The 71,532-nt window shown below is 44.3% G+C and overlaps 3 protein-coding genes and 1 long non-coding RNA gene across 12 annotated transcripts in view; 2 read left to right on the top strand and 2 right to left on the bottom strand.

The window, feature by feature from the left end:
* LOC147231437 (astacin-like metalloprotease toxin 2) overlaps window positions 1–4,837 on the bottom strand; it is a 15,235-nt gene extending 10,398 nt beyond the window's left edge. The window contains exon 1 of the mRNA XM_086153010.1: window positions 4,759–4,837. Within this exon, the coding sequence (XP_086009136.1) occupies window positions 4,759–4,837 (79 nt within the window). The remainder of the gene's footprint in view (window positions 1–4,758) is intronic.
* A 10,846-nt stretch (window positions 4,838–15,683) lies between these two features.
* Window positions 15,684–31,894, top strand: scarb1 (scavenger receptor class B, member 1). Of its 7 annotated transcripts, none has more exons than XM_086152833.1 (14): window positions 15,684–15,950; window positions 18,481–18,641; window positions 19,429–19,570; window positions 21,677–21,880; window positions 21,974–22,069; window positions 22,148–22,263; window positions 22,407–22,573; window positions 24,213–24,331; window positions 26,674–26,747; window positions 26,906–26,957; window positions 27,025–27,171; window positions 29,034–29,078; window positions 29,363–29,435; window positions 31,540–31,894. In XM_086152833.1, the coding sequence occupies exons 1-14, from the start codon at window positions 15,831–15,833 to the stop codon at window positions 31,545–31,547; spliced, it is 1,524 nt and encodes a 507-aa protein (XP_086008959.1). In that variant the 5' UTR covers window positions 15,684–15,830; the 3' UTR covers window positions 31,548–31,894. The 7 variants fall into 7 exon arrangements, with proteins under 7 accessions (XP_086008959.1, XP_086008962.1, XP_086008961.1 ...); XM_086152834.1 differs by lacking the exon at window positions 15,684–15,950 and adding an exon at window positions 17,777–18,092; XM_086152836.1 differs by lacking the exon at window positions 29,034–29,078.
* A 7,414-nt stretch (window positions 31,895–39,308) lies between these two features.
* LOC147231434 (electrogenic sodium bicarbonate cotransporter 4-like) lies at window positions 39,309–68,356 on the top strand. 2 transcript variants are annotated; one of them, XM_086152827.1, is made up of 21 exons: window positions 39,309–39,440; window positions 41,726–41,790; window positions 41,906–42,133; window positions 47,115–47,244; window positions 47,375–47,535; window positions 48,608–48,763; window positions 48,925–49,032; window positions 51,779–51,834; window positions 55,737–55,894; window positions 55,970–56,057; window positions 56,344–56,498; window positions 56,580–56,705; window positions 57,586–57,760; window positions 58,177–58,310; window positions 58,388–58,568; window positions 58,901–58,991; window positions 60,736–60,794; window positions 63,144–63,335; window positions 64,220–64,333; window positions 66,621–66,782; window positions 68,174–68,356. In XM_086152827.1, the coding sequence occupies exons 2-21, from the start codon at window positions 41,727–41,729 to the stop codon at window positions 68,354–68,356; spliced, it is 2,721 nt and encodes a 906-aa protein (XP_086008953.1). In that variant the 5' UTR covers window positions 39,309–39,440; window position 41,726. The 2 variants fall into 2 exon arrangements, with proteins under 2 accessions (XP_086008953.1, XP_086008954.1); XM_086152828.1 differs by lacking the exon at window positions 48,925–49,032.
* Window positions 56,652–68,276, bottom strand: LOC147231435 (uncharacterized). Of its 2 annotated transcripts, XR_015106629.1 has the most exons (5): window positions 68,192–68,257; window positions 66,833–66,942; window positions 66,641–66,724; window positions 56,877–56,978; window positions 56,652–56,781 (listed from the first exon to the last, which is right to left on the bottom strand). It is a non-coding gene; the product is annotated as an uncharacterized LOC147231435 (long non-coding RNA). The 2 variants fall into 2 exon arrangements; XR_015106628.1 differs by having other exon boundaries at window positions 66,833–68,276.
* Window positions 68,357–71,532: the final 3,176 nt, after the last annotated feature.

The following is a 71,532-nucleotide window of genomic DNA, read 5'->3' as shown; positions in this document are numbered from 1 at the left end:
AGTGCGGCGTCTGCGGCAATCCGGACTCTGTCAGGGTGAAGACGGAGCTTCGCCCTTTGGCTCGGCTCTTAATTTACCGGTTGACCCTCACCTGTGGCCACGAGCCGTGGATAGATCGCGGATACAAGCAGAAGTTTCCACCGCGGGGTGGCCGGACTCTCCCTTAGAGAGAGGGTGAGAAGCTGGGTCATCCGGTAGGAGCTCGGAGTAGAGCATACAGAGGAGTCCACAGAGGTGGCTCGGGCTTCTGGTCAGGATGCCTCCTTGATGTATTCCGGGTATGTCCATCTGGGAGGAGACGCTGGAGAGACTACGTCTCCAGGCTGTCTCGGGAATGGATCTAGACCACGCGGTGGCGGAGAGGGGGGTCTAGACCTCGCTGCTTCGGCTGCTGCCCCCGTAACCCGACTCCGGTTAAGCAAGGGACGGCGGATGGACGCATTAACCCGGGCGGGTTCCCTTTAAGATGACGGGAGCGTGCTACGCTAACAGCTAAACCCCCACTCCTGACTCCCACAATTGCCAGACGTCTTGATGACACGTCCGCCAACATGTTCGTCAACAGATATTAGTGGACGTGCACGACTCTTGGTTGGAGATGCCAGAAGGCGCAATTTCCATGATACTTTTCATGCATGACCGCGACAAACACTGCGCTTGTTGCGTGGATTTCTTGAATTCTCGCCGGCGTATGATTCTGCATTTGGCCGGAGTGTCATTTTGTTGTATTTTTAGCCGGTGGTGTGCCGCAGGTTTTTTTTTTTTTTTATGAAACAAAATGCGCCGTTGCTCAAGAAAGGTTGCAAAAACACTTAATTTCATCTATATTTATTATCTATCAGCTGACAAAAGCCGCGTTGCTATTCACTGTGACGGCGAGTAAAAGAAAAGAACGAGTTGGGTTTCATTGTGAAGTGGAAAAAAAAAAAAATATAAAAATGGAAATTAGCAGTGTCGAAACAGAAAAACAATTGAGACGAGAACACGATGTTTTATTCCTGACGCCCCCGTGTCAAGCGCGCGTGTGTGTGTGTGTGTGTGTGTGTGTGTGTTTTTGGATTTAACAGCAATTATCAATCCCTTTGTGTTTGGGGCTGAATTCCGCTGTCCGTTATGTAACGACATGTTCCCGTCATGTATGATCCCCGACATGGAGCTCATCCAGTCTCCGACCTGCAGCTGAAATCACTTAGGGAAAAAAAAAAGACCGACTCCCCGGCCCCCGACTCTTCGTCCCCCCTCCTTTTCTACGTACGTGCCCGGCGCTTGTGTGCTGAGTCATGGGCGCTAAGCGTGGATCAAACGGCCCCCGCCGCGGTTTCTGATTTCTAGCAGGGCCACGTGTGTGTGCGAGTGGCGCTGGTCTGCAGGTTTTCATGTTCATGCGTCATGACATCGGTTGGACGGTCGCGCGACGGTTGGCTAATGAGAGAAAACACCCAATGGCAAGTCATACAAGTCAGGCAACCCTTCACCCTCAATAAAGGGGTCAATAAAGTACTATAGGGACACATGGACATTCACCCTTACATTCCCACGTCACGTAGAGACGGACAAACATTCACCCTGTCATTAAAAAAGCTTGCAAGGACAAGGTGTTCGAATCCCTTGATGGATCGATGGAGAAGTGACCTATGACTTCCTTAGCGGATCAGGCAACCAGTGAGCCAAGAAACGCCACCGGTGCACGGAAGGTAGTTCATCTGCACCGGTTGACAATTTGACTACAGTTGGTCCATGAAGGAGAGTAGCAAGGCGAGGTCGGAAGAAGGGAGAGCAAAGGAAAGGCAAGATTTGGTTGACATGCCAGAGTCCATAAAGTTTTGGCATGATGATACCGGTACTGGAGTAGTCCTCTTGGATGAGAATTTAGATGTTTTCTTTGGTGGAGTTGGATTAGGAGGGGTGGGGGGGCTTGGCGGCTCATCCTGCTGTCCTAATGCGAGCCCTAAAAATTGGCAGGAAATGTGTAATCGACCAAAACATTCATATTTAGTGAGAGAAGTGGCTGGTTCTTCTAGTCTGATGCAGAGATAGATGACTCCAACATATATCCGAAAGAAATAAGGGACAATTTAAACACCAGATACCTAGTATGACTGTAAGTAGTCGAGTACTACGCCTTACTGTGGGGGTCAGGAGAGTTCGTTGCCCGCCTACACCTGTTTCCCTCTCCTCGGTATGTTCTTGATTGGCTCCACCTGCTCCCGATTCCAGTGTCGAGGATGTACGTTCTGCGTATCCCTTAGTCAGGGTGGGTTCCGACTGTTTTTTTCTTGTTCCCCAGATGACTTGCTCCCTTGTTCTCGTGTCCTGCCGACCCAGCCGACAGGTTATTGTCCCTGGAGTTGCTTCAGAGGGAAGCCCGGGAAGCCATGATCTTCTGCAGGCCCAAATTCAAAGAGTGGCAGGATATTTCACTTCTGCTGAGTCCTACGGTGCTGCGCTAACGGCCCCGCCTCCCGGTAGATAGCCTTGGCCTCCCAAGTGAACCATATGTGGGCCAAAATTCAGAAACAAGCAGCAGATTTTGCTCACTCCTAGCCCTCCTCCGAGTCCTCAAGTGTCCTGTTGGCTGAGCTGCCCCCTGCCAACCCTTCAAGTCCATTGGCCGAGTTCTTGGAGCATCCCGGCTTCAAGCCCGAGCTGTCTCCCCGGTATTTCTGTCCCCAGGACCTCCTCCTCCCGTCCCGTGTCATCGGCGGCGGAGATGCCCGCACCTGACATTAGAAGACACTGGAGTACCATCAGCGTCCCGGTGCTTTTTGTCTGGGAGGGTACCATCATGACAGTTCATTCACCTGTACCCCATTCCAGTGCGGAGTAGATATGTTCTGTGTATCCCTTAGTCAGGGTTGGTTTGAACTGGTTGGTTGGTTCCTTGGTTCTCATGTTCTTGTCCATTGCTCTTGTCATGTCCTTTGCACTTGAGCTTCAGAGGAAAACCGAGATAGCCATGACACCCTATCCTTTCGCTGAGTCTTTCGGCGTCGTGCCGACCGGCCACCTGCCGTCAACCCTTTAATTCCATGGGTCGAGTCCCATCCAAGCCTTCAATTTCATCCTCAAAGTCGCCCCCCTCAGGACCTCCTCCTCCCACCCTGCGCCATCAACGGAGGAGATGTCTGCACCTCACATTGGAGGGGATGGGGGAGCCTCCAGTGTCCCAGTGCTGTTTGAGCAAAGGGTACCGTCATTGTCTTCACGCCTCCCCAGTTGCACTATGAGGACATGTATCCCTTGGTCAGGGTCGGTTCGAACTGGTTTGTCGGTTTTCTTGTTGTCATGCCTTGGATCTGTGGTTCTGTTTCTTGTCAGGGTCAGGGTGGTTGGTTTGGGGATTTTAGTTTCTATGTTCGGTTACTATTTTGTCTTTGCACCTTATTAAAAACCGATTAGCCGCCTCGAGTAGGATGATCGGGTTTTCATCCCCGCCGAGTCATTCAGTCAAGCCCTCGCCAAGTGTCTCGCCAACTGTCCCTGACACCCGTCCCGCGTTCAGGATGTCACCGGAAGGTCAGGATCCTATCAGTTTGATCGATGGCCTCGAGCGGTTCCTACTCTGGAGGCCGAAGGCTCACTGAGAATGAGTCAACCTCGGGGTATTTTCAAAATCCCCCCCCCGAGGCGGGGCCGGGGCCGGACAAGATGTCACAGCAGCTGCTCTGTGGATTTACAGCCAAAAATGCACACCGAGTACAACCTCTGTCTCAACTGCTGAAGTCCTGCATAAAACAGACAGGCAGGTCATCAGGTTTTCAAGTCGGTTTTCAATTCAACAGGGTTGATAATACGATATTAGATAGAATGATGATCTCACCTGAAAAGGTAAATCGCCTTCAAGATGCTGTTGTGCGCTGAAAAATCCCCTGTAGGAGCGGTATGATCCATCTCGTGGGCACAGGAAAATAACTTGTTTGCTCAAGATACCGCCCAGATAGTGGTTTGCAGAGAGCGTAGGTGAGCAAGATAACATTCCTGGACAAACAAGAAGGGACAATCTACTGGCTAACAAGGGCTAGCATCTAGGCTACTGTTCTCCTCGGGATCTTAGCTCCTTGGATCATCGTCCTTGGGGAACAAACGGAGTGAGTGCCTCCAGGTGTGTGGTGGGAACCAGGATCAGACCTCCGAGGTCAACTGGATGCTTCAGGAGAACATCTCGGGTTCTTGTATTGTCTTGTCTCCATTGACATTTCAGCTCTGGCTGGATACTAGTTAGCTCGTAATTTGGGAAATGGGGCCAAATCTGGCATTTGTGCATTATCTATACCTTTTATGCGCAGTAGCCTATCCTTGCTGTCCATCACAGGGATACATATGAGGACATACAACCATTGAGTCACTCAGTCACAGACCTTAACCGATGAATTGTACTACTATTCATTTTGGTGCTTGTAGTAACACTTAGTGACTACTTAATACTTCGAAGCTCTTTTTTTTCTGGTTAAGCATTGAGACTGAGCTAGTAACTTGCCATTACTGCTTATTGTTTGGCTCAGTGGTCAATCGGAGACCATCTCAGGTTTGGTTTTAGGAAACAATCCAGCTTTGAGCAAGGGTTGTTCTCATGCTCACTCGAAGATTTGCAAAACATCTCCGTCTCACGAGGCTTTGGGAACAGGCACCGAGGTCGCAGTCGCTTGATCATTGATCAGAACAACAACGGCCGACTCCAGAGTGCTCCGAAACTCTGCTCGTGCCCGTCCACCAATTCTTTCGATGCTTCTTCGTCAAAGCCGGGAGTCGCTACCCCACCTTGTAGTTCCGGATCGCTCTGGGTCGCCATTGTTGAGGTGAAGTCTTGCAGTGACTGTCTACGCATGTTGTTGTTCATCGCGGTACCGCTTTTTCAAATACCGTCCTGACGTGTACTACGGCGTATCTTGTGTTACTTATGGTCTGCATGCCGTCTGCATGCGGAACGGTTTCAAAATGGCTGGGAAAGTAAACGGAATGTCGACGCATCAGTCGGGGCCTCAGGCAACAGGTTAGCGCTAGGCGCTAACCGGGCCTCCCTGAGTAGCTTCGGTGGCTCTGAGTCTTGCCTGAGGACACTTCTTTGGCTTGAGACAGGAAGAAGCGGTAATCAAACGCCCACCTTCCTGATTGGAGTGCCGTCTGCTCTGCCGGCTGAGCCACAACCTTCCCCCGCCCCCCGACTTGAAATATTCGGGATTAAAATTGTTTGATTCCAGATTAGTAAAGGAACATTCTTAATGTGCGGTCGCCCCAGGGGCTCCCGGGGACAGTGGCAGCTTTATTTCGCGTCGCGGCCGGAAAGGTTGAGGCCTCCCGCGGGGCAAGGGGGGGTCAAAGGACATGAAGCGCCTCCTGTGTGAGCGTAGATACCCATCTTTAATCTGTGGACGTGGTGCATTTGCGCGATGAAGAGCCTCTCTTCTTCCTGAGCTCACACATGACCCTTCCTTACGCCTGGTGGGTTCGGGGCCGTCGTCCCAACGCAGAACCTCATCTGACTGCTGTGAAATCCTCACATCCCTGGGATCCTAAAAGCGGGACTTGTACTCCGCCGCCGCCCGCACGCAAACACTGAAAACATGAATGCACGAGTAAATAAATAAACAGGAACTCAAGAGTCAAATCTGGAAGCTTCCGTCTGCGAATCACAAGGTTCAGACGGGCAGGGGAGGGGGATTTTCTTCCCCTTGCTCGGGACGATGTTTTCGTTCTGTCCAAGCAAGAGGGGAATATTTGAGTACCGGGCCACCGCTGGTAGCGTAGTGGTCAGCAACTCCACCTTCCAGCAAGAAGGTTCCTGGTTCCTGTGCTGAGTCTCCTGTGTTCTCCAAAAACATGCTGGAGGTTCTTTGGAGACCCAGATCACCCGGATGTGGTCCCTTACCATCAGGCCCTGGATCGGTATTTGGACCCGGACTGTCGGAAACTACGTTTCGTAGTTACGTCGCCATTTGCCGTAGATCTCTTGTGAAAGTCTTGTTCCATCATTTTGACGTACGCCGTATGTGAGGTGAAAAACAATTTTCACGAGGGAACTCGTATGCAAGCAGAGCGGACGAATACATCGTGACACAGCGCTACACGATGAAGATAGCTTCGTTGACATTCACCTCTCCGACCTTACCTGCCTCTCCGTACTTTCGAGTTCCAGTAACTCCAGCACCTGCGGCAGTTTCTGTCATTTGACCACTGTGTTAGCATGTTAGCATAGATGAGCGACGTAGGTACTTATCTGCAGCACTTTATTGGATTTCGGACTCACGGCGAAAATCACGTCATGGCGTGCTGTATGAACGGAATTCTGATGTTCGTCGAGGACCTACTTTTTTTAACAGAATGGCCACTTCCACCTGCGCCTCACTCGTGAACTTGACTTTATCCAGAAAGAAAATGCCAAGGGTGCTGCTTAAAGTACAAGTTCATAGCAGCAGGTGATTCACCTGCTTGCGTAATATAAGGTGAAGCCATGCAACCCTCAAAATGACTTGCTGACATAGAGACCAGGCACCTTGCAACATCCTACCTTTGTGAGGTGGGGTTCTCTGCAGTGACCGCAACAAAAACAAGATGATGGAGTAGACTGGACTTAAGGAGCACACTTCGGACATCACCGTCACCCCAAGACGGGACCGTCTAGTCCCCGAGCTTGTTTCCCTGCGACTAGAGTCTAGTCTAGACTAGAGTCTAGACTATGAGTGCCCCTTGTGGAGTGTCCCTTGTGTCCCTTGTGGAGACTAGAGTCTAGACTAGACTAGTTGCACGGCTTGTTTCCCTGCGACAAGAGTCTAGACTCGAGTCTAGACTAGAGCTCTGGGCTCCCGCCGAATTTGTGATTTGTTAATAATTAATCCCCTTGCCCGGAATAATCTGTCTGGCAATAAAGTGGCCTCTGGCACAGAAAGGTTGGGGGCTGCTGAAGGTCAATTGGAGACCCAAAATTGCCCAGATATGTGAACGATGAGGGGGGCCGGTTGTCTCTCTCGATGTGGCCCTGCCTTGTATGTCTCTTAATGTGTACTACCGACCGGTCCGGGGTGAACCCGCCTCTCGGCCAATGACAGCTAGGATAGGCTCCAGCATCCCCGCGACCCTGAGTTCAGGATAAGCGCCAGATAATGAATGCTTCATATTTCTGAGGACACTCTGTCTGAAGGTCGAAGGTCACTGCTCCAGCAGACAGTCCTCAGTATCTGCCTCGCTTGGTTTTTTTTTGCCAATCAAAACCACACATCTTCCTTGCCATTCCTACGTGAAGGTCAAAGTCAAAATCACCAGAAGGTTCTGGACTTCAGACGCTCATACCGTGCTGTTCTTCAGTTCCATCTCCTGCTATTTATCCATGATGGGGGCAGCAGGTCCAAGGCATACCCTGTGGTTCCATCGTGTCCTGGGTCTTCCTCCTGGACCTCCTTCTGGAGGTAGGTGCCTCCAGCACACCGATGTTCAGGAGGCATCGTGACCAGATGGAGCCACCTCATCTGGTTCTTCTGGATGGAGCTCTGGGCTCTGCTGTGATCCCACCCTGGAGGACTGAAACTCATTTCGTTCGCTTGTATCTGTGATCTGGCTCTTCAGTCACTACCCACAGCTCCTGGCCAGAGGCCAGCGCGGGAACGTAGATACACCGTTAAATCGATGCAGAGTCTTCAACACTGCTGACGCCGATCCGCCTGTCAATCTCCCGCTCCATTCTGACCTCATTCATAAACAAGACTCTGAGATACTTGAACTTCTCCACAAGGGACACGGTTGAATGCCTTCTCGGGGTCTACAAAGGACATGTAGACTGCTTGGGCGAACTCCCATGCACCCACTGATGTGCTGACATGTGACGATCAGAAAGTGGACATGCGGTTTCGTGCCACTGGCCACGTCCTGCTTCCTGTATTTTTTAGCTTTCCCAACCCACGCCTTGCTCGCTTCCCCGTCAGAGGACTCGACCCGACGGCCGTTTCTGTCGAGACCCCGGAAAGTCGAAGAGGAGGCTCGACAGGCGGACTGTTCAAATCAGAGTAATCTTATTTTTAGCGGTATGCTAGCCGTGCTAGTGTAGCAACACTATCTTGTAACTCCTCCGGGATTGTCCTCGATGGTTTCGCCCCCCCCGTAAGCCACCCTGATACGTTGAGCAATGCTTTACCGGCCAGATCCTGCCATCATCTGACTCCAGTGTGACCGGATTTGCAGACGCACGATGAAAGTGCACACACATACTGAATTTGTCATCGTGGGGAAATGATTTCGTAACACTACCGGCAGGCGTTCCAGTGGCTGAGCCACCAAACGACACGTGCAGGGCCGCGGCCAGATTTAGGGGTTCTGAGGAGGGGGGCGGGAGTTGTACTTCATTTCTACATTTGTCTCTGAGTTGCTCAGCTGATCTAAGACACACGACCGTACAGTCGCGCATCATTTTGAGACGTACAATAAATCAAGTTTGGACAATAGAAGGCCTCCAGTGAGCCCCAAATATTGTTTTTGGACTGTGGGAGTCCCTGGCCGTGTGTGACATAAAGGTGTACAATGTCCAGTTCTGGGAAGTGAAAGTTTGCAGCCTCATAGACGGTGTCGTGTCATGTTTTGAAGCTTCGAAAGTGTGACATTACCATTCTGAGGGTTTCGGACAGTTAGCAACATACAAACAACAACTGAAGATGCAGAAGGGTCACTCTGTTTCAGTGCAACGGCAGGAACTTGGTGAAAGTTACAGGGCCACGTTTACCGTGGCCTGCGGCCGGGAGTTTTGGGTAGAGATCCAAAGAACCTCAGAGTAGAGCCGCTGCTCCTCCTGGCATCCAGAGGAGCCCATTGAGGTGCCGTCCGGTCGAGGTACCTCCCCGGCGAGGCCCTCCAGGCACATCCCACCTGGAAGAAGAGCACCCCGGCTAAGACCCGGGTCATGTTAGATGGGCCAGGGAAGTCTTGGTTGCTCTGCTTCGGACGCTTCCCCTGAGACCCCAACCCGTATATGCTTATTAAAATGGATAGAAGGCACGGACTGGAGTAACCGTGACGGGGAACACCGAAGAACATCTCTGTAAGTTTGCCAGGGACTTGACCGACTGCAGCGCCTCGCCAGGCATCCACCGTTGTTATTTATTTTTATGTGAATAGTTAAGCTTATTGCATCATTTCGGCTATTAGCGTGTAACTGTCTTCTGGTATTATTAGTATGAGATCATTTGTGCCGTTCCCTCCCAAGCCTCATACCCCCCTGTCTCTATCACGCTCTCGCTTTCTGTCATTACATTACATTTGGCGGACGCTTTTATCCAAAACGACTTACAAAATTCAGTCACCGAAGATCCGAAGTACCACTCAACCAAATAGCCACCTCAGAACCACAAACATGCATACATTTGTTTTTCTTTTTTTAGGGTAGCGCTTGGTGAAGAGGTACGTTTTGAGCTCACGGCGAAAGATGGGCACCGACCCCGCTGCTCTGACCTTTTTTGGGAGTTCGTTCCATCGCCGGTCGCCCGGCGTAGGGACATGTGGCTTGACCATACCCTGGAGATAAGACGGGGCCGTTCCGTTCCGTACCGCCCGGTAGGCGAGAACAAGGGACTTGAACTTGATGCGATTAGCTACCGGTAGCCGGTGAAGGGACATAAGAAGGGGAGTTGTGCTGGAGAAGTCGGGACGGTTGAACACCAGGCGGGCTGCCACTTTCTGTATCAGCTCCAGAGACCTGATGGTCACCGCTGGGGCACCGGCAAGGAGGGAGTTGCAATCGTCCAAACCAGAGATGACTAGATGAGTATCTGCGCCATACGAATCTTCCCGATGTTGTAGAGGAGGAATCTGCAGGAACGTGCGACTGCTGCCACGTTCGCTGAGAACGACGGCTGGTCGTCTAGGACCACAACCGGGTTTCTCGCTATTCTGCCCTTCTCTCTCTCTGTTCTTGCTCTTCCCTTCGCCCAGTTAAGGGAGAGGGCCGCCTCATTTTGTATCCGTCTGAGGTTTCTGCAGTCGTTTCCTTGACCCGGGGGGTTTTGCGTTTCTGTAGATCGTCTTTCTACATAGAAAATGTCACCGGACGACAACGTGTCCGGGAACAATTTGACCTGACTTGACTTGTTGGACGATCGGCAAATTTTGGACTGTAGCCCCTGGGGCGGGTGGAAAGCTTGCTCATGATATGTATGTCACTGCCTACATAACTCCATCGCTAGCTTTACCTTGCTATGGTGGTTTAGCATGACACCCGCTAGAGGGCAGTTCAGAGTTGACTTCCAATAACAAACATGGCGCCAAATATGTACATTCTAAGAAAGAGGAAGAGCAGTAGATGGCGACGCTCTGTGAGGCCATAAAGTCCGTGGTGGTATTTGGATGGAGAATTCCTGTCCCTGGTTGGATTGACGCCACTTTGTCTTCTTCTTCACCGCTCTTTTAGCCACTCGCACTTAAGCATACCGAGCATTGTCGCCCCCTGATGACTTCCGGTGTTCTGCTCCATGTGCGGCGTTTGGCTACGTGTCTGGGAGCTCCCCTAGAGCATACAAGTCTGCACCGCAGGCGAACACCTGGGACGGAAGGAAGGCTCCGCACTTCAGGTCGTCCATCTTTGCTCGTGTCTTCGGTGCATGTCGGCGTCCCTGCAGCCGCTGGTCCGAGTACCCGCTGCGCTCACTGAAATAGCTAACTGGCTAAAGCTGATGTTGAAATCCAGCATCGGAGCAGAGTCGACAGGGGAATGTGTCCAGGACATCGGACTGAGAGCCGGTCTGACATCGACCTCTGCCCATTCTGAAACGCCTTTGAACGGGAATGAGAACATCCTGATTAAGAACATGTGGCGGACGTCGGGACGCCGACATCGTCACGTGTCCGCGCGCGGTAAACAATCCGAGATGGCTTCGCTGACTCATCCTGCGGCCTTTCTCAGGACCGTCGCTAGCTGTTGTGCCACCCGCCGGGCGCTGCTTCCTCTTTTTCGATTTTAGGTTAAGGGAGGACGTGGGGTTGTTGTTGTTGTTGTTTGCACAGCTGCCTCACCAGCTTCGGACTGAACGAGTGAACGAGCTCCTGCTGAGGTCCAGTTTGTTGTCGCTTTAGACAAGTCTGAGGAGGGGTTCCCCGAAAAGGGACTTCACGTGGATGTTCTTGTAAGGCACAGCGTCGGTGCCTTTCGTCAGACAACATTAGATGACTAACAGTACGTAGTACCCCTACTTCCACCACTTTTTCTCATAGTGGTATGCCCTGCGCCTCGACACCATATCACCAAGGACCTCCAAATTGGTACCTGTTAAGAGACATGCTTACGAAGCGGAACTCAAGGCTATCAGTCACGCAAGTAGATGATGGGAATGGAGGGGCTGCGAAAGAAGTCAACATGAATGAATCAAAGGTGCGGAAGTGGAGGGAGCAAGAAGATGTACCGCGCCAGGTAAAGAAGACTAAACAGAGTTTCCACGGGAACAAAGTGAGATGAATAATGTTTTATTTTGCTTTATATACCGTATGTTTTATCATGCGTCTTGTGAACGGCAATAGACCCGACATTGATATTGCGCCTTATATTCTGGTGCTGCTTATGGTCTTCAACATACAGGATAAAGCACTGGAAGCACTTTCCACAGTCTGGAAAGGTGCAAGGGAACGTAGCATGAAACGCTTTTGCGCTGTTGGAACTCTTTGCTCGTTCAGGAGCTTGGTGGTTTCCTGGTACATCTAAACATCAGTGGAACCTAGTCACATTTTAGCTCCTACTCCAAGGCCTACTCCACGGTTCCAGAGGAACTCTTATGATATAGGTGCCTGGTGATCAACTGGCCACGGCCACTGTCAGATACTTCTTGTGGACCACGCAGCGTATCCTCCTCCTCTTCTTCTTTGGAGGTTTGTTTTTGAGTTTGGTGCTTGAGATGCATGCCACAGATGCTAGTTGTCCCTAGCATGGTCCCTTACTGCCTGTGGGGACGCAGAACTTAAAGGATCCAGGAAGTAGCCTGGACCCAAACAGGAGCTGGACACCGCATTATAATTGTATAAGAACAGTAAAGATGGGAACCTTGACGTGATAGGTGACTCGACGACCAATCGGGGTTTAGGAACACATGGCGCTTCTTCGGCGTGCGCCGTCATCTGTTAGCAAAAATGTCTGCGAGCACGATCTGCACCGTCGCCTATCGGCTAAATAGACGGTTGCAGTCACGGCGCCATTTGTGAATCTGGTAGGAACACTGTAGTCTGTGTGACTAGAAGATGTTCGTACACAGTAGTATCGTTATATTATTATTTGACCCTGTTCTACGACTTCTTGTAGTCAGTTGTTCAGTCGGGGTTCACCCTGGACCAATCACAGGGCCTCTTACAGAAACATACAACTATTGACCCTCTTATTTACATGTCCCATACAGGCATGCAACCTTTCACACATCTGGACCCCACAGGGTCTCCGGTGAACTTCCTGCATATGTTTGGACCGAGGAACCCCACGTAGACCTGTGGTGGACATGGAGGCACCACAGAGAAAGTCTCCTGTGGGACTCCGGCCAGACCTTCTCGCTGCGAGGTGGGAGCGCTCGCTATTGCGCCGCCTGAAATCGGAGCTATGTTTTGCTGAATTACAACATTTTTTCTTTGTCAACAGCGAGCCTCCTCCACGTTTTGGTCCGACCTTTTTGCTCCTCTCCCTTTTCCCCGTTGATTCGATCCCGCCGTCCAATCCAGCGGCCTCCTCGGCCAATCGGAGAGCGGCTCTCTCCCCTGCCTTGTATTATTATCAATATTCTTCAAATTAATTCCTCCATTCATTCGTCGGCGACAGCGCCGATTCCGATCCCTGCCGTGATTGGACGAGAGGCGGGTTCACCTTCTCATTCAGAGAAGCAACATAGAGACGAATCACATGTTCAGATGTGGAGATGTGAAAGCGTTCACCCTCTCATTCACGGGTCACATGGAGACACTCCACCATTCACTCCTTCACGGGGACGTTCGCTCACTCCTTCACTCATTGCAAACAGCCGTTCACAACATTCACCCTGTCACATAGACAGAAGTATTTACCCTCTCAGTCACATCTAGAAAACAAACTATTCATCCACTCATTCACATCCAGAAAATAAATTATTCATCTACCCATTGACGTCTAGATGACAAACTATTCATCCTCTCACATCTAGAAAACAAATAAACTATTCATCCTCTCATTCACATCTAGAAAACAAACTATTCATCCTTTCATTCACATCTAGAAAACAAACTATTCATCCACTCATTCACATCCAGAAAAGAAACTATTCATCCACCCATTTACGTCTAGAAGACAACTATTCATCCTCTCATTCACATCTAGAAAACAAACTATTCATCCACCCATTCACATCTAGAAAACAAACTATTCATCCACTCATTCACATCCAGAAAAGAAACTATTCATCCACCCATTTACGTCTAGAAGACAACTATTCATCCTCTCATTCACATCTAGAAAACAAACTATTCATCCACCCATTAACATCTAGAAAATATACTATTCACAGTGTCATTCACATCTAGAAAACAAACTAGTCACCCTCTCATTAATATCCAGAAAACAAATGAACTATTAATTCACTCATCAACATCTAGAAAACAAACTATTCATCCACTCATTCACATCTAGAAAACAAACAATTCAGTGTCAGTCACATCTAGAAAACAAACTATTCATCCACCCATTAACATCTAGAAAACAAACAATTCAGTGTCAGTCACATCTAGAAAACAAACTATTCACCCTCCCATTCACATCTAGTAAACAAACTATTCATCAATTCATTCACATCTAGAAACCAAACTATTCATCCTCTCATTCACATCTAGAAAACAAACTATTCACCCTGTCATTCATATCTAGAAAACAAACAAACTTTTCACCCTGTCATTCATATCTAGAAAACAAACTATTCACCCTGTCATTCATATCTAGAAAACAATCAAACTATTTGCCCTGTCATTCATATCTAGAAAACAAACAAACTATTCACCCTGTCATTCATATCTAGAAAACAAACAAACTATTCACCCTGTCATTCATATCTAGAAAACAAACTATTCACCCTGTCATTCATATCTGGAAAACAAACAAACTTTTCCCCCTTTCATTCATATCTAGAAAACAAACTATTCACCCTGTCATTCATATCTAGAAAACAAACAAACTATTCACCCTGTCATTCATATCTAGAAAACAAACAAACTTTTCACCCTGTCATTCATATCTAGAAAACAAACTATTCACCCTGTCATTCATATCTAGAAAACAATCAAACTATTTGCCCTGTCATTCATATCTAGAAAACAAACAAACTATTCACCCTGTCATTCATATCTAGAAAACAAACAAACTATTCACCCTGTCATTCATATCTAGAAAACAAACTATTCACCCTGTCATTCATATCTGGAAAACAAACAAACTTTTCCCCCTTTCATTCATATCTAGAAAACAAACTATTCACCCTGTCATTCATATCTGGAAAACAAACAAACTTTTCCCCCTGTCATTCATATCGAGAAAACAAACAAACTTTTCACCCTGTCATTCATATCTAGAAAACAAACTATTCACCCTGTCATTCATATCTAGAAAACAAACAAACTATTCACCCTGTCATTCATATCTAGAAAACAAACAAACTTTTCACCCTGTCATTCATATCTAGAAAACAAACTATTCACCCTGTCATTCATATCGAGAAAACAAACAAACTTTTCACCCTGTCATTCATATCTAGAAAACAAAAAACTTTTCACCCTGTCATTCATATCTAGAAAACAAACAAACTATTCACCCTGTCATTCATATCTAGAAAACAAACAAACTATTAATCCACTCATTCACATCTAGAAAACAAACATACATTAATCAATTCATTAATACGTAGAAAAGGAACTATTCACCCTCCCATTCATATCTAGAAAACAAACAAACTATTCACCCTGTCATTCATATCTAGAAAACAAACTATTCACCCTGTCATTCATATCTAGAAAACAAACAAACTTTTCACCCTGTCATTCATATCTAGAAAACAAACTTTTCACCCTGTCATTCATATCTAGAAAAAAACAAACTATTAATCCACTCATTCACATCTAGAAAACAAACATACATTAATCAATTCATTAATACGTAGAAAAGGAACTATTCACCCTCCCATTCATATCTAGAAAACAAACTATTCACCCTGTCATTCATATCTAGAAAACAAACTATTCACCCTGTCATTCATATCTAGAAAACAAACAAACTTTTCACCCTGTCATTCATATCTAGAAAACAAACAAACTTTTCACCCTGTCATTCACACATCACTCTCCTAGCCGTCACCTGCAGACGTCGGTTCCTAATCCCTACATGCTGATCGGGTCGCTCCTCTCACGCTCATGCCAAGGGGAGGCGTGCACGCTCCGAGGAACGAGACGTGAAGTTCGGTCCAAGCTCGTGTGTGTGTGTGTGTGTGTTTGTGTGTGTGTGTGTGTGTGTGTGGAAGGGGGGGGCTCTTAAAGCGCCTCTCCGAGGAAGCAGCAACGTCAGGATGTTCTGTTTCATTTATTCCCCTTTTGTTCTCAAGGTCTTCCATCGGACTTTTCACGCACGCTCAGGCCAGAGTCGGCGCCCCCTCCCCCCCCCCTCCCCCCGAAGGGGGCGGGGCTTGCGGACTATAAACGCCAGCGTCTGGCTGGAGCACAGCTTTTCTCCGCCGCCTCCTCCGCCACCTTCTCCCCCGGCACATGGCGGGACTCTAGAGCGACGCACCCGCGACACAAACACACCCCGAACGCCAAAACCGACATCATCTACCAGGAGGCGGCCGTCGACTCCCCCCCCCCCCCCCTCTGTTGCCATGGCGATCAACAAGTCCAAGGTGGCCCTGGGCTTCCTGGTGATGGGGACGCTCACCACCGTCTTCGGATTCATCCTGCTGTTCGTCGGGCCGGCGGTGATGAAGAGCCAAGTCAAGAAGGTGAGTCGGGCACTGGTTGAGAAAAAATACATTTAAAAAAAAAAAAAAATCTATTTTGATATTAAAATAAATAACTAAATATTCCTATTTCTATTTGACACCCTTCAAATGTGACTTATTTCTATAAAATAAACAACAAAAAAAAAATCAGAGTCTATTAAGATAATCAGATTGTTGTTTTGGTTTTTTTTTAAGAATAAATGATTCTTCTTATTTATTAAACAATTCCTATGTGACACTATTTTGAAGGGATCCAGAGATGTTATATTTATTTACATAAATATATGTCATTTTAATGCAATTTTATCAGGTATTCACATCTTGCTATGTGCATTTGCTAACTGCCACTGACAAAAAAACAATATTAAACATAAGGGAAAACCATTTTTAAGCTTTCATTTATCAAATCCGACGTTTTTCTTTTAAAATGTCTCTAAATCGTACATTTTTTTATGTATAACTGGGTCGCAGTTTCCTCAAAAGTTTAAATACAATGCGAATATTGGAGCTATTAAGTTTATTAAAGTAAAGAAAGCCGGCAGCGGATGGTCTAAAAAAGTTGGTCGCAATTCACATTTTAGAAATAAAAAGCACATTTCCGACGCAAGACATGACTTTCTACGACTTTTGTGTCTTAACTGCCTCAAAGCGCCCTGAGAGAAACATCAGGTCGCTTCGTTCTCCGACCTCAGCATCCTCCGCCTGGAGATCCACCGTTTGCAGTTTTGTTTTTTTAAATGAAAAAAAAAAAAACAAAAAACTATGAGATCCACAAACCAAACATGCAAATAATAATAAAAATTATAATAAAGAAGTGAAGAAGCCTCTTGGAAGATATTTCTTTTGTTTTTATTGAAAAGATTTCCAAGACCCACCAAGCACACATACTATGACTAATAATAATAATAATAATAATTAATAACAATAATAATAAAGTTCTTCATAACAAAATAAGCGCCTCTGAAGCCTTTCTTTAAAATATAGAGACCCACAAAGCAAACACGCAAATAAGAATAACAACAAAAACAACAACAATAATAATAATAATAATAACAATATAGATCTTCAGAACTGGAGAAGCCATTCAAAGTTGATTTTGTTTGTTTTTGTTTTTATTAAAAATATAAATATGTCAGATTTTCAAGATCCATGAAGCAAACACGCTGTTAATAATAATAATAATATTAATAATATAATGATGATAAAGTTTTTTCTGAACTGAAGACGCCTCTCAGAAGTCTTTTTTTTTAAATATATATGATTTCTAAGACCCTCGAAGCAACCATGCAAATAAAAATCACAACAACAACAATAATAATAATAATAATAATAAATAAAAGTTCTTCAGAACTGGAGAAGCCTCTCGGAGGTTTGGTTTGGTTTGTTTTTTGTTTTATTAAAAATATAAATATGTCAGATTTTCAAGATCCTTCAAGCAAACATGCTAATGATAATAATAATAATAATAATAATATAAGAATAAGGAGAACTTTATTTATCCCAAAGGGGATTCTGCCAGAGTTACAAGAAAATAACAATAATAAATAATAGTAGAAAATTGTATCAACAGTAAAATAAATAAATAAATAAATAAATAAAAAAAAGGATAATAAAGTTCTTCTGGACTGAAGAAGCCTCTCTGATGACTTTTTAAAAAATAAATATACACGATTCCCTGGACCCGCAAAGCAAATAATAATAAAACGTCTTCTAAATGAAGACAATAGACTCGTTCCTTCTCTCCCTCCCCGGCGAGGACTACATTTCCCACAATGCACCGCGCGGCAAACCCGGAAGTACCGCACATCCGGGGGACTATAAATCCCGGCGTCGACATCATTATGCAGGTCGAGCGTGGGATATCGATCCGCAGGTGTGCCGGCGCGGTGCGCTCGCAAGCTCGGAGCCGCGGCTCTGGCGAACGTTTGTAAAAATAAAACAACTTTTTGTTGTTTTTTTCGTTGATTTTTTTTTCCCTTTTTTTTGATGTATGTATCGGTTATAGTCGTTTAAAAAGGGATAATGGCCGTACGCGCGGCTAAGGTGGCCGTGGGTTTCATGGTTGCCGGCGTGATCACCTTGTCCTTCGGGACGGTGCTGCTGTTCGTGGGTCCGCTGGTTATCGACGACCAGGTCGCCAAGGTGAGTGCGTTTGCGAGTGTGCGTGACTGTGCGTGACGCCGATACCTGTCTAGATACCTAGTCGATAGCCTGCGCTCCGCACCTGTAAACAAACACAGGTAGGCAGCCGGGTATCGCGAGATTTGGGCGAAATCTCGTGTTTTCCCGTGTTCCCAAATCTCGCCAAATTGGAAATCAGAGATTGAAGGTCGAATTATTTAGAAATGTGTTTTATTATCACCCCCAAAATAGTGGATTTCAAGGATCAGGTGAGTGGCGGCTGTTTATCAGGGATGCCACAGTGGAGGGGGTTGAGATTAGATGATCTAATCTGCGTAGACTTTGTAAAATCTGGGACATGTTGTTACAAGGGCCTTCATCCGAAACCCCGGCTTCTTCTCCTCCCCAGAACACGGTGATCGACCCAAAGAACGAGGTCTCCTACACCATGTGGAAGGACGTGCCCGTGCCCTTCTACATGTCCGTCTACTTCTTCAACGTCCTCAACCCCAAGGAGATCCTCAACGGGGAGAAGCCCATGGTGGAGCAGAAGGGGCCCTACGTCTACAGGTGGGTTGCGGGTTGTCCCGTATCAGCGCCCTTTGCACCGACCCCGGGTCCGATAGCGCCGGCGTTTTGTAAGACTACATCACGTTCCTCTTCTTGCGCTGTCCTTGAGTGTACATGTCTTGCCCCCGCCCCTTTCCACAGAGGAATATTGAGCTTTCCTCTTCGCCGGGGGTTCATTTCTGCCGACCCCTGCTCTCCATCTTCCCCCTACCCGGATGAGTCCGGTATGATCGGGGCCAAGATGTAAGCTAGTGTTTTCACGCTCCCCACCCCGCCATTCCCATCTGAGGATATCCCACTGGGCAAAAAATGCCCCAGAACTCGCCTCCCGGGGTGCACAGCTCCTTTGTTATGTAACTGTTCTATGCATCCTAATATAAGGCATGTGTCTGACCTACTTTACACCCCCTTTTCTTCCCTCCCTGTCTCGCCACTCGGGCTCGGAGGGCAGGCGTTATTACCACGTTATTCAAAAATGATCTGCTTTATGTGTCCAAGTAAATGGGTATTTCTTTGTAAACCCGGAGTGGAGTTTACATAAGGGAGCCGGTGTGTTGACAAACACTAGTTCAACATTAACCAGCTGCTTGTTAGCCGGTTGTAAAATTGTCGTGACGGTGTTATAACACTAATCAGCCTCATCAGTGGCGATAGGGCAGGGATGGGCCTTTAACCCCTACGTGTCCTTGACTTAACCCACTGTTTCTCAATTTTCTCAAATTGTGCACAACATTGGACGGCGCGTTTTGGCTAAAAAAAAAAAATAGATGCGGCCTCTCACACACAGGAAGCGTATCCAGAAGGACAACATCACCTTCCACGACAACGCCACCGTGTCGTACCGCGAGTACCGCCGCTACTACTTCGAGCCGGAAATGTCGTCCGGGAACGAGTCGGACGTGGTGACCATCCCCAACATGCTGGTTCTGGTAAGGAGGAGGAAGGGATGGAGTCTCGTCACGCAGATAATTATTGGGTGTGAATGTGATAACAGTAAAAATACGACGTTAGGTTTGCTTGTCAGTGATTTGAGGTCGTGTGGCGCCGCGGGCCGGTGACATCCCCGCCGAGCTATTGACCTATCAAGTTTTATCGCCGTCGTCAATAAACCTCGGATCGTAAATGTTGGACGTTCCGGCCCCAATACAGCAGGCGGAATGAGAAACAATTAATGTAATGATTGTGACATTCAGTTTCGGAGGAAGAAAGTCGAGTGTTAAAGTGGGAGTTCAAGTTTTAAAGTCACTCACTGAGGCTGAAAAGTCCCTCGCAGAGGCTACCAAGTCACTCGCCAGGGCTTAAAAGTCAATCATTGAGGCTACCGAGTCTCTGGCTGAGGCTACCGAGCTCTGTTGAGGCTATGATGTCACTTGCTGAGGCTACAGAGTCATTTGTTGGGGCTAAAAAGTCACTCGCTGATTATGCCAAGTGACTTGCTGATGTTACCACGTAGCCTCGCTTAGGCTACCAAGTCACTTGCCTGGGCTTAAAAGTCAATCATTGAGGCTACCGAGTCTCTTGTTGAGGCAACCGAGCTCTGTTGAGGCTAAAAAGTCACTTACTAAGGCTAAAGTCATTTGCTAGGCTAAAAAGTCACTTGCTGATAATATCAAGTAACTCCCTTAGGCTACTCAGTCTCTCACTGAGGCTACTGAGCTCTGCTGAGGCTAAAAAGTCTCTTGCTAAGGCTACCAAGTCACTCGCCTGGGCTTAAAAGTCAATCATTTAGGCCACCGAGTCTCTCGCTGAGGCTACTGAGCTCTGCTAAGGCTACCAAGTCACTCGCCTGGGCTTAAAAGTCAATCATTTAGGCTACCGAGTCTCTCCCTGAGGCTACGGAGTTCTGCTGATGCTGAAAAGTCTCTCGCTGAGGCCATCAAGTCACTTGCCTGTGGTTAAAAGTCAATCATTGAGGCTACCGAGTCTCTCGCTGAGGCTATTGAGCTCTGCTGAGGCTAAAATGTCACTTTCTGAGGCTAAAGTCACTTCCTGGCGCTAAAAAGTCACTTGCTGAAAACACCAAGTAACTTGCTGAGGCTACTCAGTCTGTCACTGAGGCTACAAAGCTCTTCTGAGGCTAAATAGTCACCCGCTGAGGCTACCAAGTTCCTCGCCTGGGCTAAAAAGTCAATCATTGAGGCTACCAAGTCTCTCGCTGAGGCTACCGAGTAGTTATTGGTTTGGTAACTCACTGATAATACAACGTGATTTGCTGATGTTACCAAGTAGCTTCGCAACGGCTACTGAGTCACTCACTGAGGCTACCAAGTCACTCGCCAGGGCTTAAAAGTCAATCATTGAGGCTACCAAGTCTCTGGCTGAGGCTACCAAGCTCTGTTGAGGCTAAAATGTCACTTGCTGAGGCTACAGAGTTATTTGTTGAGGCTAAAAAGTCACTCGCTGATTATGCCAAGTGACTTGCTGATGTTACCGAGTAGCCTTGCAAAGGCTACTGAGTTACTGGATGGGGCTAAAAATTTGCTTACTGAGGCTGTGGAATTACTCACTGAGGCTGCCAAGTGACTCGCAAAGGCAAAAAAAGCTAAGGCTAAAATGTTGCGTATAGAGGTGGAAATCCGAGCTCCAAGTGGAGGAGTAATTTGTACTCTTAGTGTGAAGGTGGACCGGAGTTTAAAGAGAAAGTCCAGCGCCACGTTGACCTATCAAGTTTCATCAGTGTCGTCAATAAACCACGGATCGTAAACATGAATGAGACCCGATCAATATATCAGTTATATCACAGCGAACACAGTTATGTCACAGCGTGGGAAGTCGAGCGCTAGTGTAGAAAGATTAGCTTCAAGGTGGACCGGCATGCGTTGAGCTGAAAAGTTCGATGCTAAGGTAGCACGTCCAGTTAAGTTGAGGGAGTTAGCTTAGTGTCAAGGTCGGATGTTGTCCCTCGATGCAGAACGTCGCCTTAGATGCTAAGGCACAACTTGGCGCCTTAAGTTGGGTATGTCTTGCTTTAAGGTGGAATGTCGAGTGTTAAGTGTCGAAATAAGAAGTGGCGTCTCTTTGCCGTGGCTCGGCAGGGCGCCGCGGTGATGATGGAATCGCTGCCGTTCCCCGTGCGCATGATGATCAGCGCCACCTTCAAGACCTTCAAGGAGGGTCCCTTCCTTACCAAGACGGTGGGCGAGCTGATGTGGGGCTACGACAGCGGCCTGGTGGACTTCCTCAACAAGTACCTTCCCGGCATGCTGCCCTCCTCAGGGAAGTTCGGCCTTTTCGCCGAGGTAAGGACGACCTCGACTAATCCCGACCCCTCTTGCCGCGACCTTCTCACGAGCGCCTCCCTTCCCTTTGTTCCCCCTTCTTTCTGGATCCAGTTCAACAACTCCAACACGGGCCTGTTCACCATCTTCACCGGGCAGGACGACATCAGGAACGTGCACCGCGTCGACTCGTGGAACGGCATGACGGAGGTGAGAGCGCCGCCGTCTTGGCTACCGTGGTCAACGTTCAGGTGGAGTGTTGATAGCTTGTGTGTCCTTGCGCGGTAGCTGAACTACTGGAGGACGCCCCAGTGCAACATGATCAACGGTACCGCCGGTCAGATGTGGCCCCCCTTCATGACCAAGGAGACGACGCTACCCTTCTACAGTCCGGACGCCTGCAGGTCAGGGGCGTCTCCGGGTTCGTCAATCCCCCCTCGGTTGTTTTGGGAACTCCAGGAAGTCCAGGAAGTCACTTCTTGCCTCTTCCCAAAGACTACCGACTGAATGGGGGGGGCGTGTTTTGACTGGTTCTGGTCCATCGCAGGTCCATGGAGCTGGTGTACCAGCGGCCCGGCGAGCTGAAGGGGATCCCGCTGTATCGCTACGTAGCACCGAAGACCCTTTTCGCTAACGGTACCGACTACGCCCCCAACGAGGGCTTCTGCCCCTGCCGGCAGTCGGGACTCCTCAACGTCAGCAGCTGCCGCCACAGTGAGTCGCCTCTGGCAACTAAGGGGCGAGGATACAAATGAATGGCGGGGGGTGGTCTCTCCTGATTGGCCGCAGAGGATCACGTGACCAACTCCGCGGGAGTCGGAACGGGGAGTGACTGTTGGCAGGTTTCCACGTCGGAAGGTGGAAAGTTGATGGTCGAAGTGTTAGCATTCGGTGGATTGTCTGGCGTTAAGGTGGAAAGTAGAGATTTACGGCGGTAAGTCAAGTTTTACGGGAGAAAGTCGAGTTTTATGGCGGAAAGCCGAGTTTTACGGCAGAAAGTCGAGTTTTAAGGCAGAAAGTCGAGTTTTACGGCAGAAAGTCGAGTTTTACGGCAGAAAGTCGAGTTTTAAGGCAGAAAGCTGAGTTTTACGGCAGAAAGTTGAGTTTTAAGGCAGAAAGTCGAGTTTTAAGGCAGAAAGTCGAGTTTTACGGCAGAAAGTCGAGTTTTACGGCAGAAAGTCAAGTTTTAAGGCAGAAAGTCGAGTTTTACAGCAGAAAGTCGAGTTTTACTGCAGAAAGTCGAGTTTTACGGCAGATAGTTAAGTTTTACGCTATAAAGTTGAATTTTAAAGCAGAAAATTTGTCGTGAAGGTGGCCTGTGCAGTGTTAAGGCGGAAGGTCGAGTTTTACAGCGGGTAGTTGAGTTTTACGGCAGAAAGTCGAGTTTTACGGCGGATAATTGGGTTCTACTGCAGAAAGCCAAGTTTTATGGCGGATAGTTAAATTTTACGGCAGAAAGTCGAGTTTTATGGCGGATGGTTGAGTTTTACGGCAGAAAGCTGAGTTTTACGGGGGAAAGTCGAGTTTTACGGCAGATAGTGGAGTTTTACGCTATAAAGTTGAGGCGTTAAGGCGCAATGTGTAGTGTTATGGCAGAAGGTCGGATTTTACGGCAGGAAGTCGAGTTTTACGGCAGGAAGTCGGGTTTACTGCAAGAAGTCGAGTTTAACGGCAGACAGTCGAGTTTAACGGCAGACAGTCGGGTTTCACGGCAAGAAGTCGAGTTTTACGGCAAGAAGTCGAGTTTTACGGCAAGAAGTCGAGTTTTACGGCAAGAAGTCGAGTTTTACGGCAAGAAGTCGAGTTTTACTGCAAGAAGTCGAGTTTAACGGCAGGAAGTCGGGTTTCACGGCAGGAAGTCGGGTTTACTGCAAGAAGTCGAGTTTACGGCAAGAAGTCGAGTTTAACGGCAGACAGTCGGGTTTCACGGCAGGAAGTCGGGTTTACTGCAAGAAGTCGAGTTTAACGGCAGGAAGTCGAGTTTAACGGCAGGAAGTCGAGTTTAACGGCAAGAAGTCGAGTTTAACGGCAGAAAGTCGAGTTTAACGGCAGAAAGTCGAGTTTAACGGCAGACAGTCAAGTTTTTCCCCTGGAAAGTTGAATTTTAAGGCCGAAAATTCAACGTTAAGACGAACTGCGCGGCGTGAAGGCGGAAGGTCGGGTTTTACAGCAGAAAGTGGAGATTCAAGACCGATCATCGAGTTTTGAGTTGCGTTTTAAGGCAGAACTTCCGGTGTTAAGGTGCAACATCAGTTCTAAAGGTGAAACTGTAGCTTTAAGGCTGGAAGCTCTGAGGTGGAAGAACATCTGAGTTGCATCTTGGACGTTCTGAAGGAGTTCTTCTTCTCCTCAGACTCTCCGGTCTTCATCTCTCATCCTCACTTCTTCAACGCCGACCCCGTCCTGCTGGACTTCGTCAACGGCCTGAACCCCAACGAGGAGGAGCACGGGCTCTTCATCGACATCCACCCGGTGAGCTCACACACACACACACACACACACACACACACACACACACACACTTCGGACAGGAAGTGGATGGCCGCCGGTCCTCCTCGCCGTCCTTCGTCCGCTAAAAGTAGGTCGCTTTATCAGCGCTGCCACGTTTACGCCGCCCGATAAGGTAATTGGACGTTTCTCGTAATTGGACGATTTCGCCGGCGTCCGATAACGGCGAGCGGCCGCCATGTTGATCGGGTTAATTAGTAAACCCGGTCGCCGGGTGCGCTCGGGGCGGGATGACATCAGCTATCGGGATTTACGATTTTATCGTCGTCGTAAAAAGTAATCTTGTTATGAAAGGACGGATAGTTTAAGAAAACAGATCATAAAACCATCGAGTGCGGATTAGACGAAGTTAATCCCGGATTAAGAAAAACAGTCGGGAATTTAAATCTTGAGTGTCAGGATATTTAAATCTTTAATATCAGGATTTCAAATCTTAAACTTCTGGATATTTTAATCTTAAGGATCGGGATATTTAAATCTTTAATATCAGGATTTCAAATCTTAAACTTCTGGATATTTGAATCTTAAGGATCAGGATATTTAAATCTTTAATATCAGGATTGCAAATCTTAAACTTCTGGATATTTTAATCCTAAGGATCGGGATATTTAAATCTTTAATATCAGGATTTCAAATCTTAAACTTCTGGATATTTTAATCTTAAGGATCAGGATATTTAAATCTTTAAGATCGGGATTTTTTTTAACTCTTAGATATCTGGATATTCAGGATATTTGGATCTTCAGAATCAGATTATTTAAATCTTTAAGATAAGAATTTTTCAATCTGAAGTATCAAGATTTTTAAACTTTGGACATCAAGATATTTAAATCTTTCATGTTGGGATTTCTTAATCTTTACTTTAAAATCAGGATATTCAAATCTGAATTGTCAGGATAGTCAAATCTTGACTTTAAACCCAGGATATTTAAATCTATAAAATCAGGATATTTAGGTCTTGAATTTTGGGATATTTAAATCTTCACTTTAACATCAGGATCTTTAAATCTCAATTATGATATTTAACTCTTTACTTTAACATCAGGATATTTAAATCTTTTAAATCAGGATAGTTAAATCTTGAAGGTTGGGATATTTAAATCTTTACTTTAACATCAGGATCTTTAAATCTCAATTATCATGATATTCAAATCTAAATTATCAGGATATTTAAATCTTTATTTAACATCAGGATATTTAAATCTTTAATTTTGGGATATTTAAATCCTGACTTTAACATCAGGATATTTAGATCTCAATTATCGTGATATTAAAATCTTTTATATCAGGATATTTAAATCTTTAAAATCAGGACTTTTAAATCTTTAATGTTGGGATATTTAAATCTTGACTTTAACATCAGGATATTTAAGTCTCAATTATCATGTTATTTAAATCTTTTATATCAGTATATTGAAATCTTTATTTAACATCAGGATATTTAAATCTCAATTATTGAGATATTTGAATCTTGACTTTAATATCAGGCTATTTAAATCAGGATATGTAGCCTTGGTTTTAGCCTCAGTACTGCAGTAACTTCCTGTCATGAACGCGACTTGTAGTCTCCTAATCTAGTACTAGTGATTCTAGTGATTTTTAGCATTTTTTAATTTCACACATTTTATGCTACGCCATGTTTTTTTGCTTCATAAATGGTACAAACCTTTTACCAAAGCAGGGTCGCTACCACATATCTATTATTTCAATTATTTTGATGTTACAATAAACATTTTGCTTTGTATCCCGCACTCCGATTGGCTCGGCGTCTTTACCCGCCGTTTAACATCGACGCGCTATCGCTAGCCCTAGCGCGTTAGCTTCGCTGCTGCTTTCTTTTAGAACTAAAATCCACGGCAGGAATGCCGCGGCGTTTGTGGGGCGCCGGGGGCGCTTTCATTTCCTGGCAAGTCCGCGGTGGATTGCGTGTGTGTGTGTGTGTGTGTGTGTGTGTGTGTGTGAGAGACCGGGTCGCGACGCATCCTGCGCTTTCATACCATCCGATTGTTTCCGAATGTATTTATGAGCCCGGCGACGGCGATGATGAAAGGGAGTGCGGTGCTTCAAACGAAGCCGCCGCCGACACACACACACACACACACGATGGCGTGATTTGGCATAAACGTCACTTTGGGACCGCTTTTCACCTCGGCTCTTTTGAAAATCAACCTCTAAAGAAAAAAGAAAAGCGTCTTCAGATTTCCTGCCGTTTGATGGAGACCTTTGAAGACCTCAAAATGTCACCAAGGTCTCCAGAAACCTTTCGGGACGCCGTCGCCTTCTTTGATAATTCCTTCTCTCCGCAGCTGACGGGCGTCCCGCTCAACGTGTCCATCCGCCTGCAGCTCAACCTCTACATGAAACGGGTGTCCGGAATCACGTAAGGAAGCTCCCCGAACGACTCGCCCGCCCATTCACGTCCCGGCGTCCCACCATTGTCTTCGCCCTCCGGGCACGAACGCGACCCTCGCCACTTCCTGTTTTCTCAGCCCCCTCGGCCTTCGGGGGCCCCTTTCATACCCCTCTTTTGTTCTGCAGGGAAACCGGGAGGATCTCCGAGGTGGTGATGCCCATGATCTGGTTCCAGGAGGTAAGGAAGGGCTTCCTCCGTCCCCACTTCTTGTTTTGTTTTTTCCTCACCTCGCTACGCTATCTAGAGCGGCTACATCGACGGCCCCATCCTGGAGACGTTCCACACCAACCTGGTGGTCCTGCCCGCCGTCATGGAGTACATGCAGTACGGCTTCATCGCCCTGGGCTTCCTCACCGTCCTGGTGGCCACGTTGGTGCATCACAGGCTGAAGGTGGGACAGACCCTCGTGATGCTAACGCCGCTACGTACGCTAACAAGGACGTTCAGGTGGAGATACGCCTGAATGTGTGTGTGTGAGTGTGTATTTCCAGATAAGGAACTCTTAAAAGGCCCTCGCAGTTGGTGACGATTTTTAAGTTATTTCAGTTAAACTTGTCTGAAATGACCTTTTTATATATACATATATATATATATTTGAACTCTTAAAGGGCCGTCGCAGTTAGTTGTGACTTTGAGTTAATCAAGTTAAAATGAAATTAATTAACTTTGAATATAACTTAATTTTAATTAACTTCATTTGAGATAATTCAGGTTAGATAAAGCTCATTTATTATATTTCTTATATCTATTACATATATTTGTTATAACTAATAACTTAATTTTAATTCATTTGAGATAATTCAGATTAAGGAAAAAAAAATATATATATATATAATTATTTTACATGTATGAAAAAAAAATAGATATAAATATGTATGTATGTGTGTGTGTGTGTATATATATATATGTATATACATATAAAGCTCATTTATTTTATTTTTTATGTCTATTACATATATTCGTTCCATGCTGGAAATTATTTTATATATCAATATTTAATCCAAATAGATATATTAAGGAACTCTTAAAGGACCCTCGCAGTTAGTTGTGACTGTGAGTTAATCAAGTTAAAATGAAATTAATTAACTTTGAATATTTAAAGGCACCACTTATGATTAACTTAACTTCATTTTGATAAACTTCATTTGCGATAATTCGGGTTAAATAAAGCTCATTTATTATATTTTTTATATCTATTACATGTATTCACTCCTTGCGGAAAATTATTTTATATATCAATATTTAATGCAAATATACAAGTTAAAATGGTCTGAAATGAATTAACTTTACAGATGTAAAGGCACCACTCATGCTTAACTAAGAACTTAATTTTAATTCATTTGGGATAATTCAGATTGAGGAAAAAAAAAAATTATATATAATATATATTATTATTTTATAGGTATGAAAATATATATGTATATATAAAGCTCATTTATTTTATTTTTTATATCTATTCCATGTATTCATTCCTTGCAGGAAATTATTTTATATATCAATATTTAATGCACATAAATATATCAAGGAACTCTTAAAGGGCCTTCACAGTTAGTTATGATTATTAATATTTAATTTGAGTTAAACTCAGCTGAAATAAATTTATATATATATATATATATGTATGCATACATATTGTATTATACTTAACAATCCTTTAGTCAGGATTATTAATAGTTAATTGGAGTTAATCCAACCTAAACTGTCTGAAATGAATTAAATTCAATGTGCGTGTGTGCGTATATATGAATAAATAGAGTTCTTTGACTTGTATATGTATTTTTATTATACTTAAGGAATCCCTTGTAGGAAGTTATTCAATTTATACATATATTAAGGCACTTTTAAAGAGCTGCCACAGTTAGTCATGATTAAGAGTTAATTTGAGTGACTTCAAGTCAATTAATTAATTACCTTTTTTTTAGATTTTGCATCCATTTGTTCCTCATTTTCTGGAACTGCACGCTTATCCGCCTGTTGCCTGCCTCCGGAACTTTCTCGCAACCACGGACAAACGGCGAGCATGCGTTTGTCTCCTCCCGACCCCGTGCTAAGCTAAGCTAAGCTAAGCTAAACTAACCCCCCAAAAAACGCGTGCGTTCCCTATCGTGACATCCTCACCCTCAGGAGGCCTGCAACTATGAAGGAAAGAAAAAAAAAAAAAACGCAAAATCGTCGCGTCGGTTAGCGGTTGCCGGGGACAACGGTTGTCAGGTGTGTCTGACGGCGCCCGTCCTTGTCCTCCCGCCCTCGCAGATGAGCCGTAAAGACGTGATCGCCACCGTCCTGCAGAACCCCGGGGTTCGTAGAACCGCCGTCCCTTTTCTCCGCGTTCCGAAAAAATCCGAATCAAGCGCCGAGTCGCTCCCTCGTAGCGTCCGGCTCGATTGCTACGATGGCGACCAATCAGATAGCCTCCTGTGATCCCATGAATCGATCGTCCTCTCTGCATGTCCGACCTCCCCTCCCGGCATGGCCGCCTCTCCGAAAAAAAAAAAACCCATCCTCTTTTTTTTTTTTTTTTTTTTTTTCCTCACCTACTCGAACCTGATTGGCTGACGTGGCGTCATGTGGTCGTCTTTTAGGCCCGCGATAACGACCTGGTAAAAGGGTCACATGACCAACAAACACAGGAGAAATATATGACGCAGAGTCCAGGTGGGTGAACACTCGCGCTTGTGTGTGTGTGTGTGTGTGTGTGTGTGTGTGTGCTCGCGCAACGCGATGTTTTTCCCCCAAGACCGAACGCCGAGTCAGCGTCCACGTGGAAACGGCAAAGAGATGGAGCGGGTTGGTTTGACGTCACGGTGAGGATTGGTGAGGAATTCTATAAAAAAATAAATAAAAACAAAAAAAAAAAACAAATATTGGCAACAAAAGTGCGGAGGTCAGTCGTGGAAGAATGCTGAGTCGCTGTTGTAGAGCTGCACTGTCATGCTGTTTATACAAAACAGCCGCTAGCATTGTGTTTATATACATTGTTACCATGACAATCACTATAACAGCCGCTAGCATTGTATGTATATACATTGTTACCATGACAATCTCTATAACAGCAGCTAGCATTGTGTTTATATACATTGTTGCCATGACAATCACTATAACCGCTACTAGCGTTGTGTTTATATACATTGTTGCCATGACAATCACTATAACAGCAGCTAGCATTGTGTTTATATACATTGTTGCCATCACAATCACTATAACCGCTACTAGCGTTGTATTTATATACACTGTTGCCATGACAATCACTATAACAGCCGCTAGCATTGTGTTTATATACATTGTTACCATGACAATCACTATAACAGCTGCTAGCATTGTGTTTATATACATTGTTACCATGACAATCACTATAACAGTCGCTAGCATTGTATTTATATACATTGTTACCATGACAATCACAAGAACAGCAGCTAGCATTGTGTTTATATACATTGTTGCCATGACAATCACTATAACCGTTACTAGCATTGTGTTTATATACGTTACCATGACAATCACTATAACAGTCGCTAGCTTTGTGTTTATATACATTGTTACCATGACAATCACTATAACAGTCGCTAGCATTGTTTTCATATACATTGTTGCCATGACAATCACTATAACCGCTACTAGCGTTGTATTTATATACATTGTTACCATGACAATCACTATAACAGCAGCTAGCATTGTGTTTATATACATTGTTGCCATGACAATCACTATAACCGCTACTAGCGTTGTATTTATATACATTGTTACCATGACAATCACTATAACAGTCGCTAGCATTGTGTTTATATACATTGTTACCATGACAATCACTATAACAGTCGCTAGCATTGTTTTCATATACATTGTTGCCATGACAATCACTATAACCGCTACTAGCGTTGTATTTATATACATTGTTACCATGACAATCACTATAACAGCAGCTAGCATTGTGTTTATATACATTGTTGCCATGACAATCACTATAACAGCAGCTAGCATTGTGTTTATATACATTGTTACCATGACAATCACTATAACAGCAGCTAGCATTGTGTTTATATACATTGTTACCATGACAATCACTATAACAGCCGCTAGCATTGTGTTTATATACATTTTTACCATGACAATCACTATAACCGCTACTAGCATTGTGTTTTTATATATATACGTATATATATATATATATATATATATATATATATATATATATATATATATATATATATATACGTTACCATGACACTCACAAAAAAGCTACTAGCATTGTCATGGTAACAGTGTATAGAAACACAATCACTATAACCGCTGCTAGCATTGTGTTTATATACATTGCTATTGTAACACTACGACAGCGACTGTTCTTACACCGTCTGTTACTCTGATTGTGCAGCTGTTTACAAATTGCTACTCTGAGCAGAGCGACAACAGCGTCTCCGCCTGTCCATAAACAAACGACAGCGCAGCTCTGTAACAGCGACTCTACCTGTTTCTACGGTAACAGGTTGTGCTAGCGTCGCCGCTAATCAGATAGTCGCTAGCCAGAGCTAGCATGCCAACAGTTGCTATGTTTATACACCGTTACTCCGATGGCGCGTACTCCGCAACAGCATAAACAGGCAGCGCCGTCGTCATGGTAGCAGCGTATAGACAGAACGGCATCGCCATGGCAACGGTGGCCAGGATACACCGTTTTTGACGAGTCAGCGGGGGTCGGAGGTTCCACTTCCTGTTTTTGTTTTCGCGCCTCGCTCATACGTGTCTTCTTCCCCCCCGACAGAGAAATAGAGGCCACGTGGACGCGGCGCCGTCCAGGACCCGGAGCCCGTCGGCCAATGAGAGAGAGCCTCTGCTGTCAGCTGACGCGAACTGACACACACACACACACACACACACACACACACACACACTCAGCTACTGAAGGCGTCTCCAGGTGCTTTGCTGTTTTGTTTTTGTTTTTCTCTCAGAGCGAAAACTGCCAAGTCGATGAAACTCTCGGAGGGATGAGACTTTTTTTTCTTCTTCTTCGTCCCGGGCGGCTGCAGGTTTTCTGCGCCGGCAGCAGACCGTTACCATGGCGACTACTTGTTTTTTTGGGGTTTTTTTTGCTTTTTCTCTTTTTTTTTCTTGTTTTTTTTTTTTTTTTTTTTTAAATCAAAGTTTCTGAATCAGCGACGGCAGAGGGCGGCCATTTTTGAAAACCGCTCACAGGTTGCCGTGACGACGGAAGGGCAGGAAAGGGGGAAATGACGCCGCCGCGGCGAATCCCGCGAACCGGCTCGTCGTCGACGAATTTTTATTTTCTATTTTTTTTTTCTTAAATCCCTTTACGGTTGTCACGACTCCCGGCGGGTATTTATTGTCATGATGAAACTTTGTGTAATTACAGTTTAATTAACTGACTTCATAATAAATGGACTGGATTTGAGGACCCTGATTTGGGCCCTGATCCCAAGCTGCGGTTGCCACGGCGACGCGCTTTCTCCATGCTAACCTTCAGGTCCAGGTCTTCCTCTGAAAGTTTTTGAAAAAAAGACAAGAGTTTTCTGTTTTCTTCAGTGTTACTTTGCCAAGGTGTTGCTCTGAGTGTGTGTGTGTGTGTGTGTGTGTGTGTGTGTGTGTGTGTGTGTGTGTGTGTGTGTGTGTGTGTGTGTGTGTGTGTGTGTGTGTGTGTGTGTGTGTGTGTGTGTGTGTGTGTGTGTGTGTGTGTGTGTGTTTGTCCTGGCAAACTCCCGCTGGTTTGTTCACCGCCACGTTCCAGGACTGGAAAACAGCGGTGGCCGCCAGGAAACGCCAGATTCAAAGCAGACGGCCAGACCGGGAACGACACACACACACACACACACACACACACACACACATATATATACACAGCTTGATACAAAGAGATACAGACACACATTGATAAACGAACTGATACAAATAGTGCTAGACCGATAGGGATACACACACACACACACACATACAAACACACACACACACTGACATGCTCTTTGATACACACACTGATACACTCCGTTTGATACACACACCAATACAAACAGTTTGATTCACACACTCCTACACAAAGATATACACACACAGTTTGATACACACTGATTCACTCACAAAGGTACACACACAGTTTGGTGCATCACACACTGATGCATACAAAAACACACACACACACATAAAAGATTTGAGACACAAAAACACACACTGATGCACACAAACACACGCTGCTAGACCGATGCGGATACACACACACACTGATACACACACACTTTTACAGACACACTACGTGACCGATACGGACACATGCTGATTCGTTCATTGACACACACACACACACACACACACACACACACACACACACACACACACAAACTGGCATATGCACACAGATACACAATTTGACATAAACCCATACACACTGTACTGGCACACACACACTGAGTGATTGAGACACACCCCCCTCCGGATACACACACACACACACACACACACACACACACACGGTCACACTCCACTCTCCAGGTTCTTGTCACATCTCAGCCATTGCGTAATCAACCTCAGGAACATCTGCAGTGTGCACGTGTGTGTGTGTGTGTGTGTGTGTGTGTGTGTGTGTGTGTGTGTGTGTGTGTGTGTGTGTGAGTGTGTGTGTGTGTGTGTGTGTGTGTGTGTGCGCAAAACAAGCTCAAAAGATGCCTTTTTTTATACATTAAAACTTCCGGCTGAAAAATGTCAAACCTTCAGAATAAAGAAACTTTGTTTAAAAAGAAGGATTTATATCAACAAAAGTACAAAAGGGAAGGAAGTTTTCAATAATTTTTCTTCAAAATAAACATTAAAAAGGATTTTTATCAACATTCCAAAAAAAGGAAAATATATTTAATAATTTTCTGTATTTTCTAGTTTTCCAAAACAACAAAATAAAACAATCATGTACCAAGTTTTCATCCAAAATGTCCAAAAGACAAACTAAAAGGTGTCGATTAAACAGTAAAAATGAAATTAACCTCAGTTTTGACTATTTCAGATATTTTCAAATAAATTGAGCTAATAGTTTTTACCAAAATTCAACACAAAACGCATTGAAATAAACCTTTTTGCTGAAAATATCAACTTGGAGGAACTTTATTTTTTTTAGTTTTCACTCAAAAACACTCAAAATAAAAGGAACTTTAGGATTAAATCAAAATTTCCATCTAAAACACACTTTTTAAAAGTATGTAATCAAATTTTCAAAACACAGACGTCAGTTCTGAAGTTTTCAATCAAAATTAAAAGAAAAATGTCTTTAGAGCGTTCAGTTGAGGCTTTGAAGTATAAGAAATTTTAAATAATATAGTTTTATATAAAATATAAACTCTATTTTAATAACTTTCAATTGAAAATTTCAAAATAAAATATTTTTCATTTTGGAATTTGAGATTTCAGTCAAATTCCGATCTCAAAAAGTATTTCAAAATATTTTTTTTAGAAATAATTACTTATAAATTTATTGATATATTTTTGAAATCAACATTTCAAAAATAAAAAGGACATTTATTTTTACTTTATAGTTTTCTGTCAAAATTTCAAAATCAAATAAACATTTGATTGATTTGAATCAGAACATCAAAACAAAATAAAAAAAATAGCGTTGAAAAACACCATGTTAACCATGTCAATCAAAACTTTTAAATAAAACTTTTTTTTAAACTTGGATTGATTTTTTTTTTTTTTTTTTTTCAAAAATAAAAGGGGCTTTATAATTATTTTTTTATCTTTATTTCATGTTTCCAATCAGAACTTCATAATAAAAATGAAGGTCCGTCAGACCTGCAAAATAAATTTAATAACACTTTATTTTTCATGGTTTTAATTTTAAAAAAAAAATCAAAATAAAGATGTTAAAAAGATCTCGATAAAACCATCAAAATAAAGTATTTTAAAAGCGAGAACTTCTCACAGAATGCCTGCCTGCGCCCATGTGACCTGTGACCTCTGACCTAACGTGACCTCTGACCCCTAGGCAGTGGTGTTACCGTGGCGACCACCTGCCACCACCCGTTTCATGGAAGCCTGAGAAGATCCAGGAGTGACCTGCACATTTGGGTACTCACACTGATACTACTACTACTACTACTACTACTACTACTGCTGCTACTACTACTACTACTACTACTAGTGCTACCACTAGTGCTGCTGCTACTACTACTACTACTACTACTACGACTACTACTACTACTACTGCTACTACTACTACTACTACTAGTGCTACTGCTAGTGCTACTACTACTACTACTACTACTAGTGCTACTACTACTACTACTAGTGCTACTACTACTACTGCTACTACTAGTGCTACTACTAGTGCTACTACTAGTGCTACTGCTACTACTACTACTACTACTACTACGACTACTACTACTACTACTACTACTACTACTAGTGCTACTACTAGTGCTGCTGCTACTACTACTACTACTAGTGCTACTACTAGTGCTACTTCTACTACTACTACTACTACTACTACGACTACTACTACTACTACTACTACTACTACTAGTGCTACTACTAGTGCTGCTGCTACTACTACTACTACTACTACTACGACTACTACTACTACTACTACTGCTACTACTACTACTACTACTACTACTACTAGTGCTACTGCTAGTGCTACTACTACTACTACTACTACTAGTGCTACTACTACTACTACTAGTGCTACTACTACTAGTGCTACTACTACTACTACTACTACTACAACTACTACTACTACTACTGCTACTACTACTACTACTACTAGTGCTACTGCTAGTGCTACTACTACTACTACTACTACTAGTGCTACTACTACTACTGCTACTACTACTACTACTAGTGCTACTACTAGTGCTACTGCTACTACTACTACTACTACTACTACTACTACTACTACTAGTGCTACTGCTAGTGCTACTACTACTACTACTACTACTAGTGCTACTACTACTACTACTAGTGCTACTACTACTACTGCTACTACTACTACTACTAGTGCTACTGCTACTACTACTACTACTTCTACTACGACTACTACTACTACTACTACTACTACTAGTGCTACTACTAGTGCTACTGCTACTACTACTACTAGTGCTACTGCTACTACTACTACTACTTCTACTACGACTACTACTACTACTACTACTACTAGTGCTACTACTAGTGCTACTGCTACTACTACTACTACTACTACTAGTGCTACTGCTACTACTACTACTAGTGCTACTGCTAGTGCTACTACCACTACTAGTGCTACTGCTAGTGCTACTACTATGTCTTCTACTTCTACTAGTACTAAGACTTAGTTACTTCTTCTACTATGACTACTACTACACAATAGCGTGCAATATTAGTTGTAGCACTACTATTATGCTTATACTTCTACTGCCTTGACTACTGCAACTACTACTACAACTACTACTACTACTACTAAGACAATGATGACTATTACTACTACTATGTCCTCTACTTCTACTAGTACGACCCAGTTACGGCTTCTACTACTCCTACACAAGATTGTGCGATATAAGTAATAGTACTACTAATGTGTTTGTACTTCTACTACTGTCACTACTACTACTACTACAACAGCAACTACAACTACTATGCCCTCTACTTCTACTAGTACTGCAACTCAGTTACTTCTTCTACTGTGACTAATACTATTACACAATATCGTACAATATTAGTTGTAGTACTAGTAATATGCTTGTTCTCTACTACTGTAGATACTACCATGACAATGACTACTACTACTACTACTATGTCCTCTATTTGTACTTGTACTACTACTTCTCAGTTACTGCTTCTACTCCCTACAATTGCTTGTACTTGTACTGTAACTATTACTACTACTACTACTACGACGACAATGATGACTATTACAACTACTTGGTCTGCTACTTCTATTAGTACTACAACTCAGTTACTGCGTCTACTTCTACTACTACTCCGACACGTGTGATATTAGTAGTAGCACTACTAATATGCTTGTACTTCTACTACTGTGAATACTACTTGTATTCCCCTGATCTCTCCTTGTACTGCAAGTGCTACTATTACTACCACTACTAGTACTACTCCTATTACTACTACAACTACTAAAATCAGCCTATAAAGCCTATAGATGATGATGTCACTGCCATGCCTCGTCCAATCAGGGAGGAGGACGAAGATCCTCGTGAGTGGTCAGATCAGGGTTGCACTCTGGCGCCCCCTTGTGGCCACATAGTGCAACTGCATGCAGAACAGCATGGATGAAGATGATGATGACTGTTGTTTGTGCTAGTTTTCTTGTTAGTAGTCGTGGTAGTATTAGTAGTAGTAGTAGTACAGTTTGCGGAACATGGAATACATCCTCCCAGATGGACATACCTGGAGGCGTCCAGACCAGTTCAACTTTCACTGGAACAGTTCCTACTTACAATGTGGACCAACCTCCGGCACCGATCGACAGGGTACATTAGGGTTCGGTACCTTGTACTCCCTGAGCACCCCTAAAAAGGATTTCCCCCCGGACAGAGTCAAATGCCTTCTCCAGATCCACAAAACACATGTAGACTGGTTGGGCAAACTCCCATGCCCCCTCGAGGACCAAGCCAAGGGTATAGAGCTGGTCCACCGGTCCACTGGTCCACTGGTCCACGGCAAGGACGAATACAATGCTGCTCCTCCTGGATCGGAGGTTCATTGATCTGGCGGACACTCTTCTCCAGCACCGCTGAGTAGACTAAGGAGTGTGATCCCCCTGTAAGTTGGAGCACACCCTCCGATCCCCCATTTGAGAAAGGGGATCACCACCCTGATCTGCCAGTCCAGAGGTACTGTCCTTGACATCCACGCAATGTGGCAGAGTCGTGTCAGCTTGGGCAGTCCTACAACATCTAGAGCCCGGAGGAACCTCATCCACCCCTGCAGCCTTGCTACTGAAGAGCTTTTTGACCACTTCAGCAACTTCAGTCCTGGAAATAGGAGTTCCCACTCCAGAGTTCCCCGGTTCTGCTTCCTCATTGGAAGGTGTTTCAATGAGTTTGAGGAGGTGTTGCCACTGATCTACAACCTCTCGAGTTGAGGTCAGCAGCTCCCCCTGTGCACAGTGTTGACGAAGCACTGCTTCCCCCTCCTGAGCCGCCCAAAATCTCCTGGATGCCCACCAGAAGTCTTTCTCCATGGTCTGCCGGTACCTGTCAGCTGCCTCCAGAGCCCCACAGGCCAGAAAGGCCAGATGGGACTCCTTTTACAGTTTGATGGCGGGTTGCCGCCCCCCAGCTCTGGTCTGCCACCTTGACAATGGTAGCACAGAACAAGGCCCATTCGCACTCAATGTCCTGGTGCTGCCGGAGGTGGCCGTTGGAACTCCTTCTGACAGGGGACTCTGCTAGACGTTCCCAGCAAACCCTCATGTCCGCCAGATCTGACCGGCTTCCTCCCTCACCATCGGAACCAGCTCACCACCAGGTGATGATCGGTTGACAACTCCGTCCCTCTCTTCACCCGAGTGTCCAGGACATGCGACTTCAAGTCCGATGATACGACCACAAGGTCGATCAAAAATCTGTGGCCTAAGGTGTGTCGGTGCCAAGTGCACATATGGACACCTTTATGCCTGAACATGGTGTTTGTCCAATAACAGTCCAATAAGTCCAATATCACTGTCATTGCCCAAATGAGGGTTGAAGTCTCCCAGTAGAATGACGGAGTCCCGGTAGAAGCGCTCCCTTTAGGGACGGGAGGGTAAACTGAACTGTTGATGGGTGCATAGCCGCAAACAAGAGTCCCCCTGCCTGAAGGCTACCCTCTAGTCCACCAGGTTGAACCCCAATGATGGGGGCAATCAATATGCCCACAGCTTCCTGGCACCTCTCAGCAGGGGCAACTCCAGAGTGGCAAAAGAGTCCAGCCCCTCTTGAGAGACCTGGTTCCAACTGGCTCCTTCCCTTCCAGAGAGGTGAACTTCCATGTTCCAAGATCCAACTTCTGCAGCCGAGGATCTTGAGCGCTCTTCAGCAGCCCCTCGAGGGACCCTAAGAAGGGTGGGTAGACTGAACTACTGATGGGTGCATAGCAGCAAACAAGAGTCCCCCCACCTGAAGGCTACCATCTAGTCCACCGGGTTGAACCCCAACGATGAGGGCAATCAATATGCCCACACCTCCCTGGCACCTCTCAGCAGGGGCAACTCCAGAGTAAAAAAGAGTCCAGCCCTTCTCGAGTGGCCTTTTTCCAGACCCCACGCTGTGCGTCCAGGTGAGTCCAACTTAGGCTACCGCCGCACCCGCACTGCGCTAATGTGGAATAAAATATATACATAATAATACCTTGACAACTAATTTATCTTTTGTTTTTTTCTGTCAACTTTTCCTTTGGGAAGTGGACAAACCAATGAATGAATGACCTCCAAACAGCCTCATCATCAGGACACCCGAAATAATGTCAATTGATTATTTACTCTGCCCGCCCCCTCACACACACACACACACACACACACACACACACACACACACACACACACACTCTTCCTCCCGTCGCCGCTGCTGGTCGACATTCAACCGCCGTTTCCTCTCAGAAGATCTTCCAGCTCCATCAGCGTCTTCACCTTTATTCCAAGCTTTTACTTTGGGAGGCGACCAGGTGTCGAACCGTCACTTCCTTCCTGGACGGCAGGTGAGTTTTTCGCTCCCATCGTCGCTAATTTGTAAAAAAAAAAAAAAAAAAAAAAACGCGGAAAAATGTAGTTCTATTCGTCCAAAAAAGTAAAAATGATAAATGAGGAAAAGGTAATTGAGACAAAAACTCCTGTGGAAAAATAGAACATTTTTCTCATATTTTATTTATTTTATTTTATTACATTTTTTATTTTGTTTTCTTTTCTCATTTGAATTTAATTTCACTTATTATTTCAAATGTTATTTTATTTTATTTTATTTTATCACATGTTTTATTTTGTTTTCTATTCTCATTTGGATTTGATTTAATTTATTTTTAAATGTAATTTTATTTTATTTGTTTTATTTAACACATGTTTTGTTTTGTTTTATTCTCCCATTTGGATTGAATTTCATTTATTTTTTAAATTTAATTTAATTTTATTTCATTATATTTTAGTACATGTTTTGTTTTGGTTTCTCATTTGGATTGAATATAATTTATTTTATTTTATTTTATTTTATTTTATTTTATTTTATTTTGGGACATGTTTTATTTTGTTTTGTTTTCTCATTTGGATTTAATTTATTTTTTTTTAAGTCACTTTCAGTTTATCTGACTTGTTTTTCTCCTGTGGATTTAATTTATTTTTCAATTTAATTTAATTTATTTTTTCTCATTTAGATTTAATTTAATTTATTGTTTTAAATTAATTTCCGCTTATTCATCGATGTTAAATTATGTACATGTAATACAATTTAATGTAAACATAACGTAAAAGAGAACAAAATTCCTGCAGAAAAATAAAACAAGTATATTTCTAAAACTTAATTTAATTTAATTTTCTTTTAATGTAATACAAATTTATTTTATTTATGTTAATTTTAGTACTTATAATGCAATTTAATGTCGTGAAATGAACTCATCCTTGCGAACAACAAAGTAAAAAAGTGAATATTGAAAAAAAATGTTTAATTTAATTCTTATTTAATTTAATTTTTTCCTTTTTAATTTAATTTTTTTCTATTTTAGTTTACTTTTGTTAATTAAATTACATGCAATGCAGTTTCACGTGGTTAAGTGAAGTTTAGTAAAAATTTGCCTTATTTAATTCAATGAAATGCAGATGAATTTGAAATGTATTGTTTGATTTAATTCAATAAAATAAAGCCACATGTATGTTAATGTTAATTTGACAAATTAAATAAAATGAAATGCAACTTTAATTAGATTAGTAAGTTGTAAAAGTTTGTTATTAGTAAGTTAGTTGGTTATGCAGTAATTAGAAATATAAATCAAATTTAATCTAATTAAATCAGATGAATGATCCATTTGATTCGATTTCAATTTTATTTTATTTATTTTAAATACATTTGTGTTCATCTAATTTCATCTCATTTAAGTTGAATTATTTTTCATTGAATTCAACTAATTCTTAAAAGTCTTTCATCAGAGACGAGAGGAAAGAAAAAAAGAGGTCAGTGTGACGTGATGGAAACCACACACTCTGTGTGTGTGTGTGTGTGTGTGTGTGTGTGTGTGTGTGTGACTGTCCTTCACACTCACTGATCAGTGATTGATCGGGCATCACAAATCATGTCTATTGATCCGCCCGCGAGACCCGACCCCCTATTACCTGTTAATTAACCGCACCAAAATCAAAGTACTGCAAAAAGTAGCTTGTACTTTTTACATTGCTAGTACTAGCATATTAGCATGTTTCATGCTATCATGTGCTAAATGCTATGTTCTGAACTACAGGGAATGTCAGAGGGAGCTGCATTGTCCCTTTGTATGCCTAGAATAAGCATGCAATAGAGGAGTGGCTAAGTTTGGTAGACTGGTGCAAGACATGTATGCCAAATTTGACGTAGTGAAAGAGGACATGATAGTTCATGGTAGACCACACAGGGAAGAGGGTTAAATGGGGGATATTGATTGGCTGTGGAGAAGAGACGGAGAAGAAGGAGAAATGCTTAAGGTGGTAATACGTTTTAGCATTTAGCATTAGCATTTATGCTCCCCCCCTCTGTGGGGCTGCCGGGGGTTTTCCATCGACTTTTCTTCTGGTCACTATCGACCAGGCAACAGGGGCTGTCGTTGCCGCGGTGACGCACTGAGGAGGATCCCACACACACACACACACACACACACACACACACACACACGCACGAGCGTGGAATTTCAGCTATGATGACCCCTCCCCCTCCCTATTTGCCCTCTATGGACTCTTCCACTTCCTGGTTCTCCCACCTGGGTTGGATGATTGACAGCCTGTCTAAGCCCCGCCCCCTCTGTTCCAGGATGGACCACCATGATTGGCAGCAGGGCCGGAGTCGAGGCCACCGGCGCCACGACGAGGACGATGGTTGGTTACCATGGAAACTAGCTATTATGTGGTTGTTGCGGGGAGAGGATGGTGTAAAAAAAAAAAAAAAAAAAAAAAAAGTTTGGTTTCGCTCACTTCCTGTTTCTCCTCTCAGAGGCTCAGCCATTCTACATCGGCGTTCCGGCTTCCCACCGGCGCAAGCGGCGCCGCCACCGCTCTTACGTCGCCGACAGCGACCGAGAGGCGCGACACGCCCACTACGACCCCCGGCCACGCCGAGGCCACGCCCACCGCGGACACTACGACCCCGGCAGGGAGGGGCGCTACGACGACGAGGACGACGAGGACGAGGAAGGGGATGGGCGGGGGGCCGACCCCTCAGGTTAGAGGGGTTGGGGTCAAAGGTCATGTAGGAGGAAGCTAATTTATATGGAACAGTGGCTGATTTAAGCTAACGTAGCACGGTAACACAATTCGTAGTGTGAGTTATGAATAAATGAGTGAATGGTTGTTTCTATATAACTTATGATGAGAACAACTTTATTTATCCCGAAGGAAATTGTTGTGCCAGAATTTCAAGCAAAAAACAGAACAGTAATAGATAATAGTAGGAAGGAGGGAGAATAAGAAATACAATACAATATAAATCGTCAAGGCTATCAAGTGTTTTAAGGTCCTAAGTACAAAGATTTGAAGATTCCCTGCAGCTGAGGGAAGATGAATTAAATATAACAGGATGTGAATGAATGAGTGAATGAATGAATGTCCCTATATGACAAATGAATAAATGAGTGAACTGATAGCATAAATTGCTAAATGACTTATGAACCAATGGTTGAATCGCTCTGTGACCCATGAATGAATGAGTGAATGTTGTACATCTGTACATGTGAATGTCTGTATACGATGAATGAATGAATGGGTGAATGAATGAGTGAATATTGTATATCTCTTTATGTGAATGAGTGAGTGAATACAATGAATGAATGAATGAATAAGCGAATGGCGGTGTGTGTCCCCGTGACGTATGAATGAGTGAGTGAATGGCGGTGTGTCCCCCGTGACGTATGAATGAGTGAGTGAATGGCGGTGTGTCCCCCGTGACGTATGAATGAGTGAGTGAATGGCGGTGTGTGTCCCCGTGACGTATGAATGAGTGAGTGAATGGCGGTTAGCATTGCCAACATTTCATACACTTTTTATTTTAAAGGCTCTCCCTCCCTGGCTATTATGCTAGATGAACTTAGCATTATCTAGAAGTAGTTAGCATTGGCAGTATTTCATGCACTTACCCTTAAGTTTGAGAATATTTTCATTTTAAAGGGTCTCTCCCCCTGGCTATCATGCTCGATGAAGTTAGCATAGCATTAGCTAGAGGAAGTTAGCGTTGCCAGCATCACATGCACGTGTGTCCCACGTGACGTATGAATGAGTGAGTGAATGGTTAAACCCCGCCCCCTCGACCGGGTTCAAGCTCCGCCCCCTCAGGTAACCCCGCCGCAGTACACTTTCCCCCCAGCAGGGGGCGCCCCTCCGCCTCCACGGCGAGGAACCCGACCCCTCCCAGGCTCCGCCCCCTTCGCGCCGCCGGGGTCGCGGGGCCACGTATGTGACGGCGTGGGCCCAAAGGGGCCGCCAGGCCCGTAAGCTGCTTAGAGCTGAGGAACGAAGCGGCGGGTGAAAGAGAAGGTCCATGGAGAACATGGTCCTTCTAGATGGTTCTAGAAGGTTCTAGAGGGCCCTCAGTGGAACGTCAGCAAAGGCGCCTCCTGGGCTGCAGGTGCCGCGCTAGGTTTCTTCTGAGAGTGTGTGTGTGCGCGCCACTTCAAGACCCGTTGGTGTGTGTCGCCCCCCACCTCCACACACACACACACACACACACACACACACCGAAAGCCTCTGGCTCTTTGCTGCTTTGGAGATTTCAGTGGATTTTCACCGCGGCTTAGTCCGGAACCCCCTCCTCCTTCTCGCCGTAGACGGGGCTGCGACGCCGAAGAGGCGGACAAACTATTTTTTCCGGGGGAGGGAGCGCCGCTCGCCCGCCCTCCTCCCACCAGCGGACCTCGCTTTCGTTTGTTTCGCTCGCGGCGCCGACGCCGACCTTCGCGTGCGGCTCAGGAGGGGCTGCCATGATGGCGTCCCGCTGGACCCTACCTGGATCTCCACCAGGTAAACCACTGAGGCGCTAACTGCTATCCGCTAACCGCTCGCTAGCCCGGGGGTATCCTCGGTTTCGCTTTATTTTTCTCGGAGAGTCGGCCGACCTGCGCATCCGCACGCCGATCCAGATGTGGTCGGAGCGTTTGGAATGTTTGCAATGAGCCAATCGTGGCCGTCCGAGCCGGGTTCCGTTCTCTGATTGGCTCGTGGTGGCGTCCTGTGGTGAGCAGGTAAAACGTCCAGACGCCAAACATCGGCAACAGGGTTTCCGATAGCCGGTCATCCCACGCGGCTTGGTGTTTTTTCCTCCGACTGCTAACTTTTGTTAGCCAAATGCTAACTTTTCCTCGCATTCGGCAGGCAGAGTCATTTTTTCACATATTCAAATGAAGCTAATTTGCTAAAATGACATGTTTCTCAGCTGACCAGTAGCATCGCAGCTTTGAGGTCACAGCTAGCATACACAAGCTAGGGGACGGTTAGCACACATGCCGCTTTGTTTGGCTTGCTATGAGCGGCGCCTGCTCTGCCACAGCAGGTAAAGCAATCAGGCAGATTGCTAGCATTGACGCATCTGAGCTATTATTAGCATTAGCGTTCTAGTCAACCTTAGTGGTGAGTAAAAGTTAGCCAGGTGAATATTCTCAGACCGGTGGGAGAATGTGTGTGTGTGTGTGTGTGTTTGTGTTTGTGTGTTTGTGTGTGTGTGTGTGTGTGTGTGTGCGCACGCACAACAAGCGCATGGATGTTAGCACACTTGGCTAACGCACATGTGCAAGTCTATGTCGGGTTCTTCAGTATTGCCAGTATGTGGACACGACCCTAGAAAACTTTATGAAGATTAATATGAGGTTATTATTGTTTTTATTGTTATTATCATTGTTGTTATTGTTATTATTATTGTCGTAGTCCTTATTGTTCCAGTTGCTGTTAGCGCTGTTGTTTTTTTTTGCTGTTGTTGTTGTTGGTATCGTCAGTCAATATTGTTTTTGTTGTCATTGTGAAAATTGTAATCGCTATTGCTAATTATTTTGTTTTCTTGTTGCCGTCGTTATTGTTGCTGTTGGTTTTTGCTGTCTTCATTATTGTTGCTATGTTGTTCTCATTATTGTTGTTATTATTGTCGTTATTGTTATTATTGTTGTTGTTGTCTTTGTTGATATTATTATTGTTGTTGTCGTTGGTGTTTGCTCTCTTCATTGTCGTATTGTTGTTGTTATTCTAGTGGATATTTTTTAGCATTGTTGTTATGGTTGTTGTCGCAGTGGAAAAAGTTGTCGTTATCACTGTCACCTTTATTATGGTTGTTCCTGTCTTTTTTGTTTTTTTATTGTTGTTGCCATAGTTCATATTGTTATTCGTGCTGTTATTGTTGTTGTTTTTCTTGTTGCCGTGGTCCTTATTGTTATTGTTGCTGTAGATCCAGTCATTGTTGCCATTATTGTTGTTACTGTTGTTATCATAGTTGATATATTTACTATTGTTGTTTATCTTGTTCTTGTTGTTGTCATTATTGTTGTTGCCTGTTATTTTGGTAGCCGATATTTTTTATCATCGTTGTTGTCGTTGCTTTTCTTGTTGTTGCTGCCGACATTATTGTTGCTGCTATTGTCGTTGTTCTTGTTCCTGTGGTTGTTGTCATGTTGCTATTGTTATTGTTGCCATTATTATGAATGTTGTTGTTGTTTATGTTCTCGTTGCTGTTTTCCTTTGTCCTTGTCGTTGTTGTTTTTGTTGCTGTTGTTATCGTAGTTGACGTTCAGTTGACGTTGTTGCTGCCGTCACAGTGGAAATTGTTGTCGTTGTGGTTATTGTTGTTGTTGTTGCCGTTGCCATTGTCAATATTTTGCTGTTTCTTCCGCGAAATTGTTCTCATTGTTATTGTGGCTGTTGTTTTGTTGTCCAAACGGACAAATAGTAGCTCAACTTGTGTAGGTTTGTCTCATTGTTGTTGTTGCCATTGATATTATCATTGTTACTGTGGTTGTCATTGTCCTTCTGGTTGTTGCCTTAGTTGATATTAGCGTTGTAGCCGTTGTTGTCGTTGCCACTGTTGACATTGCTGTTGATATTATTATTACTGCGCTCGGCTGTTGTTATTGTTGTTGTTGGAGCTGAAATTGTCGTAGTTGTTGTCATTGTGACTGTCGTTATTAGCGTAATTGTCGATGTTATCGTAGTTGTCGTCGCTTTTTTTTTTGCAGTTTTCGTTGTCGTTGCCATTTTTGATTAGCTTGTTTGCTAGCGTCCAGCGACGACTTTCCTACCAAGTTAATGCGACGTGTCGTGTTTCGACCAACGACCTGCTCTTCAACGATCCGTGACCCGACTCGGAACACGTGCACCGAAAACACGGAACCGGGTTCTCCGGAACATTCCATGGCGTTGTCATCGCCTGGCATCGTTGACGTCGGTTACACAATCGTCCCGTTCGCGGAAGCGTTGATTGAACCCCCCCTTTGTGTCGGGTCTATTGAGATGGTCACCACGGCAACCGTCCAAATCAGCTTTTTTTTTTTTTTTGTATTGATTGATACTGTTGCAAGGATGTGTTAGGGAGGGAGGGTCACGGGACACTGGTGTGTGTGTGTGTGTGTGTGTGTGAGGGGTGATGGGCCAATGAGCCCTGAGGTGTCATATTGATAATGGAGATTGATTGGTTCGGTGTCACATCAGAGACGGGTGATAGATCGCACAGCCTCATCAGACACTCATTAAAAAGTGTGTGTGTGTGTGTGAAACCGGAACATGAAGATAAGAACGACTTTATTTATCCCGAAGGAAATTGTTGTGCCAGAGTTACAGAAAATATAACAGTAATAAATAATAAAAACAAAAGGCAGAATTAGAAATAAAAACAAACTATAAACTATAAAGTGTCTCAGTGAAACTATAAAGTGTCTTAGTAAACAAGTGAGGTAAGGAGTGCACAATCGTATGATAAAAGGAAAAATTTAAAAAATAAGATACCTGCTCATACCAGCACCTTGGTGGTCTTCTTGAAGAATGAAGGGGTTCTCATGGTGGGGTGTGCACGTTTTTAACATGTGCACGTCGTTCCCGGGGGGTTAAAGGTCATCGAGCGAGGAAAAAAACAAAATGGCCGCCCATTGTGAACGTGCCGTGCGGCTTTCGGCCTCAACCAGAAGCGATTAGCCTCTCGGAGGCTAACGCTTCTAAAAGTAATCTGTAATCCTCAGTTTCCCCCGCGGCCGAGCGACTGCGCCACATCCTGGCGGACGACGACGGCGCGCCGACGCCCACCATCTTCACCGAGATGGACACGCTGCAGCACGAGGGCGGCGAGCTGGAGTGGAAAGAGTCGGCGAGGTATGCTAACGCCGCTTTCATTAGCTAGCGGGTCAGCTTTGATTGGATTTAGGGGTCAAACCCCTGCTTCCCCCCCCCCCCCGCGTTATTGCGCAAGTGGCGCGACCCGGGCTAAACCATTCCCCCGCAGGTGGGTGAAGTTCGAGGAGAAGGTGGAGGAGGGAGGAGAACGCTGGAGCAAACCCCACGTGTCCACGCTGACCCTCCATAGCCTGTTCGAGCTGCGCACCTGCCTGCAGACCGGCAGCATCCTGCTGGACCTGGAGGGATACTCGCTGCCGCAGATCGTAGGTCAGTCCCGTTGCCGAGCAACGGTTGCCGGGTAAAAGAAGCGTGGGTCGGCCGGAAGTTTGGAACTACAAACATGGCGTCGGTTGTTGGAGTGTAACGGCGGAGGCTTTTACGCGATTGGTTCTCTTTCCCAGGCTGTCATGATGGAGGAGGTTAGCATTAGCTAGAGGAGGTTAGCATTAGCTAGAGGAAGTTGCCAATATTACATGCACTTTTGCCTTATTTGACATTATTATTATCTGAAAGGGTCTTCCTGTATGGCTCCCATGCTAAAGTAAGTTAGCATTAGCTAGAAGGTGTTAGCATTGCCAACATTTCATACACTTTTTATTTTAAAGGCTCTCCCTCCCTGGCTATCATGTTGATGAAGTTAGCATTATGCTAAGTGCATGTTCGCGTTGCCAGCATCACATGCACTTTTGCCTTATTTGACATTATTATTATCTTAAAGCGTCTTCCTCCATGGCTGTCATGCTAGATGAAGTTAGCATTAGCAAGAAGGTGTTAGCATTGCCAACATTTCATGCACTTACCCTTAATTTGACATTATCATTATTATTATTTAAACTGCCCCCCCCCAAACCCCTCCGGCTATCATGCCAGAGATGCTAGCAGTAGCAAGATGTAGTTAGCCTTGGCAGCATTTCGTGCACTTACCCTTAAGTTGGAGAATATTTTTATTTTAAAGGCTCTCTCCCTCCTTGGCTATCATGCTAGATGAACTTAGCATTATCTAGAAGTAGTTAGCATTGGCAGTATTTCATGCACTAGTCTTTAGATTTGACATTACTATTATTTTAAAGGATCATTGTCCCAGGCAAGCCAGAGGAAGTTAATATAAGCTACAGGAAGTTAGCATAAGCTAGAGGCAGATAGCATTCGTAGCATTTCACGCGCCAACCATTTAATTCTCGATCATTTTCATATCTAAGATTGTCCCTCCCTGGCTATCACGCAAGAGTACTCTTGCATTAGCTTGACAAGGTTAGCATTGGCAGCATACCACGCTTATACCACGGTACAGCTTAGCATCTTAGCATCTTAAGGAGACGTGTCTGTCCTCGCTCCGCAGACGAGATCGTGGAGCGGCAGATCGCCGACGGGCTCATCTCCGCCGACCTGAAGGAGAAGATTAGCTTCGTGCTACTAAGGAAGCATCGCCACCAGACCAAGAAGCCGATCCACCGCTCGCTGGCCGACATCGGCAAGTCGTCCAACGCCGGCAGCAGTGAGTTAGCCGCCGGATTTCCCATGAGCTCCATCGATCGGCCGCCGCTTAGCAATCGCTACGACTGTCTCTCTCTCCGCACACCTTCTCGCAACCTTCCCTGTGGTTCCACTTCTTCTCGACGTTTCCTCTTCTTCGCTAACCCGCCGCCGCGCCGTCAGACCGTAGCCCGCAGGCTAACCTGAGTCGTAGCACTAGCTCGGCGTCCGGGATCCACCGCTCCACGGAGGACCTGCGCGCCCGGCCCTCCAGCAGCCTCGGCCGCCTGCGTGAGTCTCCGCATGGCGCCCACGTGCGCGCACACACATGCACACACTATCCCTGGAGGAAGTGACATCATCGACGACGACGCGAGGGAAATAGCGATTTCGAGCTTCTTCCCACGGTCCATTCCTTCAGCTTGGTACAGCTGATGATCTGCACCACAGGGTTCTAGAGGGGTCTAGAGGGTCCAGCTCTAGAGGTGTCCATCTTGGGTCAGTGGGTGGGTTCCAGAAGCATCTGTCCACAGGGCCTGCTTCTAGAGGCTTGCTAGCCTTGCTAGCTTATAAGCCACACCTACGGGTCATATTCTAGTAGTGTCTGTTCTGGCCTGCCTCGAGGAGAGTCTTTCTACTGGCCCGGATTCTAGAGGGGACCGTCCACCATGCCTGGCTCTAGAGGCTTCTTTGGACCGGGTCTAGTAATGGAGGAGTCTGTCCATCTGGCCTGGTTTTAGAGGCTTCCTTCCGCTGGGTCCAGTTCTAGAGCTGTCTGTCCCCTGGTCCTGGTTCCAGAGGCATTTGTCCACTGGTTTGGTTCTAGAAGCATCTCTCTACAAGGCCTGGTCTCTCTAGGCTTCCTTCCAATAGTGCAGTTCTTCTGGTTTCTGTCCACCAGGCTCGATTCTAGAGGCTCGGTTCTGGAGCTGTCCGTCCACTGGGTCTGGCTCTAGGGGCGGCTGTCCAAGGTATCTGATTTCACCTGGCCTGGTTTGAGACCTCTATGTTCAGCAAGTGCAGTCCTGGAGACGACCCAGGTCTAGAAGCTGTTTGTCCATTGAGCCCGGTTCTAGAGGAAACTGGCTTGTTCTAATAGGTGCAAGTGTAGGTGGTAGATCAGGGCCGCCAGCAATGCTTGCTCATTTGAAAGGAACCTGGGTTCCTTTTCCTTTCCTGGTTGGTTGTTCACTGGGTTCTAGGGGCATCTGTCACTGTCCAGTTCCAAAAGAAGTCTGCTCAGTGGTCCTGCTTTTCTATAGGTGCCTGTCTAACAGTCCTGGTTCTAGAGTCTGGGCAGTGGCCATGTTTCTAAAGGTGTTTCTCCACTGGGTCTGGCTCTAAATATTTATGTCCAGCAACCCCGGCACTAGATGTGTTTTTCCATTGGGCCTGGTTCTTAAGCTGTTTTTCCACTGGGTCTGGCTCTAGACATGTACGTCCACCAGGCCAGGTTGTAGAGGTGTCATAGCAGCAGCCCTGGTTCTAGGCCCGTCCGTCCAATGAGTCTGGTTCTAAATATGTATGTCCACTAGGCCTGTTGCTAAAGGCACTGGGAAGTGGACTGAGTCCTTGAAGAGTTTGTCCACTGGGTCTGTCTCTAGATATGTATGTCCACCAAGCCAGGTTGTAGAGGTGTCAGTGCAATCACATTACATTACATTACATCACGGTCCTTTGGCAGACGCTTCTATCCAGAGCAACTTACAAGAAGTGCAATTCAGTCACCGAAGATCCAAAGTACCAGTAGTCAGAACTCAGAAGTGACCACTCAACCTATGGGCCTTCTTCTAGATCCATTTGTGAACCAGGTCCTGTTCCAGAGGTGTCAGTCCATCAGCCCTGGTTCTAGAAACGTTCATCCACTGGGTCTGGTTCTAGATATGTATGTCCACAAGGCCTGTTTCTAAAGGCACTGGATAGAGAGTCTTGTTCCAGAAGTGTTTTACTACCAGGCCTGTTTTTCGATGTACTGGGAAGTGGACTGAGTTCTAGAAGCCCTGGTTTTAGATATGTATGTCCACCAGGCCTATTTCTAAAGGCACTGGGAAGTGGACCGAGTCCTAGAAGTGTTTGTCCACTGGGTCTGTCTCTAGATATGTATGTCCACAAGGCCTGTTTCTAAAGGCACTGGGAAGTGGGTCTTGTTCCAGAAGTGTTTGTCCACCAGGCCTGTTTCTAAAGGCACTGGGAAGGGGGTCTTGTTCCAGAAGTGTTTGTCCACCAGGCCTATTTCTCGAGGCACTGGGAAGTGGGTCTTGTTCCAGAAGTGTTTGTCCACCAGGCCTGTTTCTAAAGGCACTGGGAAGTGGACTGAGTCCTAGAAGCGTTTGTCCAGCAGCCCTGGTTTTAGATATGTATGTCCACCAGGCCTGTTTCTAAAGGCACTGGGAAGTGGACCAAGTCCTAGAAGCGTTTGTCCACTGGGTCTGTCTCTAGATATGTATGTCCACAAGGCCTGTTTCTAAAGGCACTGGGAAGTGGTACTTGTTCCAGAAGTGTTTGTCCACCAGGCCTGTTTCTAAAGGCACTGGGAAGTGGACTGAGTCCTAGAAGCGTTTGTCCAGCAGCCCTGGTTTTAGATATGTATGTCTACAAGGCCTGTTTCTAAAGGCACTGGGAAGTGGTACTTGTTCCAGAAGTGTTTGTCCACCAGGCCTGTTTCTAAAGGCACTGGGAAGTGGACCAAGTCCTAGAAGCGTTTGTCCACTGGGTCCGTCTCTAGATATGTATGTCCACCAGAGTGTTTTGCTTCTTGCTCCCACGTCTCGCTCTGGAAGCAGCTTGTCGTTATTAGCTTACATTCTTGCGCCTGTCTGACACTTTGGTCCCCCCCATGCAACCGACCAATCAGGGCTCTCCAGCCACGATCCCTCCAAACACTCATGCTCCTACTTTGTTCTGCTTCCGGACCGTATGATCGCATGTGTGTGTGTGTGTGTGTGTGTGTGTGTGTGTGTGTGTGTGTGTGTGTGTGTGTGTGTGTGTGTGTGTGTTGTGTGTTCTCCGTTAACTGATGTTCTATGTGGTTCTCCAGATCACGCCCAGAGCCGCAGCATGAACGACATCTCGGACACGCCGAGCACGGACCAGGTGTGTGTGTGTGTGTGTGTGTGTGTGTGTGTGTGTGTGTGTGTGTGTGTGTGTGTGTTTAACTTTGTTTCCTGGTTATGTTTTTTCCCACATAAACCTTACATATGTGATAAATGAAAAAAAAATAAATAAATAAAATAAAATAAAATAAAATGAAATAAAATTTTTTTTTCCACATAAACCTTACGTATGTGATAAATAAATAAAATAAATAAAATAGAATAAAATGAAATGAAATAAAATAGAATAGAATTATTTTTTTTTTCCACATAAACTTTACATATGTGATAGATTAAAAAAATAAAATAAAATAAAATAAAATAGAATAAAATAAAATAACATAGAATTATTTTTTTTCCCCACATTACATATGTGATAAATAAAAAAAAAAACAAAATAAAATAAAATAAAATAGAATAAAATAAAATAAAATAGAATTGAATTATTTTTTTCCACATAAACTTTACATACGTGATAGATAAAAAAAAATAAAAAAGTAAAATAAAATAGAATAAAATAAAATAGAATTAAATAATTTTATTTTCCACATAAACTTTACATATGTGATAGATTAAAAAATAATAATAATAAAAAAAATAAAATAAAATAAAATAAAAAAATAAAATAAAATAAAATAAAATTAAATTAAATTAAATTAAATGGGAAAATATAAACAAGAACCAGTCCAGAGGTGACAAGATGAATGGACGGATGGAAGAAAGGTCTAATGGAGGGATGGTTTGAAGGACAAAAAGAGACATGGATGAACTGATGATGGATGAACAGACGGGTTCGGAAACCCCGCTAACGTTCAGATCCACCTTCTTTCCCACTGGAACCTCACGTCTCTAACTCCCTTAATCCTGCCGGGCGGGGGGGAAGAAGGGGGAAGAAGGTGGAAGAAGGTGGGAGAAGGTGGGAGAAGGTGGAGGAGGTGGAGGAGGTGGAGGAGGTCTGGACCGCCGTCCTCTTTCTTCTTTTTAATCAGATCCCTTCTTTCCTCCCTCCCGTCGGACGGAGGCAAAGAGGCGCTCTTGGTGAATTGACTCCGAAAGCGGCATTAACAGATTAGTGTGTGTGTGTGTGTGTGTGTGTGTGTGTGTGTGTGGGGTTTAAGGGGGGTTTAAGGGGTAGTTAAGGGAGGGGGGGTTAATCTAAGCGCTCACCACGCCACCGCCACGTGCTTCTTCACCCTGGAGGTGGAGGAGAAGGTGGAGAAGCAAACATCATGCAGGGAGGCTTTGGCATGGTTGGCTCCGCCCCCTGGAAGGACCTCTGAGGGAGCGCAATGGCGCCCCCTAGTGGACGCAGGTGGGAGTGCGGCTCTGGAAGGATGGTGACGATGGGAGAACCAGACCAGAACTGTGGAAACAGGAAAGAAGAACCAGACCAGAAGAGCCAAACAAGTAGAAACAGACCAGTAGACCAGAATTGGGGAACCAGTGGTGTAGGAACAGACCAGGAAAACCAGACCAGTAGAACGAGACCAATAAACTGTGGAACCAGGAGAGTCGTACCAGACCAAGAGAACCATCCTAGAAGAACCAGACCAGAATAGTGGACCCAAGAAAGAAGAACCGGACCAGAAGAACCAGACCAAGAGAACCATCCTAGAAGAACCAGATGAGAACAGTGGACCCAGGGAAGAAGAACCAGACCAGGAGAAGAACAAGCAGACCAGTAGACCAGAATTGTGGAACCACTGGTGTAGAACGAGACTAGGAAAACCAGACCAGTAGAACAAGACCAAGACAGCCAGACCAGAACTGTGGAACCAGGAGAGCAGAACCAGACCAGAAGAACTATACTAGAAGAACTGGATCAGTCCGCCAGAATTGAGGAACCAATGGGTTAGAATCAGTCGTACCGGACCAAGAGAACCATCCTAGAAGAACCAGACCAGAAGAACCAAACAAGCAGAACCAGATCAGTAGACCAGAATTGGGGAACCAGTAATGTAGGAACAGACCAGGAATACCAGACCAGTAGAACAAGACCAAGAGAACCAGACCAGAACTTTGGAACCAGGAAAGTAGAACCAGACCAGAAGAACCATACTAGAAGAACCAGATGAGAACAGTGGACCCAGGAAAGAAGAACCAGACCAGAAGAACCAAACAAGTAGAACCAGACCAGTAGACCAGAATTGTGGAGCCACTGGGTTAGAATCAGACCAGGAAAACCAGACCAGTAGAACCAGACCAGTGGACCAGAATTGGGTAACCAGTAGTGTAGAAACAGACCAATAGAACCAGACCAGAACTGTGGACCAGGAAATAAGAACCAGACCAGCAGAACCAAACAAGTAGAACCAGACCAGAAGAACCAGACCAGTGGACCAGAATTGGGGAACCAGTAGTGTAGAACCAGACCAGAACTGTGGACCAGGAAATAAGAACCAGACCAGAAGAACCAAACAAGTAGAACCAGACCAGTAGACCAGAACCATTGACCCAGAGGAGCAGATCCAGACCTGAAGAGCAGAACCAGAACAAATCCCATGGATGATGAAGGAACACGAGAACCTGGTTTCACTTCCTGTTTCTGTTCCTCTGGCACAGCAGCGCCCCCTAGTGGACGCAGCTGGTAGTGCAGCTCTAGCCTTTTGATATCCAAGAACTTTTTCTTCATTGTTGTACTTTTTAATTTCATTTTAATTTTCAAAACTGTTATTTTTGCCTTTAATTTGTATTTGTATCTTATAAAATAAACCCGGGATGGAAGGGGGTATGAAATGAAAATGTACTTAAAAAAAAGAGGTTATTAAACTAATAAATAGACAAACATTATGATAAAATAAATACAGGAATTGTCAATCAGGAATTTATTTATGTGAATGAATTAAATATTATAAATTTATTTTACTCCTGGATATCTTTGCTATCTTCTATTGACACTAAATATATTGACATTTATTTTTTGACATTATAAAAATCCCCTATGGGGATCAATAAAGATTATCTTATCTTATCTTATCTTATCTTATCAGAATAAAGGTCAGAATAAAATGAAGTAAAAAATATTACAAAATAAAGGTGAAAATCTGAATTAAATTGAAATTAAAATGAAAAAAAGATGATCTTATCTTAATTATTAAAAAAGTGTAAATTACAATTTGAGCAATGCTGAATATGAGTACAAATTAAAATTAATATAAGGTCATAATAAAATGAAGTAAAAAATAATCAAAAATAAAGGTGAATATCTGAATCAAATTGAAATTAAAATAAAAAAAAGACTATCTTATCTTATCTTATCTTATTATCTTATCTTTTCTTAATTATTAAAAAAGTGACTAAATGAGCAATGCTGATAATGAATATAAATTAAAATTAATTAAAGGTCAGAATAAAATGAAGTAAAAAATGATTTAAAAAAGGTGAAAATCTGAATCAAATTGAAATTAAAATAAAAAAAGGCATCTTATCTTATCTTATCTTAATTATTAATAAAGTGAAAATGACAAAATGACAAATGCTGAATATGAATACAAGTTAAAATTAATTAAAGGTCAAAATGAAATGAAGTAAAAAAATAAGAAAAATAAAGATGAAAATCGGAATCAGATTGAAATTAAAATAAAAAAAGACTATCGTATCTTATCTTATTATCTTATCTTTTCTTAATTATTAAAAAATGACTAAATGAGCAATGCTGATAATGAATACAAATTAAAATTAATTAAAGGTCAGAATAAAATGAAGTAAAAAATGATTTAAAAAAAAAAGGTGAAAATCTAAATCAAATTGAAAGTAAAATTTAAAAAAAAATCTAAATTGAAAATTGAAAATCCTTTTTTTCCCCCCCAAAAAAATCCTGCCAGAATGTAATTTTTCTATCACACCGATGTTGACGCTTCTTGATGTATCTTGATGTTTCTACCTCACGTCCTCCTCCGGCAGCTGAAGAACAAGTTCATGAAGAAGATCCCTCGTGACGCCGAGGCCTCCAACGTCCTGGTGGGGGAGGTGGACTTCCTGGACAAGCCCTTCGTCTCCTTCGTCCGCCTGGCCCAGGCCGCCACCCTGGGGGGTCTGACGGAGGTCCCGGTGCCCACCAGGTGAGGCTCCGCCCCCTCGCACAGGCTCCGCCTCCGACGCCGCCGCTGGTTCACCCTTCATCTGTCCCCCGTCAGGTTCCTCTTCATCTTGCTGGGACCACAAGGGAAAACCAAGTCCTACCATGAGATCGGAAGAGCCATCGCCACGCTGATGGTGGACGACGTGAGTGTGTGTGTGTGTGTGTGTGTGTGTGTGTCACTCACCCTCTCATTCACAACTCAATCACTCTTGAAACGTTCTTCCATTCACCCTATTTGCATGTCATAGACATACAACCATTCATTCACAAATTCACCTGACATCGGAGCATACAAGTATGGATCCCCTCATTCATACCTCATGCAGAGACATTCAGTCATTCACCTGTCCTGTGCAGATGTACGCATGGCCCAACCACATGATTGGTGTCTACTTCCTGTCTTGACCCCGCCCCCTTCACCCCCCGCAGCTCTTCAGTGACGTGGCCTACAAGGCAAGGGACCGCGACGACCTCATCGCCGGCGTGGATGAGTTCCTGGACGAGGTCATCGTCCTTCCGCCGGGCGAGTGGGACCCCAAGATCCGCATCGAGCCCCCGAAGAAGGTTCCGTCGGCGGAGATGAGGCACGGTGCTCGTCCTGCCTTGTCCATCTTTGGGCCCTTTGCCGTCGCCGCAGGGTCAAACTCCGAGTTTTCCATCCGCAGGAAGTCGGTGCTGAACCTGAACGAGCTGGGCCAGATGAACGGGACGGCGGGAGGAGCGGCCGGGGCCGAGGACGAGGAGATGCCCGCCCAGCACGAGCTGGGGGAGGAGCTGAAGTTCACCGGGAGGTAGAACCACATCGGGGGAAAGTAGGCCAGAGGAATTGAACCAGTAGAACCAGACCTGTAGAACCAGAAGACATACCTATGGAAGTAGACCATCGGAGCCAGATCAGAAGACCCAAAACACCAGTAGACCAGTAGAACAAAACAAGTAGAAACCGACCAGTTGAAGCATACCATACAGAACCAGACCAGTGAACCAGAACAGTAGAACCAGACCAGTTGGAGCTTGCCTGTAGAACCAGACCACTAGAACCAGTCAAATAGAGCCAGGCAGGCCTGTTGAAGGATACATACAACTAGATCATTGGAACCAGAACAGTAGAAACAGACCGATGAGAACTGACCTATAGAACCAGAGGAGTAGAACTAGACCAGTTGAAGCATACCTTATTGAACTAGACCACTGGAACCAGATCAGTACAATCAGAAAGGTGGAACCGGACTAGTAGAGGCAGATCAGTTGAAGCATACCTATAGAACTAGACCACTGGAACCAGACCAGTAGAACCAGACTAGCAGAACCAGAGCAGTAGGGTTGAGCCAGACTGGTATTATCAGACCCGTTGAAGCCTAGACCTTTGGAACTAGACCAGTAGAACCAGAACAGTGGCACAAGAACAGTTGAATCATACAAGCTATAGAGCTAGATCATAATAACCACACCATTTGAAGGTTACCTTTCGGACCAGAGTAGTAGAGCTAGACCAGTTGAAGCATACCGATAGATCAAGACCCGTAGAGCCAGAGTAGTGGAACCATACTAGTATATCCAAGCCAGAAGAAGCATACATACAGATCTAGTCCACTGGAAGTAGACCAGTAGAACCATACCAGTGGTTTTGGTATATAAGACCTGTATGAGTTCCTCTGCTTCTCCCTGAAGGATCTGCGGCGGCCTCTGGCTGGACATCAAGAGGAAGGTCCCATGGTACTGCAGCGACATCTACGACGGGTTCCACATCCAGACCATCTCCGCCGTGCTCTTCATCTACCTGGGCTGCATCACCAACGCCATCACCTTCGGCGGCCTGCTGGGCGACGCCACCGAAAACTACCAGGTAGCCGAGGAACATGAGCTCAGATGTTCCGCCTTGGAATGCTTGTAGCCGGCAAGGGTCGCTGTTTGCCTTAAGCTAGCTTAGCAATAGCTTTGAACGGACAGCTTGTTGACCTTCATACGCGGGGATTATCCTGGATGTTAGCTAGGAGTTGTATCTGTGCTGCTAGAAAGAACCAAGTCGTCAAAGTTTCCTTGTCAAACCTAGCGTTCCGTCACTTTAGCGATTCTTGTTTTAAGAGAAACAGAAGAAGTGCAGGGGAGCACGACCGGCGTAAACAGCCGCGGGACCGGATCTGAACAAGGGGGGTTCAGTCTAATCTCCACGGAAATTGAAAAAGAAGCGAAATGAAAAAGTGAGGGGGGGGTTCTGGAAAATCTCCCAGTTTAAAGTTTCCGCCTGTGTCTCGGTTCCAGGGCGTCATGGAAAGCTTCCTTGGCACCGCCCTGGCGGGTACCGTCTTCTGCCTCTTCGGCGGTCAACCCCTCATCATCCTCAGCTCCACGGGACCCATCCTCATCTTCGAGAAGCTGCTCTACGAGTTCAGCCGGTAACCGCGCCTTACCGGTGAAACCCCGCCCGCTAGCAGGCTAATGCTAACCTGCGTCCCTTACGCCCCCGACCCAGGGACAACCAAATCGACTACATGGAGCTGCGCCTGTGGATCGGCATCCACTCCTGCCTGCAGTGCTTCCTGCTGGTGCTAACGGACGCTAGCTACATCATCCAGTACATGACCCGCTTCACCGAGGAGGGCTTCTCCAGCCTCATCTCCTTCATCTTCATCTCCGACGCCATCAAGAAGATGGTGGGTGGAGCAGGACCAGTTTGGGAGTTCTGGCCAAGATCAGGATCGCGATCCTGACCGTCAAAAGTCCCCCGAAAGTTTTGGGTGAAGTCGCGTACGTCGTGACAACGGCGGATCGTGACGTTAGCAAAGACTGCTAGCAGCTAGCGTTGCTTACCAGCAACTTGTGCCTGACTATCACGTCAAAACTACTTCTGTAGGCCAAAGTATCAGCTTACAAACTCGAGGTTCAGCTGTTAGCATAGCGCTTTAAATGTCATCATCTCCATGTAGACCAATCACAGGCCTTTCCCGGGAAGGGAAGTAACAAGTGCTCGTTTGATTCGCCGCAGGTCGGGGCCTTCAAGTATCACCCGATCAATCGCGGCTTCAAGCCTGATTACATCACGGCGTACAAGTGTGACTGCGTCCCCCCCGACCAGGGTGAGTCTTGGGTTTACTTGACCGTTTCCGAGGGAGTCTCTAGGTTCTCCTCGTGTCTTGTAGGGTTCCAAAGGGTTCTCCGGGTTCTCCACATGCAGGAGGTTCACTGGAGGCCCCTTAATTGTCCAGACGAGAGGGTGAATGGTTGTATGCCTCTGCATGTGACCTTGTGATTGGTCCAGAGTGGACCGCACCTCTCGCCCACTTACACCAATAATTACATTTTTGGTAAACTACCCGTTTCTGTCATTTCTAAATGTAATTGCAATATTTGTTTGTCCTGGTGATTTTAGTCCTCAGGAACATGTTGACCAGGAATGGTGTTAGCGTTGCACCTGACTCACCAGCATGCTAAGCTACTTAGGGGGCAAAAAGTTTTGGAGGGTTTTTTAATCCTGATTGGGTACAAACTGTAAACGGTCTTTGCCCGGTGATGATTCTTGTCTCTTCTTCTTCTTCTTCTTCTTCTTCCTCTGCTTCATCCCTGGATGCCCTTTGACAAGTGAGTGTCTCATGTGAATCAACTTTTCAAAAAAAAAAAACAAAAAAAAAAACGTTAGGTTACCAGATGTCAAAGAGTTAACCATTCCCTGGGAATGCAATGCTGAGGTGCAGGACACACCCCGGAAACAAGTCAGAAGTTTCCTTCAACTCCATCTCAGTATTCCTTGCCCCTTGGTCCAGATCTTCTGTGGGAACTCATAGGCCCACCAGGCACTTCGGGATGTGGAGGAGCAGCAGCTCTATTACAACCCCCCTTATTTCGGCCACTTGTATGCCCGATTTGGTTCTTTGGGTCAGAGGTGAGGGTAGGAACTAGATCCACCTGCAAATTGAGAGCTTCTCTTTTTGGGCTCAGCTTTTTATTCACCACAATGCAGACTCTTCACCACTCCTGACGCTGCACCAATCTCCTGCTCGGTCCTTCCATCACTTGAGAACAAGCCCCGGAGATACTTGAGCTCCTCCACTTGGGGCAGGCTCTCATCCCCGACCCTAAGGGGCCGCTACACCTTTCTCCGGCTAAGGACCATAGCCTCGGACTTGGAGGGGTTTTGGTGGACCACATCATCTGCAAAAGGCAGAGACCAAATCCTGGGGCCAGCAGACTGGATCCCCTCAGCACTTTAGCCACTCCTAGAGATACTCTCCATGAAGGTTATGGCCAGATTCTGTGACAAAGCCGGAGTCCAACCCTGTCTGGAATCGTGGCAGTGTAGACCAGACTCTGGCACCAGTCAGGAACCGATATAAGGGGTTCCGGTAGCCTATACTCCCAGAGCCCCTTCCCTCTCAAGGGACATGGTTGAATGCCCTCTCCAAGTCTACGAGGCACATGTAGACTAGCTGGAAGAACTCCTGTGCCCATCGGTACCTTACAGAGGGTGAAGAGCTGGTCCACTATTCTGGGACCAGGACAAAAACCACACTGCCCCCTCCTGAATCCGAGGCTCGGAGAGTACGTTCCCTGTAGTTGCAACATATCACCACTGTGATCTGCTGACCAATCAAGAAGCCCTGTCCAGGATGTCCTTAAAATCTGACATTTGATATTAGTCGACCTTTATATCACCTTTGGAGACAAAAAAAAATACATGGAAAAACTATTTAAAAAAGATTTAACTTGAAAATTAGGAAGGATCAGAATATTGGTGATGAACAACAGGGAGTCATCGGCATAAAGGGATAAGACGCCGTCATCTAGTGTCATTGTAATTGTCCTTTTTGTGTTTCTCCTCTTCAGCTTCTGTGCCGGGTTTGAATATTTCAGCTCCACTCGCGGACGACAACATGACACTGCTGGTAAGTGACAGATTACAGCGTTAGCATGATTGCTATCAACCTGTGTATCTGTGGAGGCTCTCGGTCATGTAGGTCGAAGGTTAGCGAGTCTCATCGGGTAACGGACTTGTATCCCTCCTCGGAGATCTTCTTCAGTTCTAAAAGAGTCCGGGTTGTCTCCGCTACGGTATCTGCTAGGGTTCGGGTAAGGACACCCAGACACCAAACTAAGGTTCATGCTGTACAGCAACAATTGTGATGACTTCTAAACGAGTGGCTCAACACAGGCGAGCCACCTCTTCAGTCTACACCTGAAGGACAAGGGACACTCCTTCCAAAACAGCAAAGTCCACATCCTGGCAAGAAGAGATGGGGGTTTGAAAGAGGAGCCATCTGGAAAGACTGTCACTGAACAAAAGAAGAGGTCTTTGGCAAGACCTTTGGCGGTGCAGTGCCGAGGTACCTTGTATGACTGGTCAACACGCAGGTACATGTAGATCCTGCAACCCACCTGGAGAGGTCAAGTACCCAAACCAGGCCCAGTGACCCCTACCAGAGCCTCAGCCCAAGTGAGCAAAGGTATTTCTTTAGCTTTACACGATCTGCACTGTCAAGGATTTTGGAGGTAGGACCCACATGCAGACACAGGGCCAAGATAGACTGGGTTCAAAACAGCAAGTTTACTTAGATCAGGGGTCGGCAACCCGCGGCTCCTATAAATGTTTAAGTGAAGTATATTTCGTTTGTGTTAATTCCTTTTTGTAACTTTTACTTCTAAGTTGGAAGATTATTGTGATCTTGAAATATCAAATAAAATTACATTTATTATTTTTCGCCGCTCAAAATAAACGTCACACTCGCGGAAGCCGGTAAAGTCCCGATTTGCAGATGCTGTGTGCAGAATTTCAGGCGCAGAAGTCCCATAAACCAGTTAAAATAGATATTTATGAAGATATTTTGCAAATATTTATTTTTTATTGTTTACTGACACAGTGATTTTTTTCCCCGATTTATTTTTAAAATTCAGGTCAAGGCTCCGCTACACGCTCTGAAAGCCCAAAGCTCAAAATGAGTTCATTACATAAATAAAATTTAATTTTCTCCGCAATACTTTGTGAATTTCAGAAGCAACACACTTGTTTATACAAAGTGTAAAGGTAATAAAAAGCAATATATAAAGTGGTACCTTTATTTTAGACGTCAAAAAGTAATTGCGGCTCCCAGTGTTTTCTTTTCCGAGGAAACCGGGTCCAAATGGCTCTTTGGGGGTTAAAGGTTGCCGACCCCTGGTTTAGACCAATGAGCAGGTACAGGCAGATCAGGTAGGGCAGGAGCAGGAAGTCCATGTGGGGGCGACGCAAGCAGGAAAGGCAACTACGCGGAAGGCAGTAGAGAAGCTCAGTTGGGGATGAGTGGCTAGGGAGAAGGTGCTAGCATACACCGACAAGGGAGGTAGGTGTTCACCACCGAGGGTAAGAGGCAAATGGGGAGGACTTAAGGAAATTTGGGGAAGTGCAACCAGTGTGGCTCAAAGCTCTAGCTTGTAAACACTTACTGATGTGCGGAACCAGAACCAGCTTGGAAGTGCAAGGTCCGACTCTGACAGTCTACACATTAGCTAGTTAGCCACTCAGACTCCAACTCGGGTGAGTCAACGGTACTCATACCGTTGTTCCCCAGAAGACGTCGACTCTGACAGTCTACACATTCGCTAGTTAGCCACTCCGATTCCAACTCGGGTGAGTCAAAGGTACTCATACCGTTGTTCCCCAGAAGACGTCGACTCTGACAGTCTACATATTAGCTAGTTAGCCACTCTGACTCCAACTTGGGTGAGTCAAAGGTACTCATACCGTTGTTCCCCAGACGACGTTGACTCTGACAATCTACATATTGGCTAGTTAGCTACTCCGATTCCAACTTGGGTGAGTCAAAGGTACTCATACCGTTGTTCCCCAGACGACGTTGACTCTGACAATCTACATATTGGCTAGTTAGCTACTCCGATTCCAACTCGGGTGAGTCAAAGGTACTCATACCGTTGTTCCCCTGAAGACGTCGGCGTGAAACAACAGCCCCACATCAACATAATGGACCCTTTCAGCCTGACCACAATCCAAGCAGCTGTATCCTGGAAGCTACCGGAAATTCTGAACTGAAGAAGCCTCTGAGATGAGAGGAGAAAACAAGTCCAGCTACCACGATATTATGGTCATAGATGTAAAATCAAATCAGTCACATGAGGACCTCCAGGGCACTAGAAGGTGCTGCGAGTCTCTTTCTGGATTGACCTTCTGTCCAGATGCCATCAACAAGGTTTTGTGAGGTGGCGTCCATTTTTGTAGTCCTGACGTGTCCTCCCATGTCCAGTTCAACCTGACAGACCTGGACTGGAACCAGCTGAGCAAGAAGGAGTGCATAAAGTACAGCGGCACCCTGGTGGGGGAGGCCTGTAAGTACGTCCCCGACTTGGCCCTCATGTCCTTCATCCTCTTCTTCGGCACCTACTCCATGACCGTGTCCCTCAAGAAGTTCAAGTTCAGCCGCTACTTTCCGACAAAGGTAAGACGGCTACGGATTCTCTTTGGATGTAAGCTAATGTTGTAGTTCCTAGCTCACATGTTAGCCAGCGGTTGTTTTAATTTAGCTAAAGTTGTGTCTTTAATTTTCCAATAACTTCTGGTTATTTGTTTGTTTTTTTTAAGCTAGCTAAAGGGCACTAGCTTACTTTTGGGTTCTTGCTGTTAGCTTTTGTTTGATAATAGCTTTGTTATGGCTTTGTATGGCTTTTTTGTGATTTACATTAGCTCACCGTTTACTTGTAGTTGTTAAGTTTACACATTAGCATTCATATGTTCGTTTTAGCTACGATTTCAGCTTCTGGATGCTAGGCTCCTCTTCAACTCCTTGTGCGCTTATTCTGTTTGTTTTACTCAGATGTTAGCATTTCAGTCTGAGTAGCTTGGACTTAAAGGTCTTTAGCATTTAGCTTCCATCTTGTCTTTCACATCTTCCTCTGGTTCTTCGTGTCAGTGATTTGAGCCTAGCCTCGTGCTTTAGCATATTAGCAGTCGCAGGGATTTCACCGAGTGAAAATTAAGGCTGATACTTGTATTGCTTTTTTTAAGCTAACATTTTAGCTCCCCGTTCAATATTTTCCTTTTGTAGTGATTTTGTTTTGATATTTTTTCACATAAAATTATATAAAAGTACATCATTCCGGAAGTTAGCATACCGATACCAGTAGAGACCTTCCAACAGGTTCTTCATTCTTGCCTTTTCCGGGGATGTCCATGAAGAGTTTACGGAATATCAGAACTTCTTTTCCAAATTTAAAGCTCCCGAGTGTCTCCTCCAGGCAACTCCTCCTCTTCCTCCTCCTCCTCCTCCCCTTCCAAAGCTCCATGCTGCCTCCTCCTCTCCCCGTATCCTCCCCCACCCTGCAGCTCCGACACCTGATCAGTGACTTCTCCATCGTCATCTCCATCCTGGCCTTCTGCGGCCTGGACTTCCTGCTGGACCTGGACACTCCCAAGCTACATGTCCCCACCCAGCTCAAGGTCCTCCCTTCTCTCCCTTTCCTTCAAGAACTACCCACCATCCCCCTCGCTACCGCTACTATGTGTTGCTACTTAGCATATAGTAGTTGCTACTTAGCAAATTGTTGTTGCTTTTGCAAGGCCATCTAAATCTTCTCTTTTCTCACTCCTTGTCGTGTCCGTCTGTCTGGTCACATGACCTTGTTGTGTGTGTGTGTGTGTGTGTCGGCGGACGCTAAGCTAAGGAAGCTAATCAGTGACTTTGCCATCTTCATGTCCATCATGTCTTTTGTGGGTCTGGACATGTTGATGGGCTTAGACACTCCCAAACTGATTGTTCCAACCGAGCTGAAGGTACTTTTGATTTGCTGACTGCACGATGTGTGTTCTGGAACCCACCCTACCTCCGCATGTGCATGTGTGTGTGTCGGTGTGTGATACTCAGATTACTACACCTATTCTTGAGACTACATTTGTTTTGACTAGCGGTGCTTTCAAGCTCCTGCTGCATAACTTTGGGACAATGCAGATCTCGATGTCATGGTCCCAATCCGAGAACCCAAGTGATCCCCTGGTACTTACAACTGGCCAAAAAGAAGGCATTGTACCATGCAAGTAGTACTTCTACCTCATAGTACTGTGTGGGTACTGCAGTGCTAATGCTAATCCCAAAGAAGTCCTGATGTCATGTTATTTGGACTTTAGGACATCTCATTGGATCTGTGGAGAACCCAAGTGTGCCCCTGGTACTCGGCCAAAAAGAATGTGTTGTACTCACAAGTAGCATTTTTACCTCATGCTGTGCTAATGCTAATCCTAAGGAAAGAACCGGAATACAGGTGTTCTCCCAGGTAGCCAAAAAGAATGCGTTATACTCGCAAGTAGTACTTTTACTGCACAGCACTGCAGTGCTAAAGCTAATCCTAACCAGAGAACTGGAATATAAGTTTTCCCCTGGTTCTCGCATGTAGCCAAAAAAGAATGCGTTGTACTTGCAAGCAGTGCCTCTACCTCTTAGCACTGCAGTGCTAATGCTAATCCCTATGAGTGTGAGAAATACGTTGGTCCGTTCATCTGGTTGTTTTGTTCATGTTCCCCGGCCTCGCATGCTAGATCCTTTGACTTAGACCCCTGATAGAACCCGAGTGAGGTTACATTTTAATTCCCCGTGTGTGTGTCGGGTAATTCAGATACTCAAATTACTACATCTATCCTTGGGAGAACATTAGTTTGGACTGACGATGCATGCAAGGTTCTCTTCCATGACTTGGGGACAATCTCAATGTCGAGTTCCTAACCGGAGAACCCAAGTGTTCCTCTGGTACTCCCAGGTAGCCAAAAAGGAACTTGTACTCGCAAGTCGCGCTTCTACCTCGTAGCACTGCAGTGCTAGCACTAATTCTAACCAGAGAACCAGTGTACCCCTAGTGCTTTAAGGTACCTTAAGGTAGCCAAAAAGATCATGTTGTACCGCAAGAAGTACTTCTACCTCATAGCCCTGTATGGGTACTGCAGTGCTAACGCTAACCTTGACCAGAAAACTAGAACCCAAATATTCCCCTGGTACTCCAAGGTAGCCAAAAAGGACACATTGTACTGGCAAGTAGTGCTTCTACCTCGTAGCACTGCAGCGCTAATGCTAATTCTAACCAGAGAACCAGTGTACCCCTAGTGCTTTAAGGTACCTTAAGGTAGCCAAAAAGATCATGTTGTACCGCAAGAAGTACTTCTACCTCATAGCCCTGTATGGGTACTGCAGTGCTAACGCTAATCTTAACCAGAAAACTAGAACCCAAGTATTCCCCTGGTACTCCAAGGTAGCCAAAAAGAACACATTGTACTGGCAAGCAGCGCTTCTACATAGCACTGCAGTGCTAACTAATTCTAACCAGGGAACCAGTGTAGTCCTGGTGCTTTAAGGTACCTTAAGGTAGCCAAAAAGATCATGTTGTAACGCAAGTAGTACTTCAACCTCATAGCCCTGTGTGGGTACTACTGTGCTAACACTAATCTTATCCAGAGAACTAGAACCCAAGTGTCCCTCTGGTACTCTGGAGTAGCCAAAAAGAATGTGATGTACTCGCAAGTTGTACTTCAACCCCGTAGAGCTGTGTGTGTACTGCATGCTAACGCTAATCCTTAAGAAGTACATGGTTACACCCACATTACTACACCTTTCCTTGAGGCTACATTTGTTTTAGCTGATGGTGCGTTCAAGGTCCTGGTTCTTTTCACTAAGTGGATGGAACCAAAGTGAGGTCACATTTTAAATTTGAGTGTGTGTGTGTGTGTGTGTGTGTGTGTGCAGCCCACGCGCTCCGACCGTACCTGGCTGGTGATGCCTTTCGGCAAGAACCCCTGGTGGTGGTATGTGGCCAGCTTCGTCCCGGCCCTGCTGGTCACCATCCTCATCTTCATGGACCAGCAGATCAGCGCCGTTATCGTCAACCGCAAGGAGAACAAACTCAAGGTCCGCAAACGGCACAGGATTCGACGCATGGGTTCTAAATGTTCTCCTACCTTGGTTCTCCATGTCCTCCTCCATGTTCTTCTACCTTGGTTCTCTCTGAGTGGGTTCTCCATGTTCTCCTGCCTGGGTTCTCCAGGTTCTCCATCTTCCTCCTGCACTCCTAATAAAGTCCATACGTTGAGTATGATTGACAGCTTGTCCGTCCGGGTTAAGCCCCGCCCTTTTGCCCTACAACAGCTGTGATTGGCTCCCCTCATTGCTGTCACTATGGTCCTCTGTGCACACGCGTGAATGACAGGGTGAATGGAGGTTTATATAACATGTGAATGAATGAATGTTTTTTTTTCCCTTTATGATGTGAATTCTTGCATTTCCAAAACTTGTAAATGAGTGAAGCACTAATTATGTGTCTTTGTATGAATGACAGGGTGAAGGGTAGCATGTCCCGCTATGACATGTGAATGAATGAGTGAATGGCTGAGGGTCTCCATAAGACGTGTGAATGAGTGAGTGAACTGTTTTTCTCTGTGACGCGTGGATGAGAGGGTGAATTCTTGCATTTCCGATACTTGTGAATGAGTGAATGACTAATTCTGTGCCTCTGTATGATGTATGAATGAATGACTTGTTTTTGTGAATAAATGAATTGTCGACATGTGAATGACAGGGTGAATGGTTGTATGTCTTTTTTTAATGATATGTGAATGAGTGAGTGAATTGTTTTTCTCTGTGACATGTGAATGGCTGAGTGTCTCTATAAGATGTGTGAATGAGTGAATGAATTGTTTTTCTCTGTGAAGCGTGGATGAGAGGGTGAATTCTTGCATTTCCAATACTTGTGAATGAGTGAATGACTAATTCTGTGCCTCTGTATGATGTATGAATGAATGAAATGTTTTTGTGAATGAATGAATTGTTGATGCGTGAATGACAGGGTGAATGGTTGTATGTCTTTTTTTAATGACATGTGAATGAATGAATGAATGGTTTTTCTCTGTATGTGAATGAATGAGTGAATGGCTGAGTGTCTCCATAAGATGTATGAATGAATGAATGTTTTTTCTCTGTATGTGAATGAATGAGTGAATGGCTGAGTGTCTTCATAAGACGTGTGAATGAGTGAATGAATTGTTTTTCTCTGTGACGTGTGGATGAGAGGGTGAATTCTTGCATTTCCGATACTTGTGAATGAGTGAATGACTAATTCCGTGCCTCTGTATGAATGAATGAATGAATTGTTTTTGCGAATGAGAGGGTGAATGATTTATGTCTTTTTATGACATGTGAATGAGTGAACGGATGATTGGCTGGCGGCCCAACGTGAATCAGAGCGTCTCCGATTTCGCCGATCTCCCGATAAAAACTACAAACATGGCCGCCGATGTGCGCAGAAAGGCTGCGGCTACCACCTGGACCTGTTCTGGGTGGGCGTCCTGATGGCCGTGTGCTCCTTCATGGGCCTGCCTTGGTACGTGGCCGCCACCGTCATCTCCATCGCACACATCGACTCCCTGAAGATGGAGAGCGAGAGCAGCGCCCCCGGCGAGCAGCCGCAGTTTCTCGGCGTCAGGTAATTCAACGCCGCCGCCGCCGTACGCTTCCCGTGGCTGCGCGTCTGATGTTGTTCCTTTGGTGGTTCCTGGCCTGCAGGGAGCAGCGGCTCACCGGGATCCTGGTCTTCGTCCTCACGGGACTCTCCGTCTTCCTCGCCCCCGTCCTGCAGGTCAGACCATTGTCATTTATCATTATCATTACTATATATATATTTACATAAGATTACTATTATCATTATCATTATTATCATTAGTATTATTTTGTTGCTGCTATTATTATTATTTTTATTATTATTGATAGTGTTGGTATTCCTGTTGCTATTAATATTGTTTTTATTATTATCTGTGTTATCTATTATCTGTGTTATTCTTTTTAATACTGTTACTGTCGTATTATTATTATTAGCATTAGTATTATTATCATTATTGTTATTATTATTTTTGATATTGATGCTGTTCTTGTCGCTATTGATATTATTGTTATTATTAGTATCATCCGTACAATTATCATTATTCTTTTTACTATTTCTATAGACATTATTATTATTAATATCATTAGTATTATTATAATTATTGCTATTATTATCATTGTCATTACTGTGTTGTTGTTGCTATTATTATTATCATTATTATTATTGTTATTGTTATTGTTATATTTGATGTTGTTGGTGTTATTGTTGGTATTAATATTATTACTATTATCATTACCATCTATATAATTATCATAATTTTTTACCACTGTTATTGTCATATTATTACTATTATTATTATCATCATTATTATTATCATTAGTATTACTATTATTATCGCTATTATTATCATTGTCTTTATTGTGTTGTTGTGTTGTTGCTATTATTACTATTATTATCATTATATTTGATGTTGGTGTTACTGTTGCCATTAATATCATTATTATCGTTACCATCTATATAATTATCATAATTTTTTTCCAGTTATTATCATATTATTGTTATTATTATCAGTAGTATCAATGTTGTTGATATTATTGTAGTACTGTATTGTAAAATCATTATCATTACTATTACTATCATTGTTATTGTTTTTGTTAAAATGATTAGTTAACAATATTACAATTATTATTACTATTATTATTATCATTTCTATTATTATTGCTATTATCAGCTGTATAATATTTATCAATATTACTATCATTATTGTAATTATTAATACTGTTATTATGGTTGTTATCATTATTATTTCTGTTTTTGACGTTATTATGATTTCTGATACTATTATTATTTGAATTATTATTATTAGAGCTAGTACTATGACCATTATCATTATTTTTATGACTTTTACTATTATCATTACTTATTACTATCATTGCTTTTATGATTGTAATTAATGCGGAAATTCTCATGATCACCACAATCATTGCTATTATTATTATTTCTATCATTATTGCGATATTGTTATTATTAATAATAACATTTCCGATATGCATGTTATATAAACGTAATTAATATTGTTGTTTTTATCATCTCATCATCATTACTATTATCATTATTATTATTATATTTGATGTTGTTGGTGTTATTGTTGCCATTAATATTTTTATTAGGACCATCTATAATTATCATTTTTTCCACTGTTATTATCATATTATTTTATATTATTATTAGTAGTATTAATGTTGTTGATATTATTGTAGTACTGTTTTGTAAAATCATTATCATTACTATTACTTCATTGTTATTGTTTTTGTTAAAATGATTAGTTATCAATATTACAATTATTATTACTATTATTATTATCATTTCTATTATTATTGCTATTATCAGCTATACAATATTTATCATTAATATTGCTATCATTATTGTAATTATTAATATTGTTATTATGGTTGTTATTATTTTTTCTGTTTTTGACATTATTATAATTTCTGCTACTATTATTATTTGAATTATTATTATTATTATTAGAACTAGTAATATTACCATTATCATTATTTTTAATGACTTTTACTATGATCATTACTGTTTATTCCATTATTATTATCATTGTTTTTATTATTAATGCGGATATTCTGAGGATCATCACAATCATTGCTATTACTATTATTTCTATCATTATAGGGATATTGTTATTATCAATAATAACAATACTGATATGCATGTTATATAAACATAATTAATATTCTTGTTTTTATCATCTCATTATTATTATTATTATTATTATATTTGATGTTGTTGGTGTTATTGTTGCCATTAATATTATCATTATAACCATCTATAATTATCATATTTTTTCAGTAGTATTAATGTTGTTGATATTATTGTAGTACTGTTTTATAAAATCATTATCATTACTATTACCATCATTGTTATTGTTTTTGTTAAAATGATTAGTTATCAATATTATAATTATTATTACTATTATTATTATCATTTCTATTATTATTGCTACTATCAGCTGTACGACATTTATCATTAATATTACTATCATTATTGTAATTATTAATACTGTTATTATGGTTGTTATTATTATTTTTTCTGTTTTTGACGTTACTATAATTTCTGCTACTATTATTATTTGAATTATTATTATTATTAGAGCTTGTACTTTTACCATTAATCATTATTTTTATGACTTTTACTATTATCATTACTATTTATTCCATTATCACTATCATTGTTTTTATTTTTGTAATTAATGCAGAAATTCTCATGATCATCACAATCATTGCTATTATCATTATTTCTATCATTATTGCGATATTGTTACTATCAATAATAACAATACTGATATGCATGTTATATAAACATAATTAATATTGTTATTTTTATCATGTCGGTATTATTATTACTATTAAGTCCTGTGATGCAGATCACCATGATGCTAATCATGCTAAAGATAGCGTGTCCTTCCCGTGTGCTTGCAGTTCATCCCCATGCCCGTCCTTTACGGCGTCTTCCTCTACATGGGCGTGGCCTCGCTCAGCGGCATCCAGGTAACTCCGCCTCCTCCCGTGACCTCTCCGTCCTCCCGTTGGTCACTCACGTTAAGCCCCGCCCCCCGCAGTTCTGGGAGCGAATCAAACTGTGCCTGATGCCGGCGAAGCACCAGCCGGACTTCTCCTTCCTGCGCCACGTGCCGTTGCGTCGCGTCCACCTCTTCACCCTGGTCCAGGTGGTCTGCCTCGCCGTCCTCTGGATCCTCAAGTCCACCTTCCTCGC

This window comes from Fistularia commersonii, chromosome 9, assembly GCF_037954325.1.
Source record: "Fistularia commersonii isolate RoL2024-O1a breed Wild chromosome 9, RoL_Fcom_v1.0, whole genome shotgun sequence".
Lineage (NCBI taxonomy): Eukaryota > Metazoa > Chordata > Actinopteri > Syngnathiformes > Fistulariidae > Fistularia > Fistularia commersonii.
The sequence above is the reverse complement of the archived record's forward strand: the minus strand, read 5'-3'. Positions and strand labels throughout refer to the sequence as shown.

Coding starts and splice junctions, on each gene's coding strand:
- LOC147231434 (XM_086152827.1), top strand. CDS start 41,727: ATGGACCACCATGATTGGCAGCAGGGCCGGAGTCGAGGCCACCGGCGC. Junction 48,764..48,924: donor GTCGTCCAACGCCGGCAGCA/GTGAGTTAGCCG, acceptor CCGCGCCGTCAG/ACCGTAGCCCGCAGGCTAAC. Junction 60,795..63,143: donor ACGACAACATGACACTGCTG/GTAAGTGACAGA, acceptor TCCCATGTCCAG/TTCAACCTGACAGACCTGGA.
- scarb1 (XM_086152831.1), top strand. CDS start 15,831: ATGGCGATCAACAAGTCCAAGGTGGCCCTGGGCTTCCTGGTGATGGGG. Junction 18,642..19,428: donor AAGGGGCCCTACGTCTACAG/GTGGGTTGCGGG, acceptor TCTCACACACAG/GAAGCGTATCCAGAAGGACA. Junction 27,172..29,033: donor TGGTGCATCACAGGCTGAAG/GTGGGACAGACC, acceptor CCGCCCTCGCAG/ATGAGCCGTAAAGACGTGAT.